This window comes from Clarias gariepinus, chromosome 3 (assembly GCF_024256425.1).
Source record: "Clarias gariepinus isolate MV-2021 ecotype Netherlands chromosome 3, CGAR_prim_01v2, whole genome shotgun sequence".
Lineage (NCBI taxonomy): Eukaryota > Metazoa > Chordata > Actinopteri > Siluriformes > Clariidae > Clarias > Clarias gariepinus.
The window spans coordinates 18,169,634-18,240,477 of NC_071102.1; the positions used below are offsets into that span (position 1 = coordinate 18,169,634).

The window sequence follows — 70,844 nt, forward strand, 5'->3', positions numbered from 1 at the left end:
AGCCGCTTCCTCCCCTGGGTGGAGTATGCCCACAACACACTCCCTACTTCTTCCACAGGCATGTCCCCTTTCCACTGCTGTCTGGGTTATCAACCACCCCTCTTTCCGGCCCAAGAAGAGGAGGTAGCTGTCCCATCAGCACTAACATTCGTCCGTCGCTGCAAAAAGACATGGCAACGTGCCCGCAACCAGCTGCTACGCACTGTAAGCATGTTCCAGCGTCAGGCTAACCGTCACAGGTCGTCAGCGCCCCGGTATCGCATCGGTCAAAGGGTCATGCTGTCCACACGTGATCTTCCCCTCAAGACCACTTCAAGAAAGCTCTCTCCAAGGTTTGTCGGCCCCTTCACAATCAACCGCATCATTAACCCATGCTCTGTCCGACTCTCTCTACCCCTCTCCATGCGTCGAATTAACCCCACCTTCCATGTGTCCCAGATTCGCCGCCTGGTCCCTTGCCCGCTATCCACACCCCCCCAGCCTCCCCCACCCCCCCGACTAATTGATGGGGACGAAGCCTTTACGGTCCGCAGGCTTCTCAAGTCTCGCCGCCGCGGACGTGGCCTCCAGTACTTGGTAGACTGGGAGGGTTACGGCCCCGAGGAAAGAAGCTGGGTACCCGCAAGATTCATTCTAGATCGTTCTCTAATCACCAATTTCCACAGACTACACCCCGAGGCACCCACAAGAACGCCTAGAGGCGTTCATAGGGGGGAGGGTACTGTCACGACACGTCAAGCCACAGCCCCGTCATGATCACCGGAGAACTTCCATTCCATTTCTCCAACCACCTCTTATCTCTTACCGCCTCACTCTCCGCTCTCCACACACCTGTTCACTATCAGTCATCACCCATCATACCTATTTAAACCATGCCATGACACCACCATGTCGCCAGATTATTGTGTGCCTTCCATAGCCCAATTCTCCAGCGTTTATTTCATGCCTTGACTCTTTGCTACCGACCACGCTTTGTTTGTTCCCGACCTCGCCATTGTCTCATGTTTTGGATTCCACGCTCACAGACTTTTGTTATCGACCTTTGGATTTTCTACAACGACTACGAATTTGGATCACGGACTTTCTCTTGTCTCTCTGGCTCTGAACCTCGCTCGCCTTCGACCACGAAAAAGCTTAGCAAGACCAGCCACCAACCTGTGCGGCGTCTCCATTCGCTCGCCGGTTCTCCACGTCTCTGCAACACTGCGCGAATCGCGCTGCACACCAAGTTTCCTCACCGGCTCTTTGCACTTCCGCATTCCTGCACAGGACACACAAGGCGCTCTCGCCGACTCGCGGCGCTTTCGCATTCCTCACAGGTCCACGCTGCACACAGAGCGCTCACGCGCGCTTCCGCATTCCAGCGAGACTCTGCTCACGCCACAGCACAGAACTTAACCGGCACTCGGCCGGCTCAGTCTGCTACACAAGCACTACCACTAATCACAGGTCTAACTCTGCGCTTGGATCCATCACGCCCTCTAGCGCCCCGTGACACTTATCACCTCTGTTCCCTTCCCCAACATGTCCATTAAAATCTGCACCAATCACCACTCTGTCACCTCTGGGGATGCTCTGCATCACTTCATCTAACTCACTCCAGAATTTCTCCTTCTCTTTTAACTCACATCCTACCTATGGGGCATAACCACTAACACTGCACATCACACCATCAATTTCCAGCTTCAGACTCATCAACCTGCCTGATACTTTTTTTTTTTACCTCCAAAACATTCCTTACAAACTCCTCTTTCATGATAACTCTAACTCCATTTTTTTCCTATCCACACGATGGTAAAACAACTTGAACCCTGCACCTAAGCTTCTAGCTTTGTACCTTCCCACCTGGTCTCCTGGAGACACAGTATATCCACCTTCCTTAACCAACTCTCTGGCGTTCCCTGTCATAGTCCCAACATACAAAGTCTACTGTCACTTTTAAACTCTTGCCTTTCCTCTTCTCTTTCTGCCTACAAACACGCCTTCCTCCTCTCTGGCGGTCGTTGTTTACCCGGGCCGTGACTGATCCGGTCGAGTAACACAAGTATAGTGACACAACCCTAATCAGAGGCCAAGGAGGGTAAAGTATTCTACTGTTCAAAGACATTTAAAGACAAATAATTTTTTGCCTAATATTTATAATTTTGTATATTTATAATTAAAAAGGTCATAAAGTCCTCACTACAGTATGTTGTTTTTGTGCAGATTTCTGCAATCGTCTTGTTTTTAGTTAATTTTGCTGCAATATTAAATAAAAATCTAGTATTATTTTTGTTATTTTCTAAAAAAGTGGAGAGATACAACGATCTAGCAATACTAAGAGTAATAATGAAAAGTAATAATAAAACAAAGAAATAAAAAATAATAAGACAAACAACATATAAAACTACCCATAAAGACAATATTTTCAGTGTCCAGTAGCACCAGTCTCACAAAGACCCAGGAGGCTTATAAACAGTTTGACAGCAAAATGAGACATTTTGGCAGTATTGTTATTTATTTATTTATTTATTTTAAAAGATACAAGACAATACTGCCAAAAAAAATGTATAAATTCCATGTTGTTAAAAAATATTCTGTGCATTGTCTTATTGAGTCACAAGAGTGTTAAAAAGCATTCATCATTCAAAGTTATTCAAATTAGTGAAAAGTTAGTATGATTTTGAAAAACTCCACCTGACACAGGCTCATCCCAGTGGCACAATCTGATTACATGTGCAGTGCCAAGTATTTGCCCCTTTCTGATTTTTTTCTTTGCATATTTGTCACACTTGTATGAGTGGAATTTTACTTTATGAGTGTTTTCAAAACACTTTATGAGGAAACGAACAATTTGCCTTTTTGTTTGAAAGATATTATAAACATTTCACAGGTTGTATCAATCATCATGATGCAGTGTAAGATATAACACTCATCAGTGTAAGCTGTAAGTGCAGCAGGTCAGTGAGGATGAACCAGTGCCTGCTGATGATGACCAACACCTCTCCCCTGATCTACCAGAGCCAAGTGAAAAGAATGGCAATCAAACTGAACAGGTAAGCTGGAATAAAATCAGTAGCAGCATTAACTCGTGCTAGTAATTCTTATGGTAGTCAATATTAATTTAAAATAACGTTTCTCAGCCTTATTTCGAATTAATATTAACTACCATAATAATTAAAATAAGTAACTAGTTTATTAGCGTGAGCTAATGCTGCTACTGATTTTATTTCAGCTTACCTGTTCAGTTTTATTGCCATTTTTTTATATTGTCTTTATAGATTTATATGTTGTTTGTCTTGATGTTCTTTCCTTTGTTTTTTTGTTTGTTTGTTTTGTTTTACTGATATGGGCCAATATATGTTCTGTGATACTTTAAATAATATGTTTAAATAACAATGAATTCTGTATTGTATTATAGTAGTAACTGTTAAAAATATCTCTCTACATTAATGAGCCAATGTATTATTATGATGTGGGCTGCTGTGGGCCAGGAAGTCCAGGGCCACTTTTTGGTCCCAGTCCGCCCCTGGTGGGTGTGTGTGTGTGTGTGTCATGGCCGCACTGGAGTGCACACCTGCATGATTTTCTAGAAGAAACACCCGTTGTAACTGGCAGCGTTAATGCAGGGAAGTGTATTTCGCCATGGTTGACTTTTGGCTACTACTTTTGACAATGTGCCTTATAACAAAAGTAAAGAGCGAGTTTAAAGACGCGCTCCAGACCGGCAGGATTTACAAACAAAGTTGGATTAGTCACGATCCTGTGCTCAATCACCCAGCGGATGGAAACTACACAGACGTTTCGACCACTGAGCCAAGATGAGTGGATTTTATTCCAAAAGCAGGAGAGAGCATTTGGAAAGACCTTGGAAACGAAACATCTCGAGGATAAACATAACTTTCTCTTCTCAGGAGAAACGCCGAAACAATGGATCAGACTCATCTGTATTTAAATGGAGTATACTTTAAAAATGGTACTTTTACAATCAATCGGCAAAATGGAAGGCAGTTTGGATTACCTTTGTTGAAGTTCACAATCCGTGTACTGAAGAAAGCGGAGGCCTTCCTGAGGCCCAGACCGTGGACTGCCTTGCCGGCTGGATTGAGGCGGAGTTGCGCTTTTTGCAGGACATCGTTCAGCCAGCACTGGGGGCACCACAGAGTGGAACCCATCAACAAAAGCAGGTGGGCAAAGATAAACTTGCATATTTATTTCAGAATAGACAATCTAGAGCAATCCAAATTATCCTTAACAACAGTACATATCCAAATGTACCAGTCGGCACAAATAATATTCTATGTATAATAACTATTATATTTCTAAATGCACGCCTGAGAGGCCTGAAGGCGTGTTAAATGCTCTGCCATGGACTGGATCATTTTTTCCCATACAATCTAGCCAGCTTAACACTTCACTGTTCACTGTCACTGAAGTGGAGAAAGTGGTTGATGACCTCCCCAATAATAAAGCAAGTGGACTTGATGGCGTGACTTATGAAACGCTGAAAACTACTAAACAAATGGTGTGCCCAATTCTGACCAATATATTTAACATCTGTCTGGAAAACGGTAAAGTTTTAGAATCATGGAAAGGAGCCTTGATACACCGTATCCCCAAAAAAGATAATATTCCTGACGACCTGTCTACTTGGAGAGACATTTCCTTACTACCTACAGTTTATAAGGTGTTTATGAAATGTATGCTGTCACGAATACTCCCTTGGTTAGTAGAGACAGGGATACTCTCACCAAAGCAAAAAGCTTATATGAATAGTCAGGGGATGAATGACCATGTCTTCTGTCGGGAATTGATGATTTCAAACACTCATCTACCAAGTTCTTCACTGTCTTTTTGGATTTTCGTGATGCATTTGGCACATTGCCCCACGATGTCATGTTTCATGCATTAGACGAAATAGGACTATACCACAGCTGTATGCAGATGTAATTAAAGATGTTTATAATAACTCCTACATCCAGCTAATATGTGGAAGTGCCCTAACCTATCCCATACCACTTAAAATTGGCATCAAAACAGGGTGCCCATAAAGCGCCATCAATTTCATTCTGGCGATTAACTCCTGGATGACGTGGTTGTGCCAGTGTGCACCAGCAGGTGTGCGATCCCCAAACCCAGTGCAAGGTTATGCGGATGATGTGAAAATCTCCTCAAGAGATGAAAGTGTAATTTCCAACATGCTCCACCGCACAGATGAGTTCTTAAGGTGGTCAGGTTTAGACATCAAACACACAAAATGTGCTGCATTTTATGAAAGACGTAGTGGAGGAAACAGATGGTATAAAGCAAAGTCTGACAAGCCCCCTACCTTTTTATTAATGCAGAAACGTATCTGGTTGTATGATCGTCACAAAACATATCCTTATTTGGGCCATAAATTTAACGTCAGTGGCGACTGGGAAGAACAGATCTTAGAGCTGTGTCAAGAATATATCCAAAGACTTGGGCTAATTGATGCTGCCCCACTCCCCATAATGATGAAGATTGAAGCCATCAGGCTAATCGCAGTAGCTAAAATTCAACATCTTTTCCCAAATCTACATATTCCACAATGTATATTGTCAGCAATGAACAACGAAATGGTTAAGCTGGTGAGGAAATGGTTTTGTCTTAATAGCCGCACGACTCGGGACAATATATTTCAGTCGCGTGGAGACGGAGGTCTTGGCACCCCAAATATTGAATGGCTTTACACCGCATCCAGAATAGGACATTGTGGGAGAAAATTCTTCCACCTGTTGATGTTGCTGTTAGTTTAAAATATCAATAAGTTAACAAATCATTAACAAAGAGAATTAAAGAAGAATTAAAGAAGATTACGCCACGCAGACCTGGATGAAGTAAGTCAGGCTTTTATTGCAGCAATAAGAACCCAGATGAGCCAGCCTAGCCATGCCTTGGATCAGAACCAAAGCAGTGCCAAGTCCAGACTGAATTCACAGTCAAAATCATGCTCCTTTTATACAGTTTCTAAGAGGGGGGGATCTCCAGTCTCCTCCCCTGTACCTTCACCTCGTTTGACCACAGCAAAATTATAATCCATTATAATTCAGTTTTTTATCAATTAATTTTTCCATAAAAATTACATTTCTCTTATTTTGTACCATTATGTCATACACCTCGCTATCTGACTCCTCTCCATGCTCATAACTCTTTCCCTTTATATTTACACCTCGTTATTTGACTTCTTCCTGCGCTTATCTGACTCTTACTATGCTTGAAAATTCTTTCCATTATAATTCATCTTCTTTAATAATTATTTTCTATTATCTTTACACTTTTCATATCTTTTTTATAAAAATATAGGGGTGCCGCTTGTTTTCAAGGCTTTTTCCTTGTTTTTTCTTTGGTATGTTCTTCATTTTTCAAGAGACCAGCCATGGGTAAGCATCTCCTTTACACTATTTTACTTATTTGCCTTATTTTACCCCATTCAATGTTTTTATACATTTTATTCTATTTTATAGCCAACTGCGACTTCTCCATTGATGACTTCATCCCTTTGGATGATTCGGACAGCCAGGGCAGTTCAGACCGTGTTCCTTCTGAGGAATTTTATTTCTATTGATGCTTTTACCCTGGCTCCTTATGTTTTGTATTTTACGTTGGGCTTTTATTCTTTGTATTTTATATTATTACCATGTAGATATGCCTTTTTACTCTTTGTCTACTCTTATTAAAATATTTTATTCACAAGACTAGCTCTGTGTCTCTGATTTTTCCTATTTCTTATCTGCCCATCCAGTCTGCCCACATGGCCATCTTCACACACACACACACACACACTGTCTCGCAGGGAGATTCCCCTGATTCTTTCAAGTTTAGTTTCAGTGTATAGTTTATTACATAGTTTCCCGTACACCTCGTTAGCCCCTCTTTTTATCTGGTTTCTAGTGCCTGGTGCTTATCTGGTGTCTGTCACCTGATTATTTCTTCTGTCCTTGGGTTTTAGTTGGTTTTTTCCAGGATTTTATCCTCCCTGCTTTGCCCTTGGTTTTTTCTATCTGTTGGTTGTTCCTGGTTTATTCTACAGTTCTCAAGAGACAGACCATGTATGAGCATCTCTTTATTTGGTAGATGCACATACTAGTTTATTTTTGTGTCTACTTTTATTAAACTCAGTATTCCTAAAAGTAATCGTGTGTCTTTTGGATATTTGTTTATATTTTACTTAGACATGTATACGTATATCCAACACTTGTTTCAATCCTTCATTAGGCCAAGTCCGACACCTGGCACCTTATCTTGTCTTATCTGGGTCACTCTAACCCTTCTCTTACTGCTATGTTTTACGTCCTGTCTGCTTTTCTCACTTAACCTTTATATTATTTCACTAAGATTAATATTATGTTGATTAATATTATCATATTGTTACATTGCTGCATACACAAATATATTTAATTAAAATATGCTTACATATTTCCCCCCCTGCGACTTTTAAGTCGCATAAAGAAAAACTCTGCGACTTTTCTTATTAATCAATTTTTCTGTCCTTCTTACATTTTTCTGTCCTTCTTACATTTTTCTGTCCTTCTTACATATTACCCCCTTAATCAACGGACCACCCTGAAATTAGTAAGCATAAACGTATACAGTATAATCAGGTGTAAACATATGGTGAGTAAATTAGAAGTAATAATGAGTAAATGAGAAATAAATGTTGGTTACAAACTTGAGTAAATAGCGGGTACATATAATGAGTAATTAACGGGTATATATGATGGGTATATATGATGAGTTCAGAGGTGGGCGAAAAACCCTCAAGTTTAGCCAATCCAGAGGGAAAATTCCACACCTTGCCAGCATCTTATGCTCGACAGTGTATTCATCACCTGAACTCATCCCTTTGGATATATAGCAAATATCATACGTATACATTGAAAGACGGGTCGAACATAGAATTAGGGTCCCTGTAGAACAAAGATAGAGAGTCCAGGTTTTCACTTCCCTCGTACATCATCAGTTTGCGGTCCTCCTTAGTGTAGTCAAGGATGTGTAAGTCTGTACAGGTCAGGAGGAATGATAGCGGTTCGAAAAACAGTTTGTCTCCTCCTTGACAAAGAAGATCTAACCAGTGCCCTGGCGTGGGCAATGCATCCAACATTCGTTGTGTGGCGATCGGAGTATCTGTTCATAAACGTCTTCTCCCAACCGTACCTTAGTTATGGTCTTTGATGCTGTTAGATAGACATGTTCGAATTCAATCGTCCCAACAGTCCATACCTTTCGCCATGCTCTTTACCGTTTGCAGTAGTGCAGCAGCCAAACTTAAAGTATCTCTCTAGTTGGTATGATGTTGTCTCTAGAAGTCCTCAGTTCTCATCAAGGGAAACCATGTCCCGTGCCTTTGCTGTAACCCACTTGAGGTCCTGAGTCACTACGTCTGCTATGGTGATGGATTTCTTAGGCTGTGTTGGGTAGCGTGGATACCAGTCGACCAGATCATGTCGTAATGCATCCCATCTTTCCTGGGGGTCCGTGCCGTAGTCTGCTTCCAGATCTCGGTGCAGATCGTACAGGAGATTTTCTACTGTGGATACGGCCTTGCTTCCCCCTCTGGTACAGGTTCTATAGGGTCCATTCTTGTATGGTCCTTCTCTTCTAGCTTGATTCCACCTTCTTCTGGACACTCGAATAAATACCCAATCACCAGGCAGCACTGTTCTTTCGTCTGTCTCCTCTGCGTCGTTAGCCGGTCTCTGCCTGTTGTCATCAAGCACTGTCGCTCCCTTAACCTGTTGGAAAATAACTTTGTGTATTTCAGATTAGTGTTTTACATAATGATCAAGTTCACTTTGTAGTTATTCGTGAGATGGACCTTTATAGGGTCCTCGAACAAAGGATGTCAGCATTGGTCTGCCAGTAAGCATTTCATACGGTGTTAAATGTGCGTTTTGGTTAGTTTGCGATCTCATGCACATTAGAGCTAGCGGTAAAGCTTGTGACCAGCTCATACCTGTATCTGCACATATTTTAGCCAATTTAATTTTTAGCATTCCGTTAGCTCTCCCTCTACCATCCCCTGAGATTGGGGCAATACACACATCCGAATCTATGCTTGATGTTTCTGTATTACCTTGTTTGCAAAGTGCTTTCCGTTATCTGAGCTTTGGGTGTCTGGGATTCCAAATCTTGGTATTACTTCTCTACATAGGAATTTTACTACAGCAGTTGCATCCTCCTTAGCTGTTGCTACAGCTTCTACCCATCTGCTGAATCTATCGACAACCACTAAGATGTATTGTTTTTCTTGGAACCTAGGCTCACCCATGTCTACAAAGTCACACATTATGTGTCTAAATGGTCCGTCTGGTTCTGGAATATGTTCTATTGGTGATGTAAAGTGCTTTCTATTGTTTAATCTAGCACAGATGTCGCAGAACTATGATAGCGTTCGATGAACCATGGGGCCTAAATAGGGTGACCACCATTCTTTTGGATTCTTTTTATCACTTCCCCTCTTGCTACATGATCTTTACCATGAGCTTGTTTTATCAAGGTTATGAGAAAACTTTGTGGAGCAAAACAACGCCCATCTGCACTTTGCCATAAATTAGTGTCATTATTTTTATTCTGGCTTCCTGTTTATCTGTTTTACTGCTGGTTTCTTTGCTACTTCATCTGCTGCTTCATTTCCATCACTAACAAAAGTACTATCTTTTCTATGTGCTGTACACATTTGACTATGGCTAGACTTGATGGTAGTTTGATTGCATCTAATAGCCCTGCTATTGCTTCTCCATGTACTACTGATGTTCCGTCCGCTCTTTCGTAACCTCTTTGTGCCCATATGGGGCCATACAAATGGCATATTCCATATGCGTAAGCTAAATCAGTATATATAGTGCATGCTTTTCCTTCTCCTATCTTACAGACAAAGCTAACTGGGTACAAGGTAGTGGCACATGTTCTGCTTGTACTATTTTAAATGCTTTTCCATATAGAGCTGGTGTTACTATTGCATAGCCTGCTTTATTGCTATCCCCATCTCTAAAACACAACCCATCTACAAAAAATATACAATCTGGATGTGACAGAGGTTGATTCTCTACATCTTGGCGTGTCTATATATATATAGTTAACTCAAGTGCAGAAAGTATTACATAATATTCTTTTCTTCTAGCATTTGTAATTACAAACTGTGGCTGGTCAGGAGTGCATGTAATAGGTGGGTGGTATACGACTGGATGTCCCATGGTAATTGATGAGACTTGTCAATAAACAAATGCTGCTGCTCGGTAGCAGAGTGGCATGCCTTTTCCAATTTTATCAAGCGCTGTACTATAATAAGCGATTGGTTGCTTGCTAGGACCTTGTTGTTGAGTCAGAACCCCTGTGGCAAAACAGCTACACTCTGAGACATACAGGTGGAATGGCTTATTATACTCTGGGCTAGCGAGTGCTGGTGCTGTACAGAGTTCTCTCTTTAGCTGTTCAAAAGCCTCCAGTGCTTCAGGTGTCCATTCTAACAATGCACTATTTTTTTTGTCTGTTCAGCTGCTTTAACTATTGCTCTCAATGGATCACAAATCCAGTCTCTACTAAATCCTACCTAGAAAAGACAGCATCTCTTTTACAGTCTGTTGTTTAGGGGCTTTTAATATTGCTTCTATATGTTCAGGAGATATGTGTCTAGATGTTCCTTTCAATTCTCTTCTACTAGCTTTGTCCATTTTCACATGTAGTGGAATACTAACAAATGCTGAACATAAATCTATGACAGTGTGCCACTGAGTATCTTCTGGTATATTAGACAGTGGTGTGTGAGGATCAGGCATTACAGGCAATTCTGCTTCTACAATTTTATCCATGGCTCATAAGTCATGCACAAGTCTCTATTATCTAAGTTTGGCTTTCTGACAGGAAATATGGGAGTATTACAAGGACTTTTGGTGGGCATTAATACTCTAGCTTCTAATAACCCATCTATTGTAAGCTTAATACCTGTTATAGCTTGAGGTGTCAGTGGATATTGTCTTTGATGAGGCAATGTTGCATTTGTCTTATTGTTATTAACACTTGTCCTCCAGCCTTAACTAATCCTACCTCTGTGGAATGTCTTGTCCATAATTTCTCTGGGATTGTTTTCAGCTATTCCTCCTCTATTGCTAATTCTTTTTTATCTATCCGCCCTGCCATCTTAAATGACATTTGTGTGTGCGATGACAACAGAATGTTACACATCCCCCTCTGAGGGTGTGTTGACAACAGCATGTTCCCATCTATCTCTGTGTGTGTTACCCTCATTCTAATCCTGAAAAATGTTTTTTTTTTTTTTTTTTTTTTCAAAAAAAATCTTTGATCTTGTAAAATATGTACAGAAGGATTAGAGGTTTGTTCCCACCTAGTCACTTCAGCTGCTTGCTTGATCATCAGTCATAGTTCTTTAGATTGTGTTTTCTTTTCCCACTAGCAGAGAAATGTGAGGTGCTGTGTTAGATACTTGATGCCAGTGTTCCAGTTGTTCAGTCAAATGTACAGTAATGGCTGCTCCTGCGGCACCTAAGATTATGTCTCCTAGTGCCATATAGGTGATAGAGTCTTCCATAATATCTGTCCACAGCTGTGCATATTGTTCATCTTGACTTCCTGTGTCATAATACATGATTTCTGTGCAATGGCAGGGTCACTCTTCTGCAGTCTGGTCGTCGTTGCGTGCGTTCTCCACCTCTTGGGTATGTTTAAACGCTGCTTCTTGAAGTGCTCATCCGGTCTTTCCTTTTTGTTCTTTTTATTGCATCTTTTTTAGGTTCAATGATCATGAACCCTTTTACTTTCCTTTTCACTCGTTCCTTCTGACCTCTTTCGATTATCTTATCCTCCTCAGTTTCTACCTCGTCTGTGTCAGACTTGTGACATGGTGACGAGCAGGATTCTCTGGGACATACGTCTGTGTCTTCCCTTTCTTCCAGGTCTTCTTCTTCTCTCTTTCTTTCCTTCATGGCACATTCCACTTGTTCCATTATTCCCTTGTCAGATATGGCTTGCCGTTTATCTCCGGGCCCTTTTCTTTTCCTTAGGTATTGTTTACTTTGTTTTCTCATTCTCTCCAGCTCCTCATTCTCTGTTAGTATGTGTAACTCTGTTTCTTCTTCTTCACTCCATTCTTTTTTTGTTGTCACTATCATGCCTGGGAGTTGTTGACTCTTGTCTTGTTTCTTCTGTTTGTCTGGGCATCCACTCAGAGTCAAATAACATCAGTTTTTTTTTTTTTTCTCTTTTTCTTCCAACACATGTCCTTCACCTCCCCATGTTCCTTTATCTTTTTCATGCAGCTCCTGTAGTGGGTACATTTCCCTATTCCTCTGTTGTATGTGTTCCTCAGTGTATGGTGGTGGTCTCTGAGTTTGTCTTCTCTTTTCTTCCCTCATGAGCTATTTCTTTCCTGTCTTCGCTCCCTCCTGACTCCTGATCCTCTTTCTCTAACTTTGTTTCCTGTTTTTCCTCTTCAGTTTGTCTTCATTTATCCTTTTCTTATTCTTCCTTTTTAAACCATTCAACAATGTCCTTTTTTTTTTCCTACCCTTTCCTGTAGTTGTGTGTCTGAGCATTTTTTTTTTTTCCTTACAACATTCTTCATTAAAAGTTCCCTGTTTAAGCCATTGCAATTCTCCTAATGTCCCGTCATGCCAATTTATCATGCACTTTCTAATATTTTTTCATCTTCTTTATGTTGAGTTATAATTTATGTCAGCAGGTGTCGCTGGCTTTGGCCATGCGTTTTTTTTTTTTTTTTGTTTGTTTACTGCAGGATAGCTTCCCCATCACACACCTCTGTCTTGATTTATGGTGTAAATTCCTGTGCCTCTTCCCTATAGCTCTCTTACTGTGTACTTTTTAGCTGCTACCGATTTATAATATACATATATACACACATACATACATATACACACATACATACACATACATATTTAAGCATTAATATTCCACTGGTGTCAATATCAGAGGCATAACTATCTTGTCAAGGGTCTGAAAAATTATTTTTCCTGTCTGGTCCCTCATGTATTAACGCAAATTCACTATTGTTATTAATCACCCACATACGACTTAGCACTACCGGACCTGCCTCTGCTCTTATTAGTCTATATCTTTTTACTTTCCAACCTCCCGCGCTTTCCTCTAAACGCAATATATCAAAATCTGGGTATGCTTGCAGCAGTGAAATGAGCGTTAAACAAGGAAGTGGAGGGGGGTCCACTTATTCCTCCAAATTCTATCATACTATTTATTACTTTTAAACAAATCTCTCTAAGAACTAACCCAATAAAAAAAATAATTTCTCCATCCTAAAATATGATGTAAGTAATAAAGTGTGTGTTGCCGTCAAGATCTAACACAACAGGTCTTAATGAGAGCCTATGTATCCACTCTCCCTTGTCACACTCTTTTTCTAAAAGTAAATCCTTCTCAGGATTATTCAATAAACATCTATATCCTTCACTCTGATCTGACTCCAAAATTCTAAACTCCTGTTCGCGCTTAGTTAAAACTTCTTCTTCTCTTATCTGCTCATCCCAGTTAATTTCTCTAACTCCACTTATCATCTGATCTCCTCCATTTGTTATATTTAATATTTGTTTTATGTGTAACCTAGGTGCATTTATTACTTTATGCACTATGTTTATTGTTCTTAGTATTGTGTCGTTGACTACACAACACGTAAAGGTACCTTTTATATCTTACTTAAGCTTATCTTCAATAACTAATATGTTGCTGCACATATGTACACTAATCCAAAAATATTATTATTTTATAATACTACTATGCTGATACATTCAACACCTGTACCACTTTCGTGTTACAGAGGAAGCTTATGTCACAGTGAGTTCTATGTCTAACGGCGCGCACCATAACCACACGTTTCCTTTAATACTATAAATATTATATGTATCACTTATATGCTTTTATCTTATACGCTTTTATTTAAACTTATTATTATGTATTTATTATATTTATTAAAATCAGGGGCGTTTCTAGGATTTTCGGTTAAGGGGGCTCAGCCCCCATAGATGTTTAACACATATTTGGCTTGTTCATAATCAGTACTCAAATGAGTCTTCCTGATCACACATGCACGCACACACACTGTTTACTGTATAAACCTTTTTCTATGTACAGGTACAATCAGAAAAATGTAACCAGAAAACAGCATATAACTTTATACTTACATCGATTAGCAAAATAAACAACACACCTATGAGGCTAGACAATGGAATAAACTGTGTGGTGCCAATAATGTCAAACATTTATCTGTTAATCATTTTCAATGTTATCATTCTTTTTTGTTGTTGTTTCTATTCATTAAAAAGTAACTTTTTCTAAATCAAAGTGACAAAAACCCTACTCTAAGACTAATAAATGTATTTTACGATTTGGGACATTTTTTAATACAATACATTTATTACAAAAAATGATTTTTCTATCTCTGTAAATCACACTGCTATACAGTTAAACCGAGTGCACTAAATGCTGTCTGTCAGTATTTTTAATCATTTATGTGCAGAACTCTCTGGTAGTTAATGCCATATGCACTGTGCAATGTTTTATATAGACAGTTAGGTTTTCCAATTAAAACAGCAGCGGCATGATTGTTGTATAAACTAGACTATAGGTTTATAGAGTGTGTATTAAGGGCTTCATTTTCACTAGAGGAAACAGCCGGTGTGATGAGGGTGAACACAGCGAAGATTTAACTGATTAATCCCTCATGACATTTTGTAAACTGTAATTATGAAAAAGGACTGAACTGATGCAGATATAACAATTTATGGAAAAACACACACTTGCCTTAATCCTCCCTCTGTGATGGCGAATTGAAGACCCGCTGAAAGACGCGAAGGAGCCGAAGTCTGTCACCGCTTTCATATCAAATTTAAAGGGGACGACGGGCGACCAGCAATGTGTGTGAAGTTTATAGAGAATTTTTAGGGGGGCTGAGTACAAATGTTGGCCTAACGACGCCTATGCTAATAATTATAGCAAGTCAGAAAATCCAAAAAGGTGTTTTTGAATTCTTCTATCTTCTCATTAAGTTATCTCTAATATCATATCACTTACTATATTCTTACACACACACATAAATTCAGGACTGTGCACATAAATTTAATGCACGCACACTTTTAAAGGACACTCACAGATACAAAAGACACACACAGCGTTTTTCTACTTTTCACAACAGTTTTTAACAATTTGAGTACTTAAAACAACATCGACAGTAAAACCTTTTATCACACAACCTGGGCCCAGAAAACTTCAATACCACCTGTAGGAATTTTCAAATAGCAATCTCCTTTCGTTCCCTAGCGATACCTCATATATATGGGTTCTAACCCTAGGGAACGTGATTGCAGCACTGTTCCTAGCGATACCTCACATAAGTGGGTTCTGGCCCTAGGACTCGAGATTACAGCACAACCACCTACAGGACTTTTTCACAATAACCACCTGTTCAGCTCCGCGTCTTAGAAACACCTCGCTTTTTAATGAGTTCTATACCTAGCGGCTTATTACAGGACTTTTTCCACCTGCCACGTCTGAGGATTTGCTTCCGTCCTCTACCTAGTGATCTGCAGGACTTTAAACCATCTGGGTCCAGCCCCACCTGTTGGCGATTCCTCGTGTACGGGCTCTAGCCCCAACACGGTGGCGTTACCTCAGATATCTTATACTATATATCAAAACGGACCATCTGGGTCCAGCCCCACTTGTTGGCGATTCCTCATATACGGGCTCTAGCCCCAACACAGTGGCGTTACCTCAGATGTCACACAACACAAAAAAATAATAAAGAGAATATAAACAACAAAAATGAGAAAACAAAAACTTTTGGAGATCTCCCAGTTCTTTGTTACTTCATCCAGTCTTTTTATATTAAAATAACTGTAGCGCTTATTTTATCAATATTAGCAACATTCAACAAAATGTGTTCAATATACCTTAGGAGTTACTCCCTCCAGCCGGAAACACGCACACTAACAGACCATGAACTTCTAATGCAGAAATTTGATCAAACAGGTTTTCTGCTTACCTTTTCTATGCCGGCACAAGTTAATGGTCTCTCAGCCCGCGGTGGTCCCAGGTCCCCAGAGGGGTCACCCCTCAACGGCAATCGCAGTCGGGGGTCACCAATAAATGTGGGAGAAAATTCTTCCACCTGTTGATGTTGCTGTTAGTTTAAAATATCAATAAGTTAACAAATCATTAACAAAGAGAATTAAAGAAGAATTAAAGAAGATTACGCCACGCAGAGCTGGATGAAGTAAGTCAGGCTTTTATTGCAGCAATAAGAACCCAGATGAGCCAGCCTAGCCATGCCTTGGATCAGAACCAAAGCAGTGCCAAGTCCAGACTGAATTCACAGTCAAAATCATGCTCCTTTTATACAGTTTCTAAGAGGGGGGGATCTCCAGTCTCCTCCCCTGTACCTTCACCTCGTTTGACCACAGCAAAATTATAATCCATTATAATTCAGTTTTTTATCAATTAATTTTTCCATAAAAATTACATTTCTCTTATTTTGTACCATTATGTCATGGACTCCTCTCCATGCTCATAACTCTTTCCCTTTATATTTACACCTCGTTATTTGACTTCTTCCTGGGCTTATCTGACTCTTACTATGCTTGAAACTTCTTTCCATTATAATTCATCTTCTTTAATAATTATTTTCTATTATCTTTACACTTTTCATATCTTTTTTATAAAAATATAGGGGTGCCGCTTGTTTTCAAGGCTTTTTCCTTGTTTTTTCTTTGGTATGTTCTTCATTTTTCAAGAGACCAGCCATGGGTAAGCATCTCCTTTACACTATTTTACTTATTTGCCTTATTTTACCCCATTCAATGTTTTTATACATTTTATTCTATTTTATAGCCAACTGCGACTTCTCCATTGATGACTTCATCCCTTTGGATGATTCGGACAGCCAGGGCAGTTCAGACCGTGTTCCTTCTGAGGAATTTTATTTCTATTGATGCTTTTACCCTGGCCCCTTATGTTTTGTATTTTACGTTGGGCTTTTATTCTTTGTATTTTATATTATTACCATGTAGATATGCCTTTTTACTCTTTGTCTACTCTTATTAAAATATTTTATTCACAAGACTAGCTCTGTGTCTCTGATTTTTTCTATTTCTTATCTGCCCGTCCAGTCTGCCCACATGGCCATCTTCACACACACACACACACACACACACATACTGTCTCGCAGGGAGATTCCCCTGATTCTTTCAAGTTTAGTTTCAGTGTATAGTTTATTACATAGTTTCCCGTATACCTCGTTAGCCCCTCTTTTTATCTGGTTTCTAGTGCCTGGTGCTTATCTGGTGTCTGTCACCTGATTATTTCTTCTGTCCTTGGGTTTTAGTTGGTTTTTTCCAGGATTTTATCCTCCCTGCTTTGCCCTTGGTTTTTTCTATCTGTTGGTTGTTCCTGGTTCATTCTACAGTTCTCAAGAGACAGACCATGTATGAGCATCTCTTTATTTGGTAGATGCACATACTAGTTTATTTTTGTGTCTACTTTTATTAAACTCAGTATTCCTAAAAGTAATCGTGTGTCTTTTGGATATTTGTTTATATTTTACTTAGACATGTATACGTATATCCAACACTTGTTTCAATCCTTCATTAGGCCAAGTCCGACACCTTATCTTGTCTTATCTGGGTCACTCTAACCCTTCTCTTACTGCTATGTTTTACGTCCTGTCTGCTTTTCTCACTTAACCTTTATATTATTTCACTAAGATTAATATTATGTTGATTAATATTATCATATTGTTACATTGCTGCATACACAAATATATTTAATTAAAATATGCTTACAACATCTTCTAAACATGCTTAACAATGACGATACAACTGTTAGAGAATTATCACGTGAATCACTGTTTTAACATCTACAACGTCGCAAAATACCTGCTGCTTTCATAAACGAGTCCCAGTTTCTTGGATTTAAACTATAAAGCAGAACGGAACGTTAGACATCAAAGCAGCCGGATTTGGAGTGCGCTCCGACAGCTGTCCTGGCTGGGACCCGACGGAGAAGTAGTTGCTCTTAATGACAGAATAATCACCGATCCACCCTGGCGATCCTCAATAAAGACTGTACTCCTCACCAGTTACAGATTAAAGACGCAAGAGCCTCAATTCTTCATCTTGGACGGATCCAAAACGGACAGCACTGGACGGGTCTCAGATTACAAGGAAAACTTGCATTACTTCAATTTGCTGACCATTCAGTGCCTCATTCTGCTCTGTTTAATCTCTTAATCTCAGATGACATTTTGATATTCATAATTAAAGCAAGATACAGTGTCTACCAACAAAGTACAATTTGGCAATATGGTATCCATCAAAGCATGAACCTTATTGTATTTTACATCCAACTCAGCAGGAAAATGAAACGGTTGCTCATATACTAAACGGATGCTACACTCTAAAAAACGCTGGGTTGTTTTTTCTACCCAAGCGCTGGGTTTCCTCTGTTGGGTCATTTTTCTGGGTTATTTACAGAGAGTTGGGTAGTTTTTGTGTAACCCAGCTGCTGGGTTGAAGTTTGATTGGCTCCTCCCCCAAAGTTCACCGGTGGATTCAGCGGCTGTCAGTCAGAGCTTCGTGTCTCTCTTGAGCTCCCACACCGCTGATGACGGTTCATTTAAGGGAAAATGACGTTAAATACAAGGTCTGTATTCACATGTTCACTCACCAAAGTCACATATGACTGAAAAATTATTACTATATGTGAGATTTATTAGTTACCGTGTTAAGGTTACACTCAAACTTTCAGGCTGGTCTGAGGTAAGATTATTTAGCTGACAATAGCTGCTATAGTTAGCCAAAGAACCCCACCTGTGTGTGAAAAAAACGGATAAGATGTCTGAGCTTTTTATCTTTCTCTGTAGAATGTTTACAGGGTGACGAAACTGTAACTGTAGTATTAGCATGACGCTAGCATTTGGTTAGGTTGCTAGCGTTAGCAACCACATTAACATTAAAACTTTATTAATCTCACTGTTTGAGACAATAAAATGCTGGGGTGTTACAAAACACTGACCCTCTCACAAATATATACACCTGCTAACCCTCACGTTTTTCACTAGCTAGTAATTTACTCCGCGGTCAAAAGTCGCCCGCGTTTCTCCCGAGTTATAACAATATTTTACACCTTTCCCCCTTTGGCAAGTAGTATGCAAATATGACTGCTGCATGTAAGCTAACCAGGTAGCCCTCTTTAACCAAAGTTGCTTGTGACGCTAAATTAACTATCAGTCAGCTGTACAGATAACTACTAGATGGAAGTATTAATATTTGGGTGATTGTAATGTGCCAGTTTGACCCCAGCTATGACAATGCATCTCCTCGGTAATTAGCTTAAAATAAACGCAGACCACAAGACCAACTAGTCTGATAAAGCTCATATATATATATATATATATATATATATATATATATATATATATATATATATAAGCTTTATCCCAAAAGCCATGCTTATTTTGCTTATTTTATTTTTGGTAGTAGCTGTCTCCATGTTTTTGTTTCAGGTTACCTATACCCTAGCTTTGTCATTTTTTTATTTAGTAGAAATCCTATTACACATTAAATTGATAGTCTTATTTAGTTAAATCTTTGTTATTCAACAAATTTTTAACTTTTTTTCATTTCTTTCTAAGGTTGGCACCAACATGGTGGAATATCTCAAGCAGGCTGAGGTGTCAAGGCCGTACCCCTACTGTACATCCTGACGTTGGGAGATGATGACCAGCGCTGCTCTCAGGCATTCGTCATTCTGGTGGGACAGGCTCTGGAGCAATGCACACTACTTGGGGCGGTTGATGTGTGCTTCAAGGCATTATATATTTTTGACATTAACTATTTAAAGTAGTGTGCACCTGTATAGGACTTTTTGTAATGTTGCTATGAAATAGCAAGGCCTACTTGAAAAGTCATAGACAGTGTTTGTATGTTAAAATGAGACCAGGGCTGCACTGAAAAAAAATTATTTTTTGGTGTGGTAAAATTTATTAAATTAACCATCATAATTTTTACATTGTAAAAATACATTTCAAGGAGAACTAGAATTTTCTAAGTAAAAGTTTAAATACCTACACATTTAATTCGTGTAATAAATTAACTAAGTGGAAAGAGTTAAATATTATTATGTATTTACTTGTAACATTTACATGTTTTATAGTCACTGCACATAAACCTAATAATATTAAGTAAATTTTACTTTTTAAGTTTAGTTTAAATTTCAAATTAAACCGCGCATGCGTGTTTGGAGACGATGTACCCGCGCTGTGGATCAGTCGGTTGGGGATCATCACGGAGGTACAGCACGGCGTGGCTGGAGTTTGGCGTGTTCGAGGTAAGTTTACCTTTCTGTTTTGGATGTGATTCTCACTTTCATGACCCCCAATTAATGTTCATCTTAATCTCAGGACGTACAATTAGCAATATTTCAGTTTTTAATAGTGTGGAGATTCACAAAACACCGTTTTTCGTGTAAAAACCTGAACCTACGGAGCCCCCCAGGGGTCCTGTGGTAAATAAAAATAAATAAAATAATAACGAACCGAGCGCGTGGTTTAATAGAACGAGACGCGTGTTTCTTACCCCCACCCCTCGTGAAAACGGCGTGTTCAGAGAAAGGTCCGCCAGTGAGATGACCTTTCTAAACAAACTGAGTCAGGTGTGTTAAAGCATTAAATGGTAAAAGAGCATTAGCAATAAACGTTTTTTTTTTTTTATCCGCATTTTATTAATAAGTTACAAGTTAAATTTCAACTGTAATGAACCTGTACATATGTTCATACAGTATTGACAGAAGCTCTAATTTGTCCAAATCGCATTGCAGACAAGAAAAAGAAGTAGAGTCATCCTGTGACCTTGCATGCTTTATCTTTCCACACATGATTCTTGCTTCTCACTTTTTCCTTAATCCCTCACTATTCTATCTTGTATTTTTCTAACAATGTCAGAAACGTTGTGTTAGTAGCACTGCTCGACATGCCTGATGCCTTTCTCTTTTGTAATTTTCTTTGGATAAAGGCAAACTTACAAAATATGAAGAAATGGCTAAATGTAGTTGTACTAATAAAAGATTATGTAATGATACAATGTAAATATTTTCACAGAAACAAAGCGTAGAGATGAGACATGAATCTGAAGAGGATCTCTGATGATTGTCTGGTAAAGCATTGTTTTCTTATTAATTATACAATTTAAAATATTAAATTCACTACAAGATAAAGTTAGATGAAGGGGTGGACATTTCCTGCTTAGTGATGACCATCTACAGTTTATCTAGCTCAAACAGTAGAGCATGGTGCTACCAAGGTCATGGGTTTGATTCCCAGGAAAAGCAAGTAATTGTAAATTACAAGTTATAAATAAAAACTTGTACCTTGAATATAGTGTTTGTTGCATTGGACAGAAGCATATACCAAATGCAAATTAATACATAAATCTGAGTAATGATTGAAAGAATTTTCATGTTTGGACTAACCCTTTAAATACAAACTCAGCATTCATCATAGGATTTCCTGACACTGTAAAGGTGCAGAGTAATCTATGGAGTGTGGCCATCTCATGCCATGTTTTAGAATGTTTTACTGATGCAAGATTATTGCTAAAGCAATTTAACCCAAGTTTAACAATCTGAAGTATATGAAGTGATGGTCATTTTTTATAATCAATCATTTTTATTATTATTTTTTCTCTGTGATAATGAAGTCATCACAGGTGATTGAAGCAATTCAGATTTTTTTGTTTCTCAAAATAATTTTTTTTTTTTATTTACTTGTAAATTTTATGCAGGAGGACAGACGAAGTGATGCCAGTTTGCACATTCTTAAAATCCTTGTTGTCCGTGCTGTTGAAGGGGAGGAACCAGTTGGTGTATCCATAATCCTTGAAGGAAAGGAAATTTTGCAAGAATGTGGCAATACTGCAAATGCATGTGCACTGCTTATGGGAATAATTTATGCCATTAACCTTGCAGACCCCCGAGCACTGCGCTACACATTTGAGCTATTTCAGAAAGTTCTTTTAGAACTTGGTGGGATTAAGCTATCACCAAAAGTGCAAGCTTTAAAGATAAAGTTATCATCTTAAAACATTTGATATGGCTTGACTACTTGTCTGAACATGTTCAGTGTTTACATGTTCAGCTTAAAATGTTTTAATGCGTTAAGTTTCAATGGCATACTTTTAAGTGCACTAGTCCAGAGTGCTGATTTGAATGTTGCAACTTCACTGCTACATAGGGCTATTAAGTTTTAAAGTTTATTCTACAGTTTGTTTAATGTATTTTCTGCTGTATTTTATTTCTAAATGAATGCTGTATTTTATTAATTAATTAATTTATTATTATTATTTTACACAATTTTGTTTAAAACAAGTATTTCAGGCCCTGGTGCTGTGCAGATGTCCCTATGGATGCAAAATTTATCTGAATGCACATTTATTAAAAAGACAACCTGTATCTAGACTGTGAATGTCAAAAATATTTGGTAATGTTGGTGAATAAACTGTTTAATTATATTTTAGTTGTGTGATTTATGAAAGATATAGATGAAATAATTAAGTTTCTTTGCAAAACATAAATTAGCAATGTGTACATTATTATAGGGAGTAATATAAATTAATAAAACCAAGTAAGGGAAAATCTCATAAAACAAAATGATAGTAAGATTTACTTAATAATTTCATAAAATTAAGGTTCCTGCTGATACAACAATAAATTAACTTTACTGGATTATTTTAAATAAATCTAATTTGTGCATTAAATATAATTATGTAACTTTTACTTAATTTTTTTGGTTGTTAATTTAATTGTTAATTTAATTAAGTAGATTTTACCTGACAATTACGGGTGAGTTTTACTTAATATTGGAGCAATAAAATTTACTTAAAATCTATGTGTGCAAATTGTTACGAGGATTTTATTAAGTAAATCTTACAAGTTATTTTTTTCAGTGTGGATAGTTTTGTTCTGCAGAAAAGATATCTAATGTCACAAAGAGATCCTGCTCTGTAGAAGCTGCCTCATCCTATTTGTGTTATTACTCCATTCTGCCCTTGTGAGTAATAGTATAGTAATGATGTCGCTGTTGATTCTGTTCTTGTGCTTTTGAAAAATAAACGTTTTTTTCTATGAACATTTAAAAGGATGTTGTTTATTGCATATATGTATGGTTTGCAAAACTTTTAAGTTTTTTTTTTTTTTGTAATAAACCGGTATATCAAAGTAATTTAACTGTTTAATAGACGTGGGTAGTTTTTTTTTTTTTTTTTTTTTTTTACAGATTCACTGTAAAACATGAAAATAATAATAACCTATTTGTGAGGTAGAATTAACTCAACATTCCAGTTAAAATTAACCAACATCTAGGTAGAACATTTAACCAATTTATGTGGTAGAATTAACCCAGCATTATAGTTAAATATGACCCAGCATTTGGGTTGAATATTTAACCCATTTTGCTGGGTTAAAAAAATAACCCATTTTGCTGGGTTAAATTAACCCAGCATTTAGTTAGTCCAATAGTTACCCAGCAGCTGGGTTAAAAACAACCCAGATTTGGTTGTTTTTAACCCAGCATTTTTTAGGGTGTACAATTATAAAGGACTCTATGTGGCCAGACATGACCGTTTGGTTGATCTGGTTGCAAAGGACTTGCAAAATGTAATCGGTGGACATGATAGTAAGATTTACAAGCATAGCACTGTACAAATTAAATGGTTTCATCGTAACATATCTAACAGTGAGTACTTTACTAACATTCCAAATACTTCTGACATTGTAATTGTTAATGAAGTTATGAAATCTATATGTATTGTTAAGGTAGGCTGCTGTTTTGATCTGTATATGAATATTTGCTATTATTCTAAACTATTGAAATATCAACCCCTGGTAGATCTCACACTCCGACTTGGATATAACTGTAGATTAATAATTCTGGTATTTGGAAGTTTGGGTCATGTCCATAAGAGTGTGATTAGCGGGATGCAGTTAGGGGGGTTACAAAAAAAAAAAAAGCAAAAAGGCTTGCAAAATTCTGCTCAGTTTCAGCCATTATATAGTGTGTCTGTGTATGTGTGTGTGCCCTGCGATGAATTGGCACCCTGTCCAGGGTGTATCCTGCCTCGTGCCCTAAGTCTCCTGGGATAGGATATAATAATAATAATAATAATTATAATTATTATTATTATTATTATTATTATTATTATTATTATTATTATTAATAATAATAATAATAATAATAATAATAATAAAAGTTTAAACTTTCATAAAAGTGTTGAATTTAATTAAAACACAGCAGGGACTTAACTCCAAACGAAAGTGTTTTAAGAGCTTAATAAACATTGACAGTCTTTTTTAATGGTTTAATGTTAGTTAGGTTGTTGTATTATATGTGTAATAAGAGCTTTGATAACCCGAATAAATAACAGGGAACAGTTGTTTTTATTTAGCTATGTTTATAATTAAACAATACACATTAGGTGCTAATAATTAATGTACATTAATAAACTTAAGCTGTCACTGTTCTGGCAACTATTTCTGAACGTAGTTTACTTTTAACACGTTTTTTTAAGTGTTAGCAACTGTCCTGAATGCATCGTGTTTTGTTATTTATTGATAGTGCTGCGATGGCAGGTCGCAACCATGTCAAATTATAATGTTATTTTTCTTTACAATTAATATATATATATATAGGTAGAAAAAATCCTACACATCAAGACGGAAAACAATTATAGAATCCGTCCCAAACATTGTGACTGAACTGATAAAGACACGCGCAGACAGACTGATTAACAATGATTTAACAATTGTAAATACCAACCTCTAATTGCTGTTTTGCACAATAAGTAAGACTTGTTATTTGTACAAAACTCTTTTCTTCGCTGCTAGTTACAAGAAATGCTTCATTAGGTTTGTTAGGCAGTGAATGGGTGTGTGAGTGTGTGTATGTGTGTGTGCCCTGCGATGGATTGGCACCCTGTCCTGGATGTACGCTGCCTTGTGCCCTAAGCCTCGTGGCTAGTGGTATAGGTTCCAGCTACCCGCGACCCTGAATACAGGATAAAGCGGTACTGAAGATGAGTGAGTTAGCTCGTTAGTTTTGTTAATTTATGTTGTGCACCTTAGTCCTGGAGGAACGTTGTTTCGTTTCACTGAGTATTAAATTGGATATGGATAAAATAACAATAAAAGCCTACCTGACTTGACTTGACTTAAGTTTTTTAAGTCTGAACAAGAATACGGGTCATTTTTACCCGTCCTGCGCATTAAAATGTAAAAAGACGTGCACATCGGAATGGTAAATAAATAGTAATTAATTATAACAGTGATTTTTGGAGAGATGTACTATTCCATATCGGTCTAAAGTTTACACTGATAACAGTTTACATTTAATAACTATATAAATAAAGAAAGAAAGAAAGAGTACAGCGAGTTACCAGAAAGTGCTCCGAACTAGAATGTTTTATTAAATTAAGAACCCCATGCAGAATTCCTATTTTCTAATGAAGTGTATATTACTGTTTTGGGTTTTTGTGTGTATAAGACTGTTATGTGTTTAATAAGAACTTTGGCAACCCGGATAAACAACATGAAACAGTTGTGTATTGTTTAATTCTGTTTATTGTCACGATCATTTCTGGATGTCAATCAAACGACGTCTCCTGAAACTGGTACTTCATTTAGCGGTACTTATCAGACAGAGCATAGGCCAGGTTGTCCAGAAACTTGTCAAAAGACACCTGAACTTCAGGGGTGAAGTCCCCGGGGAAAAGCATGGACACGGTCACCTTAAGGGTCCTGGCCAGGAGCTATAATGGGAGGAAAATAAAAGCATTGTCACAACACAGTCTGTGTTTAATTAAACGCAGGAAAATCTGTATTAATAGTCTGCTGCTTACCTTGAAATTAGCAGGGTCAATACGGAGCTTAAAAGCATGCAGCTCGCTTAGTGCGGTCAGGGATCCGCAAAGATCGTCGATGTGGGCAACGGCTTCTCCAATTTTCCTGGCAATTACGGCACCGTGCTTTTTCACTTGGGGTGATCCGGGATGAAGATCAGACCAGTGAGAGAAGTAGGTCTTTGTCTGAGGATAGACCTCCAGCAGCCTGCATAAAAAAACATCAAGCAAATAAGAAAAGAATTAGTCAGTATAAATTAGTATGTACCACAACAATTTGTTGTCCAGTTATTAAAAGCGATTAATTCACCTGCCAAATGCCTCGGCGCCGATCTCATCAGCCTTGGAAGAGATCTTTCCCCAAAGATCCTTCACAACGGCCTTGTCCTTAGCTGTGAGACTCATTGTGACACTTGTCTGGGTTTTCAGCTCAAAAAATGTCCCGCAAAAAAATTTGTGGATGTTGAAGCCGTGTGCCTCTTTTTATTGAGTCTGATACCAGGCACACCCTGCCATAGTAAATCTAGACTCCACCTCTTACTTAAACTGTCTAGTCATATTTGGATCTTCTCCAAAATGGGCTGAAACGCTGCATAATAAACTCAGATGACCTTTAGATGCACAAATACAAGTCGAAAAAAGTTATAGGGTGACCTAAACGGATGCTAGTCCTTTTTACAAAAAAAAAAACACGAAAATAATTAGATTGTTAGAATATTACCAAATAATTGTAATAATTGTAATTAAAGAGAAAAAGAAGTACAATATTTTATGTGCTGTTTCACTTCTTAATAGCTTTAAGATTTTCGGCCTTCACATGAGTCCAACTGGTCCTGGTCTGAACCTACAGTAGGATGTTAACACTCTGTTTACTGTTTCAACACTAAGAAACGTAACATGAAAGATTTGTCTTAGAATTAGTCTTGGAAAGTCTTAGTAAAATAATAAAATCTTTTGCCTATGTTGGTATATTAATTACTATTTCAGTTACAAAATAAATTCTAGTTTATTACGGGGTGTGGTTATCTGTACATTTAGATAAGCTTGAAGTCCTCTTATAATAAATAAATAAAAACATTTATTATTCATTATAAGTCCAAAAAATGTTGCGATTAATGAAAAAAAAAAACGTTAAGAAAATTCTTTTACGTGATTAACAATAAGCCATAGGCATGTACTTACTCATGTGGATGTGTGAATAAAGCTTTAACGCATTTGGGGCCGAAATGCAGATTAAGTAATCTTATTTAACATTCAATAAAAAAAAAACTAATCTAACGGTCCAGATGACTAGAATTAGTAGACGCCCTAATCACCCAACTATTAGCCAAAAAAAATAATGCTTGGCTAGCTGCCGATCTTCTTTGAACTTGCCAACGTCCGGAGCTCGTCCAATCAAAATGTTCCTTCAGTGAAGGGAGGGGAGTTTTAGCGTCAATAAAAAGCGCCCCGATGCAAAATAGGTAAAGATTCTTTCAGAACAGGTTTTGCTCAAGAATTCAGAGAATTCATTAAGACATCACTATGGTTCATTGGTCAGACCACGAGCGTCAAGTCATCCACGACGTGTGGGGTAAGGTCACCGGTGACGATATCGGACATGCCCTGGCCAGGTAGGTTTATGATATGTGAAAATTCGAAACTTCACAAAATTAAGTCTGATATGTTTTTCTTTCGGTGGGTTCCTTGGATATTACATATGTGTGTATTACTTTTGCTGCCTAGACTCCTGATTGTCTATCCATGGACCCAGAGATACTTCGCTTCCTTTGGTAATCTAGCCAGTGCCGCAGCAATTGAAGGAAACCCCAAGGTGAATGCCCATGGAAAGGTGGTTAAGGGTGGTCTGGACAACGCTGTGAAGCATATGGACAACATTAAGGGTGCATTTGAACAGCTGAGTAAGCTGCATTCTGAGAAACTGCACGTGGATCCCAGCAACTTCTGGGTAGGTTTAACGTCAGTACCTGCAGAATGCAAAATGTTATAAAGCAATTTACATTAGGACTGATTATCTCTAATGTCAAGCTACAGCCTTATCGTCTGTTTATGACTATATAATTGTCTGTTTTTAGCTCCTTGCTGAGACTGTCACCGAAACTCTCGCTGCAAAGTTCGGACCCTCTGTCTTCACCCCTGACGTGCACGAGGTTTTGCATAAGTTCCTGAGTGCCGTCGTGGATGCTCTGGGCAAACAATACCACTAAGCAAGCATCAGAGTATAAAATATGCATGCCTTTTACTCTGTGATTAAAACATGAAATAAAACGTGAAGCACGTATTCTTTGTATTGTCTTCTGCTAAAAGTCAACTATAAAATGTGAAGTGCACGTCCACCAAGTGCAAATTCTACACGTTTAGACCATTAGAAGGATCTTGATGACAATTTATGTGGACGCTACAAATATTAGCTCACTTGTAAATACAGTAAAGTTTGCCGATGCCGGGATCAGAAAAAAATGATATATCGCGTTTTCATGAAGGGGTCTAATTTTTCAGTAATAATCCACATCAATAAAAAAACACAAACAATTAAAAAGATCTTTATTTAAATTCAATATTTATTTGTCACATACACAGCCATACACAGTCCGATATTCAGAGAAATGCTTATACGACTGCCTGTGGCCTAAAATGTAAAAAGAAAATAGAGTATTCAAATCAAGAAATGAAATATGAAATAAGGGAAAATTATTCAAATATAAAAATAATTTGCTGAAAAATTAACAATATGTACAATGTTGCTAAAAAACTGAATTGAAGTAGGAGATGTTTGTCAGTCATACACTTAAGATATACAGGATAAATTACAACTGAGTGCAGTTGGTCCTCATTTGTTGTGAAAAATAAGCTATGTTCAAACACGAGCAGGGCCCGGTTTCTCGATAACGCACACTCTTAGCGCGCTAAGAAGACTCTTAAGATATATCTTACGTAGAGTGATTACTTTTTTTAAGTGTGTTTCTCGAACTGTCCCTTCAGAGTCTTTATAAGTCGCTGCCTCTTACGTCCTACGTTACAAGGCGCTGTCTACAGTGAAGGTCCTGAATTAGCTAACATCGGTTGCTCAGAAATCGATTTTTCACTCCTTTTGCATGACAGCGTTTAGAAAGACAGCACTTTCTATGCTAATTAAACGTTGCGCAGGTCTGAGCAGGTTAAGAAGCTCCATAATCTGTTTCTTTGGATGGCGAAACTTTTTTTTAATAGCTACCTTATGCAAAATATGAAAAGGGCTGAAGTTTTGCCTAAAGGAAAAAAATACATGAACCTCACGGCTCCGCAGACGGTGCCGTCTTCAGTTTAGCATAACACGCTGTATCGCTGCCAAATTGTTTGCCACCTGTTTAATATTAAACGTGATTGCCAATTTTAATGCATTAGTAACATTATGAAATAGGTTAATTAAAAGTTACTCTATTAGTTCTGATATCAAATAAAATAAAAAATGTAAACAGACCTACAGTATATTACATCATTAATACAACTTTGATAACGCGCCATAATGTGCTTGTACACACCGCTGATTTATAGACTGCTGCTCAGTAGCGGCGACTAGCGTCTTCAGCTGAAACTACCCTATGAGTGAGTTAAGGTTGGTCCAGACCAACCTTACGAACGTGTGACTTACCTAAGAGATACTTAGCGTACGAACGTTTTGGGAAACGCGCCATAACGTTAAGAGAGAGGTTAAGGTATACTTAAGCGATAAGAAGCTTTCGGGAGTGTTACACTCTAAAAAATGATTCTGTGGCCTTGTAAATTTCACAGTTATAAAAAAGTTATGTTACCTTAATAAAATCTCTAAAAGTCACATACATGATTGTTTGAGTTAGACAAATCAAAATAAATGCCTAAAAAAACAATTATTTATTTTGTCTTAAATTTACACTATAATTTAAGTTTACTTCACTAGTAAAAATCAGTATTTGACTAACTGAATTATATTTTTAATATGCACTTATTATTTTTTGATACATTTCAATCAAAATATCTGGTAATGGAGTAATTGTACTGATTAGTTTCAAGAACTACAATTATCACTTATTCCAACTCAATATTCTTTATTTTTAACAACAAAAACTTAAATAATTGAGTAAATTGCCCTGTGCAAGTGCTCATGGGAAGTCTGGTGTAACATCAGAGACAAGAAGGCTGTGAGGATGTGAGAATGGACATGAAGCACCTGGAACACTCCTTACAAATCCTGGTGAGTAAACAGCTAACACAAGTTACTGTAATAATGACTCTGTCTGCCTGCACATACAACTTTATAGGGTGTGAGTTACTGTTCTGAATCCTGTCACAGCCGAGCTCCAGAGCTAACGATAGCTAGCAACAGGCCAGTCCTGGGGTTCAGTGTGATTTAGCTTGTTTGTTCCAACCACCAAACTGCTCAGCTAAAGCGCGTTTAATACAGACACTTAAACTCTGGTGTAAAAGAAGAGATTTAACACCGAGCAGCGGCGCGTGCATGTCCGTGTTTTTTCCGGGTTTCTCGGTGTAACCGGCCGCGGTTGTGCCGCAATATTTGAATTTCTCCCGCCACATGCGGTGATTTTGCGCAGCCAACCGCCACTGTGGCGAGGATATAAAACTAGCATGTTCAAATACAGTAATTACCGCATGTGTACCGGGTCCACCTCACACACTGAACCGCGAGTCTGCTCGGTCATTCCGACACTTTAAGAAAGAAACTCAGAACAAATCCGGTTTAAACAGCAGAAATGAGGTGCAGTGTCCGGACTCTGGTACTGTTTTATCCGTCACTGTATATAAGTATTTTTAACATGATTAAACACTGAGCAAGCAGCAGCAGATGTTATAAAAATAAAAGTACTGTACTAGTAACTAAAGCTATGAAATATAAAGATTTTGTGAAAATACAACATTTCTCTCAGAATTAGAATTGGGAGAAAGTAATATGAAATTTAAATATTGAAGTGAAACATTATGTATGTTCTGATATGTAAGTAAAAGAACCTAAAACTGATTGATTTTGTGTGTGTGTGTGTGTGTGTGTGTGTGTGTGTGTGTTTGTGTGAAACATGTTATATATTTTCTATATCTCTTTCACAGCACCAACACCACTAATGAAGAGAAGTTGAATAGAGATAAAACAGGAGGTAAATGTCAACTTTTTTAAATGTTACAGAAGTATTAAATGTGTAACCATTGAATCAAAGATAGAAGTAGACTATTAGTCCAAAAAGTATGTATTTGAATGGAAGTACTATTTTACCAGTCTGGTAGACTTTACAGTAACAGTCACACTTGTACTTACTTGTATACTATTGTTCCTTTTTCAGGTGCCAGTTTATGGGATGGCGGTGTAAGCTCTACACATTTGTCGTATCATCAAAAGGAATTTCGATCATTATGGAGTGAAGCATGGTACTGTTGGTCATGGATATTTAGTGTCCTGTCTTCATTTAGACTGTCATTGCTTCTTTAAGACCTGAGAAGGTCTGCACACACATTTGTATGGATCCCACAGTTTGCAGGAAACTGAAGTGTGAAGGTGTGCAATCTTTCAGATGTAAAATGTGACTCATTAGATTCTAATACAAAAGTCTACTTTCCATGTGTTAACTGTATAATACTTGTGGCAGAAGTATTGTTTGTGAAACTGTTTACTAATAAGATAAATCCAGCTCTCTGTTTAGGATCTTGTTACATGTCATTTGCAAAGTAAACCAGGTTGAGTTTAGACTTCATGTCTTGTCAAATTTGGCAAATAAATGTTTAATTAAAATTAAAATGAAAATGTGTGTATTGTTTCTTTCATTCAGTTAAAATATTTAGTAAATGTAGCACATTTGTTTATTAAATAATAGTATAATTTTCAGTATCTTTTACCTTCCATTTCAATTATATCTACTCAATTATTTTACTTATTTTCACTTTTCATTAACTTCTAATTTTCATTACATTTACTCAATTTTGTACATCATTGTACTAAATATAGTTATTCAGGTCTACTTAATTTTTTTACTGACTTGTACTCAATTCATGAAGTATATTTTACATGATTTTTATATTTTTTTTATATTTACTCAATATTTTTAAGTGTAAAAATGTTTCACCAAAAAAATTGAGTACAGCAGTTTTATTTTTTAGAGTGTAGCAACTGTAGTGTTTTAGCTAGCTAACAACATTCATTGTTTTAGCTAGCTAACCGATAAACTATTATTTCAATTCCATTTTATTTGTATAGTGCTTTTAACAATTGTCATTGCCGCGTAGCAGCTTTACACAATCAAAAGAATTATTTAAGTCTGTATAGAATGTGATTGTGCATGAATCAAAATGATCAGATTGTCCCTGTTGAGCAAGCCACGGGCGACAGTGGCAAGGAAAAACTCCCTGAGATAGTAATAGGAAGAAACCTTGAGAGGAACCAGAGTCAACAGGGAACCCATCCTCATTTGGGTAAAACAGAAAGCAGGAATTAATCTGCATTCATACTGTGTGTTAGGTGGCAGGCAGTTCAGCATAACAGTTGATGTTAATTGATGTTAATATGGAGTCCAGGTAGTTATTGAAGACTCAGGTAGACTTGTAGGAAATTCCAGTCTTAAATTATGGAGCAACTACAGCCAAGTCAAGTCCTCAGAGAAACAGCTGTCAACAACAGTCGAGGCCAGAGGCTTCATGGTAGAGTAAAACCATCCCCAAATACCAGACGCATCCCAAAGAGGCATGCGGGGCATCCATGTGACGAGATCTCCCACCAGAAGCGGGGCACCAGGATGGGTCAGACAGGTCCAGAGGGCAGAGAGAGTCTGGATTACTGGCAGCTCAGGAACGACATGTGTAGCTCGACAGAGAGAGGGAAGAGGTTTTAATCTCACTTTATTATAATAAATTAAGGAAATTACTGTTTTACAATTTTTTTATAACTTTTTATATAATATTTTTTATTTTTATATACACATAGAGACAAAGAGAGAGAGAGACAGAGAGTGAGAGACAGTGAGAGAAACAGAGAGAGACACAGAGAGAGAGACAAAGAGAGAGAGGGGGGAGGGAGACAAAGAGAGAGCGGGGGGAGAGAGGCAAGAGAGAGTGGGGAGAGAGAGCAGAAGAGGAGAGGTATGGTCACAGTCATATAATGTATAAAGTAAATGTATATTTAGTGTAGAGTGCAAGCAGAGACTCCGCCAGTACTAACTATAACAGAATAACTAAAAGGGAGAGCCAGAAGGAAACACAGACATAAGGGGTCCCTGAGATTTAAAGCAAACAATCACCTTACCGTCAACAAACCCAAGTGATCAATGAAAGTGGGAAAGACAGCATCTAAACATACCAGTTTACCATAATACTCTACGTCAATGAGCCCCCCAGATCTGCCCCTTTACCCAAGACAAATCTATTTATAAAAATGCTTGATGAAATAAGTAGGATTTTAGCCTAGACTTAAACACTGAGACTGTGTCTGAGTCCCGAACATTATTTGGAAGACTATTTCATAAATTTGGGGCTTTGTAAGAAAAAGCTCTGCCCCCAGCTGTAGTTTTCATACACTCAAAAAAATAACTTGTTGAATGAACGTAATTAAATTATGGAAAGAATTTCCACCTGATTTAATGGCTTTCTTTCAACATTAAGCAATTTTGTTGGCCCAACTTAATGTTCTTAGGTTCAGTCAAATTAATTTTATTAGGTTAATTGAACTTATTTACTACAGCTGCGTCCAACATAATTTAATACTGTTAACATAAATGTATAGCGTTGGTACAACACATTTTTCAGTTGTAAATTAAGTTGATCCAACTCAAGTAAATTTAATTTTCAAGCCCTGGTCAACAGAATTCTGTGAAGGAAGGAAGCATAAGACAAACGGGATAAAACAGAGATTTTTATTTTACACCAGCAGCATCTTACAAATGAAGTCTTAATTTGAAAAGATGTACAAAACATAAAACACCACAAATAAGTATTAATCATAGAAAAAAAAATTAACACCAACAGAAAGTTTTGTACTTTATAACTGTCCGTTATGACTTTTAAATATGACCGTTAGAGACGGTTGGTCAGGAAACTCCTGAAGTCAGATGCAGACAGGACACTTTCACTCACAAACTCCTGTAAAAAAATACAGAGATAGATTCAATTAAAATTCATGATACTTAATTTATCAAATGAACAATATTTATACTTTCTTCCTCTCGCTTCACAACTCATGAGAACAGACCGAAACCAGAACCGAACCGCAGATTAAGCACGCGCATATAACTGTCAGTATTTTAAGTGTGATTAAAAATACAAGAAATAGCTTAAACCAAAATAATGTGACTAAACATCGCTAAACAGAAGGTGACATTTATGTTCAGTATTTTGTTTCTATTTAGAAAGATGGGAATTAATTCCTGCTTACCTTTTCCACAGGCCCGCCAAACGTTTGTCTTCTCAACACGCTGTGTTCTCTTCTCGCGATGTCTTCTCGCGATATTTCCGGTTTTGCTATTTCCGGTTTTCATAGTGACAAGATCTCTTTGGTTTATCTCAACATGATTAAATCTAATACATGTTAAGTTGTTGAATTTCATGTAAATACAACATCATTTATTCATGTTTATCTTGGAAACATGAAATTATTATGTACAAAACACATATTACATTTTAGTACATGTAACAGGTAGCCATGTTCATTTTTTTGAGTGTAATACGCGGTACTGACAAGCAGCCTGCATCCTTTAATCGAAGTAGGCGTGGCGGTTCGTAAGACACTAGCAGTTCGCTCGATTCGGGAGACCATTTAATGCTTTATATGTCAAAAGTAGTATTTTAAAATTAATGCGAAATTTTACGGTGAGGACTCTCGCTGCTGCATTCTGGACTAGCTGAAGCTTGTTTATGCATCTAGTTAAACAACAAGACAGTAAGGCATAACAATAGTCTAATCTAGAGGTGATAAAAGCATGAACTAGTTTTTCTGCATCGTTTGGTGACAGTATATTTCTTATCTTGGCAATATTTCTGAGGTTAAAGAATGCTTTTCTGGTACTATTATCTACATGAGCTTCAAATGAAAGGCTGGAATCTATAATCACACTGAGGTCTTTTACTGTAGCACTTGATGGAACAGAAAAGCCATCTAAAGTTACAGTGTGATCTAAAATCTTACTTTTAGCTGAATGTGGTCCTATGACTAGAACTTCTGTCTTATCAGGATTAGGCAGAAGGAAGATAATTAGCATCCAATCTCTTATGTCCTGCACACATTGCTTAACATGTCAATAGGAGGTCATTTACTATTTTAATGAGTGCTGTTTCTGTGCTGTAATGAGGCCTACATCCTGACTGATACAGTTCATGTATGCTATTTCTATGTAGATATGAGCATAGCTGCTCCACTACTATCTTTTCCAGAATCTTAGAGATGAAGGGAAGGTTTGATATTGGCCTGTAATTGGACAGCTGACAGGGGTCGAGGCAGGGGCGGAGGGAATGTGTCTCCAACAACATCCTCCGACCATTGAAATGTCTCCACCAATAATTTAATCCACCTTTTAAAAAAATCGTGCTGTCAACATTAACCTAGACACACAGCAAGGGATACATCACTTTCTCCACGTTCGCTCCTTGAGTCCTCCCGCCCTCAAAACACATATGAACATTTTGATTGGCTATGCCTTTCCCTGCTATCATTTGAGAGGCTATGGCTGCGTTCAGATACACTCATTCACTCATCTTCTGTATCGCTTTATGCTGTATTCAGGGTCACGGGGACCTGGAGCCTATCCCAGGAGGCTTAGGGCACGAGGCAGGGTACACCCTGGACGGGCGATTTGGGAACGTCAATTAACCTCACTGTACCTACATGTCTTAGGAATGTGGGAGGAAACCAGAGTACCCGGAGGAAACCCACCAAGCACGGGGACATGCAAACTCCATTCAAGCAGCACCAAATGCAGTGGATTTTTTTTCCCGTGCAAGAAGGTGTGTTGGGTGACATACATGTGAGGTTGGCGGCAAGTGTGTGTGTGTGTGTGTGTGTGTGTGTTTTTACAGCTTTGACGCACAGGGCAGGCTATAGTCTGTGAATACGGACTTAAAACTAACAGCAGATTAAACAGCTAAATGTAAAAGTATAAATATGATCCCTGTCAGTTCTCCTGATCTAATGACTACTATTCGTCAGAAATCAGTCTTGTGAAAGAAATTGATATGCTATCTAGCTGTGGCTAGAATTTTGTTGACAGTTCACCAATAGACAATCCACTAGTTTTTAAAATGCATTCGCTGACTGTTTTTTTCAGGTGACAGAACCTAAACAATGCGATGGGAGAAGGGGTCACAGGTGATGTTGAACGATGACTTGATATTATTATTGTACTGAGATTTAACATTGTTATCAATAATAGGCTGAGGCAGGGGATGGGGGTGGAGTCATAGGTCCCCACTAATGTCCAGAGCAAATCTAAGCACTTGATAAATACATGCACTTACCACAGTTTAAAAGATGAAGTTGTCCGTTGTGAGGTGGAGAAACGCTCTACTAATCCACATGTTCAAAAAGACTGCGGCACTCAACACACGCGCCAACTTCAGAAATGTAACAGAAATGTTCTTTCCACCTGCTCTGCCCATTCCGAGGCATCTTGAGATAGTGCCAGCTCCAATAGACAAATGCCTACCCTGCTAGGATCTTAAGGCATCCAGAGAAGGACCACCTCTAGCTGGAATCTGCTTCATGATGGTTTGGATCTACACCTGCTGCTCCTGAGCTCCCAGTGATCGTGTGTAAAATGTTCCGTGCTTGGTGGGTTTCCTCCAGTTTCCTCCAGGTACTCCAGTTTTCTTCACAGTCCAAAGATATGTAGGTTAGGCTAATTGGCATTCCCAAATTGCCCGTAGTGTGTGTGTGTGTGTGTGTGTGTGTGTGTGTGTGTGTGTGTGTGTGTGTGTGTGTGTGCATGTATGTGTGTGCACTGCGATGGATTGGCACCCAGGGTGTATCGCGCCAGGCAGGCACGTGCACACATAGAGATCAAAGGGGGCTTGAGCACCTGCCTTTTTTATTCCTGGAGAGAAAGTGCCCTTTTTTCTGGGGTGCTTTTTTTTTTTTTTTTTTGAAAAATAATATATATTCCTGTTTGCACACAGCTTCCCTGTCAAACAAATATATGTATTGAAGAATAGTATATCTAAATATCAGGTCAGGAGTTCTGAACCGAACAAGATAAAATTAACTCTTTTTTTTTTGGCGCCAGGTCCCCGCGACCCTGAATACAGGATAAAGCGGTATAGACGACGAGTGAGTGAGTGAGGGAGTGAGTGTTTGAGAGTGGTGTTATACACATATTGGATAAAAAGTTATAGCCTTCCTTCCTTGAAAGAAAAAGAGGGAGAGACAAGTCAACAAACAGAAATACCCCAGATTTATTTATTTTTTTCATTAATTTTGACTCATTTAGTACATGCAATTTTAGGACCATAATATAGGGTTACAGAAATACTGTAGTGACTTTATTAGAATACAGTAAAGCACTTTGGTATCAAGTCTTTTATTGTCATTTCAACCATATACAGTTTAGTAAAAACAACGTTTTTCTAGGGTCAAGGTGTTACATACAACATAAATTAACAATAAACATTAACGAAAACGAGCTAAGACAAAACTTAACTAGCTAAGACCACAAATTACAAATGAACACTATATTTACAAAAAGACAACATAAAGTGCTGAGAGCACCGACAAGAAAACCAAAAGCATTTAACAGAGGCAGCAAAACAACTCACTCTTGCTGTTATTGTGTGAAAAATTATACATTGTCAATTCATTCAATTGTCATCATTGTTGAAGCGAATTTATTAAAGGTATGTTTGGCAGCAAAAAATCAAAGAATCTGTATGAAATTGCGGCAGTGATTTTAAAAGTATTGTGCTTATATATATATATATATATATATATATATATATATATATATATATATATATATATAAGCACAATACTTTTTTACTTGCTATAGTTAAAAAAATACAGCAGTGGGTTATTATTACAAGAGATTCTACAAGAGAACTACAAAAACTGCATGCTCATAAGAACCTGCAATATTGCACAGTATTACTAAGAACCTCAATCCATTAATTTTTTTTATAACATCTACTGTAAAGCATAATAAATAATAAGCAGCGGTGATGGTTGCAGTACGCAAAGACTCATAATAGTAATGAAAACATAATAATAATAATAATAATAATAATAATAATAATAATGATGATGATGATAAAAGTTTTAACCTTTATAAAAGTGTGGGTTTTAATTAAAACACATTACAGTGACGTACACGAAACAATTGTGTATTATTTAGTTATGTTTATAATTAAACAATACACATTATGGTGCTAATAAATAATTTACATTAATAAACCTTAGTTGTCAATTACGGTAGGTTCACTGTAAAAAATAGAAAAAAAGAATTCTGGCAACTGCCAGTAGTTTACAGTAATTCAACACGTTTAAGTGTTAGCAAATAGTGTTTTTAGCTAGCTAATGACATTCATTATTTTAGCTAGCTAAATGACAAAATATTGGGCTTTAGCTGGTAAGGTAAGTTTTTTGTGCATGTAATTTCGCATTTCCATTTCAGAATGCATGGTGTTTTGTTATTTATTGATAGTACTGCGATGGCAGGTCGCAACCATGCCAAATTATAATGTAATTTTTATAACAATAAAAAAATAATTACAGGTAGAAAAAAAGCTTACACATTAAGACAGAAAACAATAATAGAATTTGTCCCAAACAGTGGGACTGAACTGATAAAAACACACGCGCAAACACACGGATCAACAATTATCTAACAATTGTACATACCAACCTCTAATTGCTCTTTTGCACTATAGATAATACTTGTTATTTGCACAAAGCTCTTTTCTATCATTGCTGCAAGTTACAAGAAATGCTTAATTACGTTTCTTGGTTAGTTTTGTTAATTGATGTTTTAAGTAGCACCTTCTGTTGTATTGAATTGGATATGGATGAAATGACAATGAAATGACCCGTATTCTTTTTTTAGTGCTTTTTCATCTTAAGTCAAGACAAGCCTACCTGACTTGACTTGACTTAAGATGAAAAAGCACTGAAAATTTTTTTTTTTCATTTCATTTTTACCCGTCCTGCGCATTAAAATGTAAAATAAATATTAATAAATTGTAACAGTGAATTGGAGTGATGTACTGTTACCCAACGGTCTTCAGTTTGCATTGAATTTAAGAAAGAAAGAAAGAAAGAATACAGTGAGATAAAGTGCTCCGAACTAGAATGTTTTATTAAATTAAGAACCCCATGCAGAATTCCTATTTTCTAATGAAGTGTATATTACTGTTTTGGGTTTTTGTGTGTATAAGACTGTTATGTGTTTAATAAGAACTTTGGCAACCCGGATAAATAACATGAAACAGTTGTGTATTGTTTAATTCTGTTTATTGTCACGATCATTTCTGGATGTCAATCAAACGACGTCTCCTGAAACTGGTACTTCATTTAGCGGTACTTATCAGACAGAGCATAGGCCAGGTTGTCCAGAAACTTGTCAAAAGACACCTGAACTTCAGGGGTGAAGTCCCCGGGGAAAAGCATGGACACGGTCACCTTAAGGGTCCTGGCCAGGAGCTATAATAGAGGAAATTGAAACCATCGTTACAAGACAGTCTGTGTTTAATTAAACGCAGGAAAATCTGTATTAATAGTCTGCTGCTTACCTTGAAATTAGCAGGGTCAATACGGAGCTTAAAAGCATGCAGCTCGCTTAGTGCGGTCAGGGATCCGCAAAGATCGTCGATGTGGGCAACGGCTTCTCCAATTTTCCTGGCAATTACGGCACCGTGCTTTTTCACTTGGGGTGATCCGGGATGAAGATCAGACCAGTGAGAGAAGTAGGTCTTTGTCTGAGGATAGACCTCCAGCAGCCTGCATAAAAAAACATCAAGCAAATAAGAAAAGAATTAGTCAGTATAAACTAGTATGTACCACAACAATTTGTTGTCCAGTTATTAAAAGCAATTAATTCACCTGCCAAATGCCTCGGCGCCAATCTCATCAGCCTTGGAAGAGATCTTTCCCCAAAGATCCTTCACAACGGCCTTGTCCTTAGCTGTGAGACTCATTGTGGCACTTGTCTGGGTTTTCAGCTCAAAAAATGTCTCGCAAATTTTTTTTGTGGATGTTGAAGCCGTGTGCCTCTTTTTATTGAGTTTGATATCAGGCACACCCTGCCATAGTAAATCTAGACTCCACCTCTTACTTTAACTGTCTAGTCATATTTGGATCTTCTCCAAAATGGGCTGAAACGCTGCATAATAAACTCAGATGACCTTTAGATGCAAAAAAAAAAAAGTTACAGGGCGACTTAAACGGATGCTAGTCCTTTTTACAAAAAAAACACACGAAAATAATTAGATTGTTAGAATATTACCAAATAATTGTAATAATTGTAATAATTGTAATTAAAGAGAAAAAGAAGTACAATATTTTATGTGCTGTTTCACACGATTTTCGGCCTTCACATGAGTCCAACTGGTCCTGGTCTGAACCTACAGTAGGATGTTATATTAACACTCTGTTTACTGTTTCAACACTAAGAAACGTAACATGAAAGATTTGTCTTAGAATTAGTCTTAGAAAGTCTTAGTAAAAACAAAAATAATTAGATTATTAGATTATTACCAAATAATTGTATTATTTATTTCTTAAAGAGAAAAAGAAGTACAATATTTTATGTGCTGTTTCACTGCTTAATAGCTTTAAGATTTTCACCCATGAGCCTAACTGGTCCTGGTCTGAACCTACAGTAGGATGTTATATTAACACTCTGTTTATTGATTCAACACTAAAAAAAATAATGTGAAAGATTAGTCTTAGAACCACCAAATGCGTAAAATAATAAAATCTTCTGCCTATGTTGGTGTATTGATTAATATTTCAGTTATAAAATAAATTCTAGTTCATTACGGGGTGTGGTCATCTGTAGGTTTAGATAAGCTTTAAGTTCTCTTATAATAAATAAATGATATAAGATTAAATATTGTTGCGATTAATAAAAAAAACTTTATTTTACGTGAAGCCATACGCATGTACTTACTCATGTGGATGTTTGAATAAAGCTTTAACGCATTTGGGGCCGTAATGCAGTTTAAGTGATCTTATTTACCTTTCACCGTAAAAACTAATCTGATGGTGCAGATGACTAGAATTAGTAGACGCCCTAATCACCCAACCATTACCCCAAAAAATGTAATGCTTGGCTAGCTGCCGATCTTCTTTGAACTTGCCAACGTCCGGAGCTCGTCCAATAAAAATGTTCCTTCAGTGAAGGGAGGGGAGTTTTAGCGTCAATAAAAAGAGCCCCGATGCAAAATAGGTAAAGAATCGTTCAGAACAGGTTTTTCTCAGGAATTCAGAGAATTCATTAAGACATCACTATGGTTCATTGGTCAGACCACGAGCGTCAAGTCATCCACGACGTGTGGGGTAAGGTCACTGGTGACGATATCGGACATGCCCTGGCCAGGTAGGTTTATGCTATGTGAAAATTCAAAACTTCACAATTAAGTCTAATATGTTTTTCTTTCGGTGGGTTCCTTGGATATTACATATGTGTGTATTACTTTTGCTGCCTAGGCTCCTGATTGTCTATCCATGGACCCAGAGATACTTCGCTTCCTTTGGTAATCTAGCCAATGCCGCAGCAATTGAAGGAAACCCCAAGGTGAATGCCCACGGAAAGGTGGTTAAGGGTGGTCTGGACAACGCTGTGAAGCATATGGACAACGTTAAGGGTGCATTTGAACAGCTGAGTAAACTGCACTGTTCGAAACTGCACGTGGATCCCAGCAACTTCTGGGTAGGTCTAACGTCAGTACCTGCAGAATGCAAAATGTTATAAAGCAATTTACATTAGGACTGATTATCTTTAATGTCAAGCTACAGCCTTATCGTCTGTTTATCACTATATAATTGTCTGCTTTCAGCTCCTTGCTGAGACTGTCACCGAAACTCTCGCTGCAAAGTTCGGACCCTCTGTCTTCACCCCTGACGTGCACGATGTTTTGCACAAGTTCCTGAGTGTCGTCGTGGATGCTCTGAGCCTGCATTACATCTAAGCAAGCATCAAAGAATAAAACATGCATGCCTTTGTCTGTGATTAAAACATGAAATAAAACGTGAAGCACGTACTCTTTGTATTGTCTTCTGCATTCAGAAAACTGCTTATACGACCGCCTACGAAGTATTCAAATAAAAAAATTAAATGAAAGGAAAAATTATTCAAATATAAAAATAATTTGCTAAAACAATAACAAAGCTGCTAAAAAATAGAATTTAGGTGTAGGAGATGTTAAGTGTCAGTCATACACTTAGGATAGATTACAACTGAGTGCAGCTGGTCCTCATTTGTGTGAAAAATAAGGAATGTCCAAATACGAACAGAACAAGTCCCAGAAGTGTGCAACGTGTAAACCATGTGCAAAAGTAAATATGCAAATGTGTGATAAGTAGTGTGGAGAGACAATGACTGTCTGAAGCGCAAAAAAAAAAAAAAAAAAAAACAGATCAGAGATTGTATAGCCTATAAGGGAAGAAGCTTGTCCACAGCGTCTCTCTGTCGGCAACAGAGAGAACAGTCCATTATTGAGGTGACATTATCTTTAAATTAATAAGTCAACTGTTATTTTAAGTATTATTTCAATACTAATATTTTTTTAATATTTTATTTTATTTTATTTTTAAATTACACCATCTTAAATTACGTACCGTTATGTAAAATTACCATAATTAACTGTAAATGAAACCTAAACCTTGCATTTTTAAATGACACTTAAATTTATAATCATGTACATATTCTCACATGTATACACTCTAAAAAATAAAACTGTGCTGTACTGAAGGTAGAAGATACTGAAAATTATACTATTATTTAACAAACAAATGTGCTACATTTACTAAATATATTAACTGAATGAAAAAAAAACAATACACACATTATCATTTTAATTAAACATTTATTTGCCAAATTTGACAAGACATGAAGTCTAAACTCAACCTGGTTTACATGCAAATGACAAGTAACAAGATCATAGACAAAGAGCTGGATTTATCTTATTAGTAAACAGTCTCAGAAACAATACTTCTGCCACAAGTATTATACAGTTAACATGTGGAAAGTAGCCTTTTGTATTAGAATCTAATGAGTCACATTTTACATCTGAAAGATTGCACACCTTCACACTTCAGTTTCCTGCAAACTGTGGGATCCATCCAAATGTGTGTGCAGACCTGCAGGTCTTAAAGAAGCAATGACAGTCTAAATGAACACAGGACACTAAATATCCATGACCAACAGTACCATGCTTCACTCGATAATGATCCTTTTCCTTTTGATGATGCGACAAATGCACACAGTTTACACCGCCATCCCATAATGCTGGCACCTAAAAAAGGAACAATAGTATACAAGTAAGTACAAGTGTGACTGTTACTATAAAGTCTACCAGACTGGTAAAATAGTACTTCCGTTCAAATACATACTTTTTGGATTAATATACATCATCACACTGATCTACGAGTGGTGTTTAAGTCAAAGCGGGACGGGAAATGAAAATTCTCTAAAACGAAGACGTAAAACTGATTTGATTTTACATAGCCCATTGCTGGTAAAATTCCGGTGAACATTCCAGTGGCTCTTACAGAACAATGCACAACCTCATACATAGAGAAAAAAATTTATATAGAGAAATAAAGAGGGTGTTCTGTTATTCTGCACAATCAACGATCCCGCTTTGACTTAAACGTCCCTTGTACATGTTTTTGTCCCTTGTATAAAAATTATACCCTTATGCATGACTATCAACTATATAAATTTTTTACTTTAGTTAATGAAAATCTAGTATACTCGAGTGGAAAACTTATAAACGTATAGTCTAGACTTATTATAGGTAAAGTGAAATATTTTAAGCCTTTTAATTTCTATCTTTGATTCAATGGCATTTGTGGGCCACAGCTTATAATGAAAGACTTAACATAACAATATGATAAACCTGTGGCTTACCTGAATGATACCCATGAAGCAGAACTGAATTAGACTTCTGTCCAAATATGCACCATCAAACAAACCACGGTCCTTCAGATCAACAAACAGAGAGATGTAAATCTCCATTGATTCCCTCCTGAGAAACCCCCACCAATATTCTAGTCGTTGATTTGCTGTGCTTGACCCTTCAATGTAGCACTCAATAACAGAGCTGTCGTGAATGTTGCGACGGAGAAAACGTTGAAAGTCTCTGACTTTAATATTCTCTGTGCCCCGGTCGCCTCTGACAATTCTTGGACAACCACCTTATCTTTCGACTGCCTCCATGTAGTAGCCTCCAATGATTTTTGGATCACTGCTGGTAGTAAATGCATTCATCCAGATGATTTTTCTGGAAAACCCGTCAATACAGCCATGGATACAGATACCAAATGGTTTCAGTTTGTCATATAAGAGTCCAAGTGCCAAATATAATTAGGCCCTTTTGCAAAATAGCTTTGGCGATGGAGCTGTCTCCTTCTTCTGAGTTCAACGCTGCGTGGGCTTAGTTCTTGTAGAATTATGCGCATGTCTTCTTTTTTGATGTGTAATCCATTCTCTTTGCATTCAGTGTACATCCACCTATACCCGTGGAGTTGGCCAGATGTTTGTAATTGTTCATAAATGAAATCAATTACCAGATCTAAACTTGTGTATCCCTTGCGCCAAAACAGGTTACAAGCCTCAAAATTCGTTTTAAATACTTTCGGAGACAATATAACTTTGACGACTTGCAAGTAAAGTAGCAATATCCTTATAATGACGTCCTAGGTTAAAATGTATCCGAACGAACTCATTTGATGTCATTTCAGCACAGAAACACACACCGAAATGCTCCGAATGGTCTTGCCAGGTATAATGCTCCACGGGAAGTACCAATTAGTATCTGGCGCTCATCAGTTAGTATCTGGCGCGCACCAATTAGTATCTGGCGCGCACCAATTAGTATCTGGCGGCACCAATTAGTATCTGGCGCGCACCAATTAGTATCTGTTGCTCACCAGTTAGTATCTGGTGCGCACCAGTTAGTATCTGGTGCGCACCAGATACAGGAAAAAATATATAAATCACCTATGTCCCTTTAGGGGCTCCATACACATTTAATACTTCTGTAACATTTAAAAAGTTGACATTTACCTTCTGTTTTATCTCCATTCAACTTCTTTTCATTAGTGGTGTTGGTGCTGTGAAAGAGATATAGAAAATATATAACATGTTTCACACAAACACACAAAATCAATCAGTGTTAGTTTCTTTTACTTACATATCAGAACATACATAACATTGTAAATATAAATATTTTAATTTCATATTACTTTCTCTCAATTTTAATTCTGAGAGAAATGTTGTATTTACATTTGGCAGACGCTCTTATCCAGAGCGACTTACAATTTTATCTCATTGTACAGCTGAGCAGTTGAGGGTTAAGGGCCTTGCTCAAGGGCCCAACAGTGGCAACTTGGTGGTTGTGGGGTTTGAACCTGGGATCTTCCGAACTGTAATTCAATGCCTTAACCCAATGCCATAATCCAATGCCTTAACCACTAAGCACCTCCGGCCTCCATTTTTTTTACTAAATCTTTATATTTCATAGCTTTATTTACTAGTACAGTACTTAGCACATTTATTTTATAACATCTCCCGCATTTGGCGGGAGAAATTAAAATAATGCGGCACAAACGCAGCCGGTTACACAGAGAAACCCGAAGGAAACCCGGACATGCACGCGCTGCTGCTTGGTGTTAAATCTCTTCTTTTACACCAGATTTTAAGTGTCTGTATTAACCGCGCTTTAGCTGAGCAGTTTGGTAGTTGGAACAAACAAGCAAAATCACTATGAACACCAGGACTGGCCTGTTGCTAGCTACCGTTAGCTATGGAGCACGGCTGTGACAGGATTCAGAAAAGTAACTTACACCTATAAAGATGTGTATGCAGGCAGACAGAGTCATTATTACAGTAACTTGTGTTAGCTGTTTACTCACCAGGATTTGTAAAGAGTGTTTCAGAATGTTCCAGGTTCATGTCCATTCTCACAGCCTTCTTGTCTCTGATGTTACACCAGACTTCCCATGAGCACTTGCACAGGGCAATTTACTCAATTATTTAAGTTTTTGTTGTTAAACCTGCAAGGGGTTCCTGAGCCTTTGGTCTCTCAGTCTGGTTCGGGAAGCACAATCATGGGAAAGACTGCTGACCTGACAGTTGTGCAGAAAATCGTCATTGACATCCTCCATAAGAAGGGAATGCCTCAAAAGGAAATTGCAAAAGAAGTTGGCTGTTCCCAAAGTGCTGTATCAAAGCACATTAATAGAAAGAAGTGTGGAAGAAAAAGGTGCACAAGCAGTAGGGTTGACCGCAGCCTAGAGAGGATTGTCAGAAAAAGGCCATTCAAAAGTGTAGGGCCTTTCACAAGGACTGAGGCTGGAGTCAGTGCATTAAGAGCCACCACAAACAGACGGATCCTGGACATGGGTTTCAAATGTTGTATTCCTTTTGTCACGCCGCTCCTGAACAACACACCACGTCAGAAGCGTCTTACCTGGGCTCAGTGGCCCAAAGTCCTTTTTTCTGATGAGAGTAACTTTTGCATCTCATTTGGAAACAAAGGACCCAGAGTCTGATAATTATCTTAATTATGACAAATCACGGCTTGAAAAATCTTGCTTCGCATGTAATGAGTCTATCCCATATATTAGTTTCAACTTTTACGTTGCATTACAAAAAAAAACATTTTCAGAACTTTTGCACGATATTCACATTTTTTCAAGTTTCACCTGTATATACACATTTGCTTATGTAACAGGGTGTAAAAAAAAGTTAAATTAATGCATGAATGGGGACAGCGCCATGATGGTACCGTGATGGTATTTGATCCGTGTTATAAGAACCGCCCACAGCAGAGCTGATGAGACACGCTGTGGGTGAGTTGCAAGTTTAAAACAATTTGAGAAATATCAGGTAAAAGGTTATTAAAAACACATAAATAACCATTTTTCCACTGTCTATTCTCATTGGTATGTTACAGAAAATGTTTTAAAGTGTTTAATGGATTAATTGGTTAATTTGTCTAGAGTTGCGCATGTTCACCACTAAGGGATAATATCCCTTAAAATCTGAATGTAATTTAATTGCTCTGTAAGTAATTTATTGACAGTGTTTATTGTAACTGTTAAATTAAAAAAGAAATTCCACTATACGATAACAAAGCTAAAAGATTTCATTTGATAAACAATTTAAAATAAGAATACTGATTTGAATAAAAAGCAGAGCTGATGAGACACGCTGTAAAGCTGATTCATTTCACATGCAGCAAAATCCGTATTTCCACGTTATACCCTTATTGTGCATTAAAGAGGCTGCACAGACAAGACTGTCACACTGACACATCTTATTCTAATTCCTGAAATATGTTAAATTCAATTTAATTTTATTTGTATAGCGCTTTAAAAAATTGTCATTGTCACAAAGCAGCTTTACACAATCCAAAAAACTGTTTTTACAAAAAGTTTGTATGGAATGTGCGTGTGCTTGAATCAAAATGGTCAGATAGTCCCCAGTGAGCAAGCCGAGGGCGACAGTGGCAAGGAAAAACTCCCTGAGATGGTAATAGGAAGAAACCTTGAGAGGAACCAGACTCAACAGAAAACCTATCCTCATCTGGGTGAAACAGAAAGCAGGAATTAATCTGCATTTATACTGTGTATTAGGTATGTTTGCCAGTTCAGCTATAACAGTTGATGTTAATTGATGTTAATATGGAGTCCAGGTAGTTATTGGAGACTTGGGTAGTAAGCAATTCTATTCTAAGAAATTCCATTCCTGAACTAACGAGCAACTACAGCCAAGTCAAGTCCTCAGAGAAACAGATGTCAACACCAGTCGAGGCCAGAACCATCTTCATGGTAGAGTGAAACCAGAGGCGTAGCAAGCTTTTCAAAAGTGTGGGGGATGAATGTGGTTTGTTTGTTAACAATAAAAATGATGAATACAATGACAGAAGGGTACAAAAGGTATTAACATAAAAGATATAAAAAGCTTTCAATTTAAATGAGTGATAGTGATACTAGAGTGATACTAAAAACACACTCAGAAAACACTTGCTAGACTTGCTAAAGATTTAGAATCAGAAATGCTTTAATAATCTTAGGGAGAAATTATTTTGTTACTCCAAATATACAGACAACATTTCATACAAACAACATACTGTATATTCAGAACAAAAATATAAACAACTATGTACATATATAATTGCAACCAACAACAACAACAACTGACCAAATAATATATGACCAACTATATCTCTCATTTAAAAAAAACCAAAAGTGCACTTTCTGCTCTCCTTACAAGAGACAAACTGCTCAGCAACCTTTTTTCTGTTTCCCCTGTCCAGCTTGTCTTTATGTACACGGCACACAGCAACACTACTGAGGCGAGTTTGGGTCAGTGAATATTGAAAAGTAATACAATGAAATAAATGCAAACAGCATCTAATGGTAATATGCTACTGTTGTTTAATGTCAACATTTTTCAACTTCACTTACAGGATTTCTCTTGAAAAAATGTGTAAATCTTCTCCTGCCTCTTTTTTTTCTGCATCTTAATGATATTGTGTGACAAAAGGACAGTGGGAAGCTTGACAGTGGCATGGGGGTGACAGGACTGGGACTGCTACATGGGTCTGACAGGACTGGGACAGATAAGCAAGTAAGCAATGAAGATATAAAACAAAAAAATCCTCACAAAAAGCTTTTTCTAAAAAATAATAATATAAACAAAAATATAATAATATAAATAATAGTATAAATAATTTAACAATTTACTGTTTTTAAACAAAAAAATTATATTCTTCCATAGTCAACAGCTATGCAAACTAACATTATTTCTCACTTTTTTCTCCTCAACAGATCCAATCAAACACAACAGGCAGGTCAGCTAATGAACAAACAATGCTCAAAATATCAAAATCAATTGCACTGGCAATAAACCCATAAATACATTGCTTAACATTGTCAATTTGTCCCTCCTCATCAATTCCCTGCCTTCTTCATCACAGTTACTTTATGCATTGATGCCACACACATAACCGAATTTAGCTCAGTTAGCTACTGAACACTATCCCAATTAGCAATTACCATTAGTCTAAAAAACGTAATATAATACAGAAAACATTTGACATGTCAACAAAACATAAACAGAACATCTTCCCAAACATATATCAAGCTTATTTAAAAACCTGAAAAGCATAAACATTCAAGGTAGCTGGAAAACGGAGATGTAAATAATCCTAACAACCATAAGTTCCCGCCTCCTCTGCACGAGCTGACCGATAAATCTAAGAGAGGCGGGACTTAAGGCAGAACAGCCAATCATCAGCCGGTGTCATGTTTGAGGGGGAGAGGAGAGGAGAGCTGAAGCGAGCGGAGACACAGAGCGGCCGGAGAAACGGAGGAGCGAATGCCAAGGTGTTTGTTCAAAACTGTGGGAAAACTGTAGAAAAAGTCTGGGTGTTGAACCCTCTAACCGGGAAAAGTCTGGGTGTTAAAACACCCACATCCCCCACGGGTGCGACGCCCCTGAGTGAAACCGTCTCCAGACACCAGACTCATCCCAAAGAGACACACTGGGCATCCATGTGATGAGATTTCCAACCAGAAGCGGGGCACCAGGATGGGTCAGACAGGTCCGAAGGGCAGCAGGAATCTGGATCACTGGCAGCTCAGAATGTGTAGCTCGACAGAGAGAGGGAAAGAGGGAGGGAAGAGAAGGAGGGGGAGAGAGAACAGGAGAGGGGAGAGCAAAAGAGAAGAGATAAGGCTATTGTTAACAGTCAGGTATAGTCGCAGTCACATAATGTATAATGTTTAAGTGTAGAGTGCAAGCAGAGACTCCGGCAGGACTAACTATAACAGAATAACTAAAAGGGAGAGCCAGAAGGAAACACAGACATGAGGGCTTTCTGAGATGTAAAGCAAACAATCACCTCACCGTCAGCAAACCTGAGTGATCAATGAGAGTGAGGAAGACAGCATCTAAACATACCAGTTCACCATAATACCAAATCATTCATGAGTCCCCCAGATCTGCTCCTTTATCCAAGACAAATCTATTCATAAAAATGCTTGATTAAATAAATAGTTTTTTAGCCTGGACTTAAACACTGAGACTGTGTCTGAGTCCCGAACACCATTTGGAAGACTATTACTTAATTTTGGGGCTTTGTAAGAAAAAGCTCTGTCCCCAGCTGTAGTTTTCATAATACGCGGTACTGACAAGCAGCCTGCATCTTTTGATCGGAGTAGGCGTGGCAGATCGTGAGACACTAGCAGTTACAGCACTCAGATACTGCGGCATGAGACCATTTAATGCTTTACATGTCAAGAGTAGTATTTTAAAGAAATTCGAAATTTAAGTGAAGTGAAGATAAGATAGGTGAAGATAAGATAGGTGAGATGTGAAGATGTGCATCTTCTGGTTCTAGTGAGGACTCTTGCTGCTGCATTCTGGACTAGCTGAAGCTTGTTTATGCCCTAGTTGAACATCCAGACAGTAAGGCATTACAATAGTCCAACCTAGAGGTGATAAAAGCATGAACTAGTTTTTCTGCATCGTTTAGCGACAGTATATTTATTATCTTGGCAATATTTCTAAGGTGAAAGAATGCTATCCTGGTAATATTATTTACATGAGCTTTAAATAAAAGGCTGGAATCTTTAATCACACCAAGGTCTTTTACTGTTGCACTTGATGGAACAGAAAGGCCATTTAAAGTTACAGTGTGATCTAAAATCTTACTTCTAGCTGTATGCCGTCCTATGACTAGAACTTCTGTCTTATCAGGATTAAGCAGAAGGGAGTTAATTAGCATACAATCTTTTATGTCCTGTACACATTGCTCAACATGCCAATAGGAGGTCATTTACTACTTTAACGAGTGCTGTTTCTGTGCTGTGATGAGGCCTAAATCCTGACTGATACAGTTCATGTATGCTATTTCTATGTAGATATGAGCATAGCTGCTCCGGGAATCTTAGAGATGAAGGGGAGGTTTGATATTGGCCTGTAATTGGACAGCTGACAGTGGTCGAGGTCAGGTTTCTTAATAATCGGTTTAATAACTGCTAATTTAAAAGATTTTGGAACATACCGAATGCTGAGTGAAGAATTAATTATTCTCAACAGGGGTTCTGTTATTGCTGGTACTATCTGTTTAAGAAAATGTGTCTGTGTAGGATCTAATATACAGGTTGATGAATTTGCAGAAAAGATGAGTGAAATTAGTTCATTCTCTTCAAGGGGAGTAAAGTATTCCAGGTTCTGATCAGACATGGCTAGTTTAACATCTGTATCAATTACATTGTTCGGTTTCAAAGCCTCAATTTTATGCCTAATATTTACAATTTTATTATTAATTATTATTTATTATTATTAATTAGTCCTCACCATCACTTGCACAATGTTGTTGTAAAGATTTCTGCAGTGGTCTTATTTCTAGTTTTTTTGCTACTGTGTTAAATAAAAATTAAGGATTATTTTTGTTATTTTCTTTAAGAGTGGAGAGATACGTTGATCTAGCTACACTAAGAGCTTTTTTATAATTTAGGATGCTCACCTTCATTTATTTGAAATACTAACAATTTAGTTTGACACCATTTACGGTTTAATTTCCGAGCGGTCTGTTTTAAAGTGTGTGTGTGATCCTTACAGTATACCAGGGAGCGAGTTTTTTATCTCTAATAATTTTGCTTTTTAACTGAAGCTACATCATCTAAGGTATAACGGAACGTCGACTCTAAATATTCAGTCGCCTGATCGAGTTCTGTGGGGTCAGACGGTGATCCACTCAATGTTCATAACTCTGGGAGATTACTGATTACTTAAGCTCTGTGGTAGTTGATCTGAATGTACATTTAATACGGTAGCATGGTGCTGTGCGTACATTATGACAAACTTTAATTGAGACAAAATAGTGATCTGATATAACTTTAGACAGTGGAATTGTGAATAAATTTCTTATACTTAATCCGAATAATATTATTAATCTAAAGTGTGACCTGCTTTATGAGTGGGTCCTACTACACACTGATTTACTCCTACCGAGTCCAGTATGGACATAAATGCTGTTCTCAGAGGGTCTTCTGGATTCTCAAAATGAATATTAAAATCTCCAGCAATTAATACTTTGTCTACAGAAACGACTAGGTTTGAAAGGAAGTCTGCAAATTCACAAAGAAATTCATTATATGGCTCTTGAGGTCTGTAAATGGTGATTAGCAGGATCAACTGAGCTGACTTAATATTTGTAGCTACACTTGTTAAGTTACTATAGAGAACTTTAAATGCATTAAATTTTTGTCTTTGTTCATGTACAATAGAAAGATTATCATTGTAAATAACTGCAACGCCTCCTCCTTTACCAGTTAGCCGAGGCTGATGTATGTAGCTGTATCCAGGAGAACTAGCTTTATTTAGAGTTACATATTCGTCCTGTTTAATCCAGGTTTCAGTTAAACAGAGTATATCAATTTCCTAATCCGTGATAATTTCATTAACAATAATTGCTTTTGATGCGAGAGATCTAATATTTAACAGTTCTAGGTTCAGGTCAGAGGTGCTGGCTGCGCATTCAGTCTGATCCGAGTTTGTGGTATCTATATTAATTAAATTACTAAAACAGACTTTTTGAGTCTTTCAAAATTTTTGCTTAGCCCGGGGAACAGACACGGTCTTAATATGATGAACCCTGAGTGACGACTCTATGCAGCTAGCAGACGGTTGGTTTAGCCTTTCAGTCTGCTCCCTGGCCTGGGTTCTGGATTGTCACCGATTACCTATGCCTCTTCTGAGACTATGAGCTGTACTACAAGAAATGAGAGCAGCACCTTTCCGAGTGGGATGGACCGCCCTAACAGGCCAGTTTTGCCCCTTAAAGGTCTTCCAATTTTCTATAAAGCCCACATTCTTTTCTGAGCACCACCTGGATATCCACCAGTTCAGTGACCATAACCTGCTGTAAGTTATGTCGCCACATCTCATGGGGATGGGACCAGAAAATACGTTCCTTGAGCCGCTACAATTACAAGAGGTGCTCAAAGTGTTTGTCATTAGCTTTTAGCCATTTATTAGTACGGCGAACTGCTGCGTATGTAACCTTGGTCATAGTGTCCATTGAAATTGCTGCACATGCATTTTAAATTTTTTCTCTAAGGTCAGGCAGTGTAAAGTGAGTTTTTTGCGATAATTGATATCCTTTATGGTCCCCATAGATAAAAGGCTGCAGGTGTTAAATATTCCTGCAGGTGAAATATACAGAGCTCGTTCTAACTTTTTGTCCTCTTACAAAAAGTGAACACGTAACAGATAAGCATTTTTATAATATACTCGCTAGAAATGATCTGCAACCTACAGGTAACCCTGGGCCGCTAGACAGCAGAAGGCCGTGCTGGAAACCCACAAACCAATGCTCGCCTGTCCCAGGTAAATTCTCGGCATGACAAATTCTCACAAACTCAATATCTCTGTCCAGGTCCAATGCGCCAAGGACACAGCCCTTCCAGGTTTTGTTCACTCTGGCGCCGGGATACCACGGAGCCAGGATGCAACAGCAACGGAAGATACAAGCTAGGCCCCAGGTGAGGACTTCTCCCCCTCCGCCGCCTTCCGTCTTCGAGATCTTAACCTGGAACTGCTTTGCTTTGTCGTACCACGGCTAAAGGTAAGGGGCGCACTGGCTGTTTAACTGATGCTCGTATTTTTGATGTTGCTGCACAGGTGCCCGCGGCCCTAAAAGAGAACATTGAAGCTGTGGTCCTCTATGCTGGCACGAACGATGCCAGCAGCAGTCCTCTCAGACAACATTTCCAGAACACTACTCACCATCTGACTGGCAGTAAGTCATACCTTAGATTTTAATTATTGTAGCCATGTTACAACCACACTTACAGTATACAAGTGCACAGCTTGTCCTATTGAACCGTGTCTGTTTACTGAATAGTTGAAACCATACAATAAATTAGCTAAAAGCCCCCAAAATAACCTAATAACCATAGAACCAGAAAAAGGCCAAATATGTAACCAAAATCTACCTTTAAAATTTGTGCTTCTCAATATTAGATCCGTTGCCCTAAAGCACTTCATGTCACGCTCTCAAGAGAGCAACCCGTAACCTCGAGCAAATTTCAAGAAAAAATAAGTTAAAGCTTTTTAGAATAGCATATAAAGACATATAAAGGCTCAAAAAAGTGATAACAGTAAAACAAAACAATCCCAGGTTCTTATTTAGTACAGAGCCTAGACTGACTAAACCTTAAGATATATGCTGAGAGTATTTCATCATGTCCCTAAATTTCTCAAGTTGGGAGTTTTTTTTGGGAGAAAAAACCTAAACTAGACTGTAATGAAATAACCAAGTACGGACCAATTTCAAACCTTCTGTTTATAACAAAATATTAGAAAAGTTGGTGTAAGTTTAAATATGCACATTTTTACAGGAAAAGAATATCTTTAAAGAATTTTAGTCTGGTTTCAGGCACGATCAACAGAAACTGCGCTAGTTAAGCTTTAGACCAATTTTGCATCTCATAACTCGTCTTACTTGATCTTATTGCATACCAACATCTAATTGCTTTTTTGCACGATCTTTTTTACTTATTCACTTATTTATTACTTTTCACAAAAAAAAAATCTATCTTTGCTGCTAGTTACAAGAAATGCTTACTGTTTCTAGGTTAAGTGTTGCAAGTGTTCTGCAAGACAAAGAAAGATTTGTAATAAATTTTGACTTGTAAAACAAACAATTCTTGGTTTCTGAGTACCGAGTATCATCTATCACGCATGCACTTCTTGTTTTGACGTCTAGTGTCACATGATCAGAACTGAGCCAACAGTTTATTTCTCTCTTGCGCTGCGGAATTGTGGGTAATCGTCTCCCCTGCTGGGTCTTAGTGCGGTCTTTTACTGGTATAATCAACATCCGTGCACGCGTGTACTGTTTACTATAACACTGTGTTATCACAAGTCTCATTAGAGAGGTTAAAAATCCATTTCTCTCTCTGTATCAGCCTGCTCTTTGCCTGCTGTGTGTGTCTGTGTGCGCATGCGTCATTGAACACCGTGTCACACATACACACACACACTCTCTCTGCTCTACACAAAAACACTGCTCCGTCGCGATTCTTTTCAAAGGTAAAGTGCAGATTAGTTTGTTTTATTTTTACTTTACAGCAGTGATTCTGTTAGCGTGTCGCTCAATCGAGTGTCATTAGAGAGATCTCTTGTTTATTTTTCCCGATAAAACAGCGTTTTCGTTGTGTGCATGCATGTTAAAAGAGTGGAGAAAGGGTAAAATGAGAACTTTTACTTTAGACTCACACACACAAACACATGCGGTCATTTTTACCCGTCCTGCACATAAAAATTTTAAATAACTTGCTCATCAGAGTGTTTAATAAATAGTAATAAATTGTAACAGTGATTGTTGGAGTGATGTACTGTTACCCAACCGCCTACAATCTGCATTAAATTTAATAACTAAATAAATAAATTAAAAAAAAGAATGTTTTATGAGATTTTTAAAAATCCCTCTTTTTCTAATGTGTATAAAGTGTATATTATTGTTTTGGGTTTTTGTGTGTATAAGACTGTAATGTGTTTAATGAGAACTTTGGCAACCCGGATAAATAACAAGAAACCTTTGTGTATTGTTTAATTCTGTTTATTGTCACCATCATTTCTGGATGTCATTTAAACGACGTCTCCTGAAACTGGTACTTTATTTAGCGGTACTTATCAGACAGAGCATAGGCCAGGTTGTCCAGAAACTTGTCAAAAGACACCTGAACTTCAGGGGTAAAGTCCCCGGGGAAAAGCATGGACACGGTCACCTTAAGGGTCCTGGCCAGAAGCTATAATGGGGGAAAATAAAAGCATTGTCACAACACAGTCTGTGTTTAATGAAACACAGAAAAATTCATATTAATAGTCTGCTGCTTACCTTGAAATTAGCAGGGTCAATACGGAGCTTAAAAGCATGCAGCTCGCTTAGTGCGGTCAGGGATCCGCAAAGATCGTCGATGTGGGCAACGGCTTCTCCAATTTTCCTGGCAATTACGGCACCGTGCTTTTTCACTTGGGGTGATCCGGGATGAAGATCAGACCAGTGAGAGAAGTAGGTCTTTGTCTGAGGATAGACCTCCAGCAGCCTGCATAAAAAAACATCAAGCAAATAAGAAAAGAATTAGTCAGTATAAATTAGTATGTACTACAACAATTTGTTGTCCAGTTATTAAAAGCGATTAATTCACCTGCCAAATGCCTCGGCGCCGATCTCATCAGCCTTGGAAGAGATCTTTCCCCAAAGATCCTTCACAACGGCCTTGTCCTTAGCTGTGAGACTCATTGTGACACTTGTCTGGGTTTTCAGCTTAAAAAATGTTTTGCAAAATTCTTTTGTGGATGTTGAAGCTGTGTGCCTCTTTTTATTGAGTCTGATATCAGGCACACCCTGCCATAGTAAATCTAGACTCCACCTCTTACTTTAACTGTCTAGTCATATTTGGATCTTTTCCAAAATGGGCTGAAACGCTGCGTAATAAACTCAGATGACCTTTAGATGCACAAATACAAGTAAAAAAAAAAGTTACAGGGTGACTTAAACAAATGCTAGTTATTTTTAAGAAAAATACAAAAATAATTAGATTGTTAGATTATTACCAAATAATTGTATTATTCATTTCTTAAAGAGAAAAAGAATTACAGTATTTTATGTGCTGTTTCACAGTAATATCTTAGCAGTAATAGCTTTAAGATTTTCAGACTTCACATGAGCCTAACTGGTCCTGGTCTGAACCTACAGTAGGATGTTATATTAACACTCTGTTTATTGATACAACACTAAAAAATGTAATGTGAAAAATTAGTCTTAGAATTAGTCTTAGAACCACCAAAGGCGTAAAATAATAAAATCTTTTGCCTAGGTTGGTGTATTGATTAATATTTCAGTTATAAAATAAATTCTAGTTCATTACGGGTTGGTCATCTGTAAGTTTAATTAAGCTTTAAATCCTCTTATAATAAATAAATGATATAAGATCAAAGAATGTTGCGATTAATAATTTTTTTTTACGAAAAAAATTATTTTACGTGATTAGTAATAAGCCATACACATGTACTTACACATGTGGATGTTTGAATAAAGCTTTAATGGATTTGGGGCCGTAATGCAGTTTAAGTGATCTTATTTAACATTCACTGTAAAAACTAATCTGATGGTGCAGATGAGTATAATTGGGAGACGCCCTAATCACCCAAGCATAAGCCAAAAAAATTTAATGTCTGGCTCGCTGCCGATCTGTTTTGAGCTTGCCAAAGTTCGGAGCTCGTCCAATAAAAATGTTCCTTCAGTGAAGGGAGGGGAGTTTAAGCGTCAATAAAAGAGCCCCGATGCAAAATAGGTAAAGAATCGTTCAGAACAGGTTTTGCTCAAGAACTCAGAGAATTCATTAAGACATCACTATGGTTCATTGGTCAGACCATGAGCGTCAAGTCATCCACGACGTGTGGGGTAAGGTCACTGGTGACGATATCGGACATGCCCTGGCCAGGTAGGTTTATGCTATGTGAAAATTCGAAACTTCACAAAATTAAGTCTGATATGTTTTTCTTTCGGTGGGTTCCTTGGATATTACATATGTGTGTATCACTTTTGCTGCCCAGGCTTCTGATTGTCTATCCATGGACCCAGAGATACTTCGCTTCCTTTGGTAATCTAGCCAATGCCGCAGCAATCGAAGGAAACCCCAAGGTGCATGCTCATGGAAAGGTGGTTAAGGGTGGTCTGGACAATGCTGTGAAGCATATGGACAACGTTAAGGGTGCATTTGAACAGCTGAGTAAACTGCACTGTTCGAAACTGCATGTGGATCCCAGCAACTTCTGGGTAGGTCTAACATCAGTATATCTGCAAAATGCAAAATGTTATAAGCAATTTACATTAGGACTGATTATCTCTAATGTCAAGCTACAACCTATCGTCTGTTTATGACTATATAATTGTCTGCTTTCAGCTCCTTGCTGAGACTGTCACCGAAACTCTCGCTGCAAAGTTTGGACCCTCTGTCTTCACCCCAGATGTGCACGAGGTTGTGCATAAGTTCTTGAGTGTCGTTGTGGATGCTCTGAGCCTGCATTACATCTAAGCAAGCATCAAAGAATAAAACATGCATGCCTTTGTCTGTGATTAAAACATGAAATAAAACATGAAGCACATATTCTTTGTATTGTCTTCTGCTGAAAGTCAACTAGTAAAAGAAGGATCTTGATGACATTTTATGTGGACGCTACAAACATTAGCTCACATCCAGTAAAGTTTGCTGATGGCGGGTTCAGAAGAAATAATATTTCTAATGATAAGATTGCTAAAAAATATATAGAATTGTAAGTTTACGTAGGATATGTTAAGATAACTGGAGTGGAGTATTTGTGTCTGACACTTAGCCACAGGGTCATAGTGACATCATTCACATTAACAGCTGCTTTTACTCTCAAAAATGTGAACTTCCACAAATGTCATTTATACCTTTAAATAACTAATACATTTCAGTCAAAATAAAATTCTATTCATGTAAATATTCTCACATGTATAATATATATACATTGGCTGACACATCCTATTCCAGAAATATGTTCCTTAAGATTCTACAATTACAAGAGGTGCTCAAAGTGTTAGTCATTAGCTTTAAGCCATTTATTACTACGGTAGTGTATAGTGGGTTTTCTGTCAAATTCGATATCGTTTAGAGGCCCCATAGATAAACGTATGGTAAAACATACAGAGGTCGTATAGGCTGCTTTTTCCGAGTTCAAGCTGATTTAAACCTCTCAATTTTCTAGCATAATCCAGCCTTATATTCTAACCTTTTGTCCTCTTATGAAGAGTGAACACGTATGTATTTTTAAACCTACTCGAAACATTTTTATATTGCTAGTTTTCTATCGCACACCTGCTTCTAGCTGGCTATCCCCAGTGGCATGGTTTTAGGCATGGGCGAACGGGGCAGCCGTCTGCGACGAACTTGAAGCAAAAAATAATAATCTGTGCCGCTAAGCGTTTTTTTTATTATCTATGATACCTGTGCCGCCCGTGCTGCTGAAGGAGCCGCACAGAAGCTGAGCGAGCGGAGAGGAGAGGGGAGGGGGGGAGGGGGAAGGGGGGCGCAGAGTAAAGTTCAACTCTCCCAAATGAAGCGGTCAAGGAGGGACCGGGGAAAAATTACTTTCTTACAAATAACGCACATTTCATTCAAAATATTATAAACAAAGACCAATATTTTTTTCATTTATTTAATTCTGTAAAAAAAAATTGGTAAAAACGGTTATAATGTTAAGGTGAATTGGTTTAGTCTTGACTTCTGGTCGTGAGTGACAGCATTGGGGGAAATGTGTAGAATCGTCAATTACAAAGTAAACAGCGATGGAGAGAAAAAGGCCAAAGCTGTCAGGAGCCTAGGGAAAAAAAAGAAAAGAAGATGAGGAGAAACAGGCAAAAGATAAAGGTATGCAACAATGTTCTCTCTGTATGATTAAGGTATTCATGTCATTATGTTAATTATAGCATAACGTTAACTCTATAGGTTTGTTAGCCTTCTTGCTTATGATGCTTGCTATGCTTACCTTGCTAAAAAAAAACACACACACAATAAAAACCTAATATACAAACCATCACAGAAATTATAATGGTTTCTATTAAATACCATTATGGACCATTAACTTTTTCCAGTAAACTATTACTATATACCAGCAAACATTGTTATACTTACCATTAAAACCAGTACAATACAAAAACAATACCCATTATAACCATTAAATCCATTACATTTTCTATTATTTTTGGGCAGGGTTCTATTGTTTTTTCAGCAGTATAAACAACATGCGATCTAATTAAATTTAACCACAAAATTATGCTTTGCAACAAAACTGTTGCAAGTAGTTATTTATTTCCATTGTTTATGTTAATGTTGGCTATAGCCAATATATTTACAATATGTTTGCAGTATACTGTAAATAGCCAGTGTAATTTACATATGTTTAGATAGTTTAAAAGACATTTTCCATTTGGTATAACTCTGTTACATGACAAAGCATATAATTTGAGGCAGTAAATCAACCACTGTTCCTCCCGTAGATTAGATTAGATTAGATTCGATTAATAAAGTGTCTAATGACAGACATTTAGCATGTTAGGGCATGTTTATTTAAATTTGAAATTTTTATGAGTAATATTGCAGCCAACAGTCTTTTGATGTCAATTTCAATTGTGTCCTGTTTCACTACAGTGTAATAAAACTACATTATTACTACAATAAAACGTGTGGTGTGTACAAAATGTAAAGTTTTGTCATGTTGGCGTTTGGGGGGTTAGGGCGCCGGGAGGGAGTCTCACCCGGGGAGCAATTCAGTCTAGAACCGCCACTGGCTATCCGATTAGCATTGCTAACCCTTTAGCCCGTATGTTTTTTACACCGATTATCTCTGTTAGATTTAGGGCAGACGGAGGGGATGTGTCCCCACCAATTTTCTCGATTAAAATGTCCCCATCAATCATTTAATCCACTTTTTAAAAAATAGTGCTGTCAACATTAACCTAGACACAGAAAAAGGGATACATCACGTTCTCTCCCTGAGTCATCCCGCCCCCAAAACACATATGAACATTTTAATTGGCTGTGCCTTTCCCTGCTATCATGTGAGAGACTATGGCGCCAAATGCAGTGGATTTTTTTTCCCCATGCAAGAAGGTGTGTTGGGTGACATATTCAATTCAATTCAATTCAATTTTATTTGTATAGCGCTTTTAGCAATTGTCATTGCCGCAAAGCAGCTTTCCACAATTAAAAGAACTATTTAAGTTTGTATGAAATGTTAATGTGTATGAATCAGAATAGTCAGTTTGTCCCTCGTGAGCAAGCCGAGGATAAGACAGGGGTGATGTGCTCATATCTTCAGGTTCTAGTGAGGACTCTCGCTGCTGCATTCTGGACTAGCTAAAGCTTATTTATGCACCTAGCTGAACAACCAGACAGTAAGGCATTATAATAGTCCAACCTAGAGGTGATAAAAGCATGAACTAGTTTTTCTGCATCGTTTAGCGACAATATATTTCTTATCTTGGCAATATTTCTGAGGTGAAAGAATGCTATCCTGGTAATATTATCTACATGAGCTTCAAATGAAAGGCTGGAATCTATAATCACACCAAGGTCTTTTACTGTCACACTTGATGGAACAGAAAGACCATCTAACGTTACAGTGTGATCTAAAATTTTACTCCTAGCTGTATGCGGTCCTATGACTAGAACTTCTGTCTTATCCGGATTAAGCAGAAGGAAGTTAATTAGCATCCAATTTCTTATGTCCTGCACACATTGCTCAACTTTAGTAAGCAGTTTTTTCTCATCAGGTTTTGCTGACACATATAACTGTGTGTCGTCAGCATAACAATGAAAACTAATACCATGCTTACGGATTATGTTGCCCAGAGGAAGCATGTCAAGGGAAAAAAGCAGTGGACCTAAAACTGAACCCTGCGGAACGCCAAACTCCACTAGAGAATATGCAGAATAATCACCATTTAAGTCTACATACTTTACTATCGGTCAGATAGGATCTGAGCCAGGAGAGGGCTGTACCTTTAATTCCTACTACGTTTTCTAATCTGTGAAGAAGAATAGCGTGATCAATGGTGTCAAAAGCTGCACTGAGGTCAAGTAATACAAGCATAGTTACACAACCCTGATCAGAGGCCAATAGGAGGTCATTTACTACTTTAAAGAGTGCTGTCTCTGTGCTGTGATGAGGCCTAAATCATGACTGATACAGTTCATGTATGCCATTTCTAAGTAGATATGAGCATAGCTGCTCCGCTACTATCTTTTCCAAAATCTTAGAGATAAACGGGAGGTTTGATATTGGCCTGTAATTGGACAGCTGACAGGGGTCGAGGTCAGGTTTCTTAATTATTGGTTTGATAACTGCTAATTTAAAAGATTTTGGAACATAATTCAATTCAATTCAATTTTATGTGTATAGCGCTTTTAACGATTTACATCATCACAAAGCAGCTTTACACAATCAAAACATAACCAATGCTGAGTGAAGAATTAATTATTCTCAACAGGGCTTCTGTTATTGCTGGTAATATCTGTTTAAGAAAATGCGTCGGTACAGGATCTAATATACAGGTTGATGAATTTGCAGAAGAGATGAGTGAAATTAGTTCATTCTCTTCAAGGGGAGTAAAGTATTCTAGGTTCTAATCTGACATGGCTAGATTAACATCTGCATCAATTACATTGTTCGGTTTCAAAGCCTCAATTTTATGCCTAATATTTAAAATTTTATTATTAAAAAAGTTCATGAAGTCCTCACTATTGCATGATGTTTTTGTGGAGATTTCTGCAGTGGTCTTATTTCTGGTTAATTTGGCTACAGCATTAAATAAAAATCTAGGATTATTTTTGTTATTTTCTATAAAAGTGGAGAGATCTAGCTATGGCGTCACTGGCTATTTATCGTCTGGACTGATCACCAGAACCTCATCACCATCAGAAACTTAAAACAGCTCAACCCACGAAAGGCAGGGTGGGCATTATTTTTCGAACAATACAATTTCCACCTGTCATACTGCCCGGGGTCGAAGAATACCAACGCCCTATCACACCAACATGAGGAAGACCTCCTCCGGGCGGACAATGCCTGTCATTCCCTCCTCACGGATCATTGCACCCCTCCACTGGGATTTGGAAACGAGGGTCCGCCAGACACAGGCTGCGGAAGCCGGACCGGCAAGCGTGCCGCCTGGACGACTATGTGCCCCAATGCCTAAGAATGGAGGTTCTCCAGTGGGCCACTCGTCACCAATCGCTGAACCCTACTGTTTATCAGACGGGCGTTCTGTTGGCCCTCCATTAGGAAAGACATCAGGCATCAGGCATGCCCGGTGTGCGCCAGGGCCAAAGATGTCAATCAACCAACACCTGGAGAACTACAACCACTCTTAGTTCCTCGACTGCCCTGGACGCACATCGCCCTGGATTTCATCACGGGTCTGCCGGTTTCCGAAGTAAAAAACACCATCTTAACCATCGTTGACCAGTTCTCCAAGACCTGGTGGCCCTCACCGGACTCCCATCAGCGAAAAACACAGCTGAGCTGATACTGGAACACGTAGTCCGACTGCATTGGTTCCCAAGGGACATCGTCTCGAACAGGGGGCCCTAGTTCACCGCCCGGTTCTGGAAGACCTTCTGCCATCTGATCAATTCCACCAGTAGTCTGGAGCACTACCTGAGGTGTTTTGTGGCTGATCGCCAGCGCTCCTGGGCCCGCTACATCACATGGGCTGAACTATCGTACAATTTTTACGTTTCATCGGCCACCAGCCTAAGCCTATTTGAGGTGTGCTATGGTTTTCAACCTCCGATGTTCGCCCATCAAGAACCGGAAGTTGACGTACCATCGGCTCAACAGTTGGTCCGTAGGTGTCAATAGCTGTGGAATCAAGCCAACCTTGCCATCCAACACGCCAACACCAGTTACATCACCCAGCATTGCCGTCGACACCCTCCGGCACGTTTGTACAAAGTAGGTGACAAGGTATGGCTATCAACAAAGAACCTCCACACACCGAATCCCGAAAACTTTCACCCCGATTCATTGGCTCATATCGCATTACTCTAAGGATAAACCCTGTCACCTACCGGCTCCAGCTGCCTGCGGTGCTCCGGATTAACCCCATATTTCATACATCCCATCTAAAACCCTTCATCACTTCACCTATGATTTCACCCACCCCCCAGCTCCTCCTCCCCAAATCATTGAGGGCGATCCCGCCTAGACCGACTTGCGCCCTCGGGGCAGGGCCACTCAGTACCTGGTTGACTGGGAAGGCTACGGTCCCGAGGAACGGTCTTGGATCCCAGCACGCTTCATCCTCGACCCTGAGCTTGTCTGGGACTACCGTCGCCAGGTATCCTCCCCCCCAGGACCGCCTGGAGCCGGTCCTGGACAGGGTCATGCACACTCGGTCCGCGACCGGCACTAGGACCCGGAAGTAATACGGTCGCGAACCAGGAAGCATAAAAGAAGACAAGATGGCACAGCACATCGCTCAGTCATTGAGTTCGCCCATGCCACTTCGGATTCGTTTGCCAATTCGTGAGTACTCACTTTCTTGGGTTGGCTTTCAGATTGAGTGTGTGTTTATAGGACGCGGGTTAGATTGTGTCTTTTCCTTGCTCCCCATTTGTAAGAGTCCTTAGACTAAATTGCGTGATTATCCTGCCTATTTATGTCCTTCCGCGTTTGGGTTTACCATTCACGCTACAAAGGGCTAACCGCTAAGGCCACGTCTTCTGGTCACCTAAAGTTAGTTCCTGACACCCGCAATAAGGCTGGTCATCCACGGAGGACAAATGCAAGAGAGGACAGCATACTGCGGAGGATCTCAATGGGCAATCGTTTCCACACTGCCGCTGGAATTGCTCACCAGTTCAGCGCTGAACAGGGTAAGGATCTGTATCGTCATACAGTGTCTAGATGTTTAAGAACATTTGGACTGAAAGCCCACTTTGCAGTGACCAAACCTTTAATTAGCAGAAAGAATCAAAAGGCTAAACTAAGCTTTGCTGATTAGCATGTTGTGTGGACAGAGGAGAACTGGTCCAAAGTTCACTTCAGAGATGAAAGCAAGTTTAATTTATCTGGGTCCGATGGAAAACATTATGTTTGGTGAAAAAATGGAGAAAGTCTGAACCCAAAGTGTGTAAACAGGAAAAAGTCAGTGAAAAGTGGAGGAGGAAGTGTCATGGATTGAGCCATGTTTTCTGCAGCCTCTTATACAGAGTTGGGCCTCTTATACAGCTACATGGCAGAGTGAATGCAAATGTTTATCAGAACATATGGTTCCTTCCCTACGTTCATCACCCAATCAGCCCGCAGTGTTCATGCAGGACAACGCTCCATGTCACACAGCAAAACGGGTAAATCAGTTCCTTGAAACTGAAAACATTGAAATAATGACATGGCCTGCTTAGAGTCCTGATCTTAACCTAATAGAGAACCTCTGGAAATACCTTGGCGACAAAGTTTTGGCCAAGAAACCCAGTCACTGAACTGTGGAGGAGACTGGAAGAACAGTGGGCCAAAAAACCAGAGCAGTGTGAGAGACTAGTGCTGTCCTGTGGCAGCAGATGTGCTGAAGTCATTCAGAGCAGAGGCCTGTACACTTCCTACTAATTGCTGACTTTTGTAACCTTCAGAAAATTTTGTCGTAATTTTGATCAGTGTGTTTTCTGCAAAATAATGTTTTTTGTCGAAATGCCTTAGTTATTTTGTGGAAAAGGTGTTCTGGTAGCATGGTATAGACAGGTCAAAAACTCTTTTAACTGTTGAGCAGTGAAGATTACATTATTTCAGAATTGTTTAATTATTTATAAATTGTTCACAAATTTTGATCTCCAGTGTATATTTAATGTATAATAAGTACATTACAACAATTCTTACTGTGTTACATCTTACGAACACATGATTAATATACTGAGTATATGCTTATTGCAGCAGTAGCATGCTGTTCTACTTCTGGTCAATTACAAATACTAAAAAAGCACACTTTGTGGTTAATACAAATATACTTTATTATATAATATAGTACACACAGTCTTGTATAATACTGTAATGCAAATGTGTTCCCCAGTGAAAAAAAAAATACACTTTAGTGTATTACAAATATATTGAAATCCTCGATAGTACATTGCAAATATACTTACAAAAAATTGTACCGTCAGTTAATATATAAAAAGTATACTAACATCATGCTTTTACCAAATTTTGGAATTAAATTTTTAATATACTTAAAAATAATTGTATTATAGTGCACTTTTCAAAAATATATTATTGGAAAATATACTTTAGGTGAAAGGTTGGTCTAATTTCCAAAGTATACTTATTTAAACTTGTTTTTCAATGTATTTTTGGTATATTTTAAAAAAATATGCTTGAAATAATCATTGTACAAATGTACAGAAAGTATACATTAAAAAACAAATTTTAATATTCGGAAGTCTCAGTATATTATCAGTTAAATTTAAATGTACTTATATTTAGTGCACTACTCTCTCGTGCTTTTAGACTCGTTTCTGCACGCTAAATCTCTCTCGCGCGCGCGCGATGTTAAACTTGTTTTTGTGCGCTGAAAATAATTTTTTCCTGTTCAAGATAATTTATGTTTGCACTCTCTCACTCTTCTGTGCGCTCACAGAATAAAGTGACACAATATGGAGTTAATTATGTGCCAAAATTTAACAAACAAACACAATCTGCTTTGCAAAGAAAAAAACGACTTTCTCACAAATGCAGCGTTTTGCAAACAAACACAATCCTATTTGCAAGGAAAAAATTCAACTTTCTCACAAATGCACCCTCCATATTTTCTCACAAATGCATCCATCCGTATTTTCTCACAAATGCACCCTCCGTATTTTCTCACAAATGCATCCATTCGTATTTTCTCACACATGCGCCCAACCTATTTTCTCACAAATGCAATGGGGCAACTCCCTCTTCCAAAACAGCAGATGGCGCTATCGGTCAATTTACTCTATTCTCCCAAGACCTCAAACAACGTGTTTATATGGTTTACCCTTATGTCCCAGAGAAATATGAGTGGGGAACAGTTTTGAGGTGTCCATTATACATCCAGACAGCCAGACATATTAACAATCCACTATCTTTAGGATAGAGCCATGTAGGGGAATACAGTTATATCAAACCACAGCTGCATTTTAATTAACTATTGAATTATTAACTATAATTAGTGATCATATCTACATTTAAATAATCTGTGTCTGTGGTACAATCATACATTGTAGACAGCTGTTGCAGCGCGAGGTGTAGATACACTAAGATGCAAGAATCATTGTATTAGACCGCATGAAATTTGTCGCAGCCCTTGGCTTCTGAATACAAGGCAGAGAGTCTCTAACGGGTGCAATTGATTTTATTCTGCAACCAGCGTAAGCACCGTGAAAACTAAAATAAACACATAAATAGCTGGTTAAATAAGCCTTTGGCTAAATACAAATTTACAAATAAAACCCTCACATCTTTACAGTACATCATCATGCATTTATACATATGCTACATATGAACCTTAAAACTACAGTATTTAAAACAATATAAACACATGAACTTTTTGTAAGAGAGACACAACAAAACAAAATTCCAGAAACATCATTAAAGATTTTCCCTGTCTTAAACATGGAATCAAAAACACACACCTCGCTCCGCTCACCAAGGGTGCAAACTTTTAACTTGCTGCTTCCTGAGGTAGAAGTTAGCTTTAAAGGCTCTGGGCTAAACAGCACACAAATGTGAACATGAGGCAGAGCAACCCAAACAATTCAAAAATGCACAGCACTAGAATTACACAAACTAAGTTCACTTACATTTGTGCTGAGCTTCTTGGACAAAGGAAATCTTAACCGTTAAACTGTTGAGAGGTTATACAGGTTCCTGGGTTTATAATCACAACCCCATCACATGAATAAGCTGACTGAACTATAACTTATAGTGACCTCTAGAGGCCACTTACAAAATTTATGAAACTTTTTACAAGCAGGTTTGTAATAGAATTCTGTCTGTAATTCAGTATGTTTACTGTTCATTTATAGCTTTTCCCCCTTATAACTTTGTTAAAGATTATTTAAATGTAGATATGATCACTAATTATAAAAGATTTTGATGCATCATGTCGCATACGTCCGTTATGGATATAAAAAGCCAAACATGATGGCAGTTCTTTCAACCTTCAATAGTTAATTAAAATGCAGCTGTGGTTTGATATAACTGTATTCCCTTACAGGGCTCTATCCTAAAGATAGTGGATTGTTAATATGTCTGGCTGTCTGGATGTATAATGGACACCTCAAAACTGTTCCCCACTCATATTCCTCTGGGACATAAGGGTAAACCATATTGTGGCGTGGGCGGGGTTTTGATGGGCTACCATCATGCTTTGCGGGAGGGATTGTTTTGTGTTCACCGTGTTGGGAAAAGGTGTTTAAGTTAGTGGCTTCGGCCAGAGGTGTGTGTGTGGTTGAGGTGTGTTTTATGGAGGTTGAACGTGATTGTTTTGGTGTTTACATTCTGCAGTACAGAGAAATAAATTACTCCCAGCCATTTGCATTGGGCAGCAAAGGAGCTCACTCGTCTCTCCAAGTTCCTGCGTGGTGGTGAAAAACGCTACATTGGTGTCAGAAGTGGGATGGAGAGAAGCGGGTTGAAGCGCACCCCGGAAGAAAACCGGAGGATTCAGGAGGGTCGCCGAGTAGCAGAGCGGCTGAGAAGGAAGAAAACCCTCCCTGACGGGGCCAGCGCGAGCAAGGAGCGGCGACCGGAGCGGACCAGCGCGCTTCGGGTTCCGGCGCTGGATTTCGGAGGGGATTCCTCCAGCGACGCAGCGCAGGAGCGAGCTACAGCTTCAAGCGCCGCCAGCCGGCGAGGCGACATGCAGCTGCGCCTGCCTGCCTACAACGGCGCCGTCGAGCCGCACGCGTTCCTCGCCCAAGTGGAGCTAGCCGCCGACTACGCGGGTTGGTTCCCGGCGGAAACCGCCGTCCAGGTGGCCCTCTCGCTGGAAGGCGACGCGCTCCGGGCGTTGGAGGACCTCCGGGCTGATGAGCGGAAGGACTGGGCGAATCTGCGGGAGTCGCTCCACTTCCGGTTCGGCACGGGTGACTGTAAGGAGGCTGCGTGCGAAGAGCTAGCGACTCGTGAGCGGCGCGCCTCCGAGCCACTGGGGGCGTTTGCTATGGACTTAAGATCTCTCGTGCGCCGGGGCTACCCAGAATTTGAGCACGCCCAGCAGGAGGAGCTAGCTCGTCGCGCGTTCCTTCGGGGAATCCGGCCGTTAAGGCTGCGCGAGCACATCCGGTTAGCGGCACCGGCTTCCCTCTCTGAGGCGCTGCGCGAGGCCGAGCGCACCGAGCCCATCATGGCTGAACACCGCGGCGGAAGAGCGGAGCGATCTCCCGTGGCTCGGGGCCGCGCGGTAGGTGATCCTAGCCGGGGACAGGGCTACCCGTCGCGGCTAGGCCTCGACTCAGCCTCCGAGTTTCCGCGACGACGCCGAGGCCAGGGACCGTCGGACTACAGCTGCAACGTTCTTCGGCCCGAGGACAGCGTACCCCAGCAGCCGTTAAACTAGCTCCGGGGGGCGCTGAGGGGAAGCCGCCTCCCACAGCTGTTTTTGTTTCCCCAACTGCTGGATGTAACTTCCGGTCGGGACGTTTAGGGAATCGCGCGGGTGTGTACGTGGACTGTGGCCTGGACGACGTTTTGCTGCGGGCGCTCGTGGACACCGGCTCTACAGTTTCGCTGCTGCGCTGGGGCCTATTGGGGCCGAGTTACTGCGGTGCCTAAACCATCGCCTATAGCCGTTGCGCCGGTGCTGCAGCTGGACTGTGAACAGTTAATCGCCGAGCAGGAGAAGGACCCGGCGCTGCAGCAGGTATTAGGTTGGGTTAAAGCGGGCCGGAGACCGGAGTATAACGCGGTCGCCCACCTGGGCCTAGAGGTAAAAGCGCTCCATTCGCAGTTTGACAGACTATCGTTGCGGGGGGGCCTACTCTATCGCCACTGGGAGCGGCCGTGCGGCGCTGTATTTTCAGCTGCTGGTGCCGCGGACTTTGCGGACACGGGTGTTAGGGATGGTTCATGGGCACGCGGGCGCGGGACACTTCGGCGTAACAAAAACTTTGCGGCGGCTGCGCGCTCGTTTTTATTGGCCCGGCTGCCACACTGATAACGAACTCTTTGTGCACAGATGCGACGTCTGCACGGCAAAGAAGGGCCCTACCCAGCGTTCGCGAGCACCCCTGCAAGACTTTCGGGTGGGGGCACCTATGGAGCGTATGGGCGTGGACATTCTCGGGCCGTTTCCCATTTCCGATCGCGGGAACCGGTATGTGCTGGTGGCCATGGACTACTTCACCAAGTGGCCGGAGGCGTTTGCCGTTCCTGACCAGAGCGCTTCCACCACGGCTCGAGTGCTGGTGGATGAGGTGTTCAGCCGGTTCGGCGCCCCGGAGCAGTTGCACAGCGATCAGGGGCGTAACTTCGAGGCGGAGGTGTTTGCGGCGGTGTGCGAGCGCCTCGGGGTGAAAAAGACCCGCACCACGCCCCTTCATCCGCAGAGTGACGGCCTCGTGGAGCGTTTCAACCGGACACTCACTACCCAGCTCGCCGTGCTTACCAGCGCCCGGCAGAAGGATTGGGACGAACATCTGCCCCTCGTGCTGTGGGCCTATCGCACCGCAGTGCAGGAGTCTTCACAGCTGACGCCAGCGGCGTTAATGTTCGGTCGCGAATTGCGCACGCCCGTGGACCTGGTGTTCGGCCCCCCTCCACAAGTGGATTTACCTACGAAGCCGGGGTTGGATTATTTTTGTTCGCTAAGAGACAAACTGTTCCGTGTCCACGAGTTAGCGCGTAGACACTTGGCGGACGCTGGTGTTAAACAGCGCCACGTGTATGACACCCACAGCCGGGGACGAGACTTTGCTTATGTCTCACTGGGTGGGGCCATGCACGGTACTGGCCCAGCTCTCTGACGTAGTCTACCGGGTGCGGTTGACGGGGCGGTCGCGAGTGGTCGTGCTCCACCGGGACCGTCTCGCTCCTTATCAGCCCAACGCCAGCGAGATATCGAACTCTGTGGAGGCCGAGCCGCCTCAGGAGGACGGTTGCAACCCTCCTTCCTCTGCAAAGAGACTCTGGCGTTCACAAC

The 70,844-nt window shown here is 39.0% G+C and overlaps 6 protein-coding genes and 1 long non-coding RNA gene across 7 annotated transcripts; 3 read left to right on the forward strand and 4 right to left on the reverse strand.

The window, feature by feature from the left end:
* Positions 1 to 25,624: 25,624 nt before the first annotated feature.
* Positions 25,625 to 26,431, reverse strand: LOC128518625 (hemoglobin subunit alpha-like). The gene is made up of 3 exons (XM_053491814.1): positions 26,236 to 26,431; positions 25,926 to 26,133; positions 25,625 to 25,835 (listed from the first exon to the last, which is right to left on the reverse strand). The coding sequence occupies exons 1-3, from the start codon at positions 26,328 to 26,330 to the stop codon at positions 25,707 to 25,709; spliced, it is 432 nt and encodes a 143-aa protein (XP_053347789.1). The 5' UTR covers positions 26,331 to 26,431; the 3' UTR covers positions 25,625 to 25,706.
* Positions 26,432 to 27,370: 939 nt separating this feature from the next.
* On the forward strand, positions 27,371 to 28,206 carry LOC128518624 (hemoglobin subunit beta-like). Its single transcript, XM_053491813.1, has 3 exons — positions 27,371 to 27,538; positions 27,651 to 27,873; positions 28,001 to 28,206. Exons 1-3 carry the CDS (start codon positions 27,450 to 27,452, stop codon positions 28,130 to 28,132), a joined length of 444 nt encoding a protein of 147 aa, XP_053347788.1. The 5' UTR covers positions 27,371 to 27,449; the 3' UTR covers positions 28,133 to 28,206.
* Positions 28,207 to 39,341: 11,135 nt separating this feature from the next.
* On the reverse strand, positions 39,342 to 40,115 carry LOC128518383 (hemoglobin subunit alpha-like). The gene is made up of 3 exons (XM_053491465.1): positions 39,952 to 40,115; positions 39,642 to 39,849; positions 39,342 to 39,552 (listed from the first exon to the last, which is right to left on the reverse strand). Exons 1-3 carry the CDS (start codon positions 40,044 to 40,046, stop codon positions 39,424 to 39,426), a joined length of 432 nt encoding a protein of 143 aa, XP_053347440.1. The 5' UTR covers positions 40,047 to 40,115; the 3' UTR covers positions 39,342 to 39,423.
* Positions 40,116 to 41,281: 1,166 nt separating this feature from the next.
* Positions 41,282 to 42,113, forward strand: LOC128518375 (hemoglobin subunit beta-like). The gene is made up of 3 exons (XM_053491458.1): positions 41,282 to 41,449; positions 41,560 to 41,782; positions 41,910 to 42,113. The coding sequence occupies exons 1-3, from the start codon at positions 41,361 to 41,363 to the stop codon at positions 42,039 to 42,041; spliced, it is 444 nt and encodes a 147-aa protein (XP_053347433.1). The 5' UTR covers positions 41,282 to 41,360; the 3' UTR covers positions 42,042 to 42,113.
* Positions 42,114 to 55,696: 13,583 nt separating this feature from the next.
* LOC128518382 (hemoglobin subunit alpha-like) lies at positions 55,697 to 56,466 on the reverse strand. The gene is made up of 3 exons (XM_053491464.1): positions 56,308 to 56,466; positions 55,998 to 56,205; positions 55,697 to 55,908 (listed from the first exon to the last, which is right to left on the reverse strand). The coding sequence occupies exons 1-3, from the start codon at positions 56,400 to 56,402 to the stop codon at positions 55,780 to 55,782; spliced, it is 432 nt and encodes a 143-aa protein (XP_053347439.1). The 5' UTR covers positions 56,403 to 56,466; the 3' UTR covers positions 55,697 to 55,779.
* Positions 56,467 to 57,435: 969 nt separating this feature from the next.
* Positions 57,436 to 58,270, forward strand: LOC128518376 (hemoglobin subunit beta-like). Its single transcript, XM_053491459.1, has 3 exons — positions 57,436 to 57,606; positions 57,719 to 57,941; positions 58,069 to 58,270. The coding sequence occupies exons 1-3, from the start codon at positions 57,518 to 57,520 to the stop codon at positions 58,198 to 58,200; spliced, it is 444 nt and encodes a 147-aa protein (XP_053347434.1). The 5' UTR covers positions 57,436 to 57,517; the 3' UTR covers positions 58,201 to 58,270.
* Positions 58,271 to 66,997: 8,727 nt separating this feature from the next.
* On the reverse strand, positions 66,998 to 67,612 carry LOC128518386 (uncharacterized). The gene is made up of 3 exons (XR_008357716.1): positions 67,504 to 67,612; positions 67,336 to 67,411; positions 66,998 to 67,087 (listed from the first exon to the last, which is right to left on the reverse strand). It is a non-coding gene; the product is annotated as an uncharacterized LOC128518386 (long non-coding RNA).
* Positions 67,613 to 70,844: the final 3,232 nt, after the last annotated feature.

Excerpts from the sequence above, each read along its gene's own strand:
- LOC128518625 (XM_053491814.1), bottom strand. The coding sequence starts at position 26,330 with ATGAGTCTCACAGCTAAGGACAAGGCCGTTGTGAAGGATCTTTGGGGA. Across the intron at positions 26,134-26,235 it reads GGCGCCGAGGCATTTGGCAG|GCTGCTGGAGGTCTATCCTC; the intron begins GTGAATTAATCG and ends TTTTTTATGCAG. Across the intron at positions 25,836-25,925 it reads TTGACCCTGCTAATTTCAAG|CTCCTGGCCAGGACCCTTAA; the intron begins GTAAGCAGCAGA and ends CTCCCATTATAG.
- LOC128518624 (XM_053491813.1), top strand. The coding sequence starts at position 27,450 with ATGGTTCATTGGTCAGACCACGAGCGTCAAGTCATCCACGACGTGTGG. Across the intron at positions 27,539-27,650 it reads ATCGGACATGCCCTGGCCAG|ACTCCTGATTGTCTATCCAT; the intron begins GTAGGTTTATGA and ends TTTGCTGCCTAG. Across the intron at positions 27,874-28,000 it reads TGGATCCCAGCAACTTCTGG|CTCCTTGCTGAGACTGTCAC; the intron begins GTAGGTTTAACG and ends GTCTGTTTTTAG.
- LOC128518383 (XM_053491465.1), bottom strand. The coding sequence starts at position 40,046 with ATGAGTCTCACAGCTAAGGACAAGGCCGTTGTGAAGGATCTTTGGGGA. Across the intron at positions 39,850-39,951 it reads GGCGCCGAGGCATTTGGCAG|GCTGCTGGAGGTCTATCCTC; the intron begins GTGAATTAATTG and ends TTTTTTATGCAG. Across the intron at positions 39,553-39,641 it reads TTGACCCTGCTAATTTCAAG|CTCCTGGCCAGGACCCTTAA; the intron begins GTAAGCAGCAGA and ends CCTCTATTATAG.
- LOC128518375 (XM_053491458.1), top strand. The coding sequence starts at position 41,361 with ATGGTTCATTGGTCAGACCACGAGCGTCAAGTCATCCACGACGTGTGG. Across the intron at positions 41,450-41,559 it reads ATCGGACATGCCCTGGCCAG|GCTCCTGATTGTCTATCCAT; the intron begins GTAGGTTTATGC and ends TTTGCTGCCTAG. Across the intron at positions 41,783-41,909 it reads TGGATCCCAGCAACTTCTGG|CTCCTTGCTGAGACTGTCAC; the intron begins GTAGGTCTAACG and ends GTCTGCTTTCAG.
- LOC128518382 (XM_053491464.1), bottom strand. The coding sequence starts at position 56,402 with ATGAGTCTCACAGCTAAGGACAAGGCCGTTGTGAAGGATCTTTGGGGA. Across the intron at positions 56,206-56,307 it reads GGCGCCGAGGCATTTGGCAG|GCTGCTGGAGGTCTATCCTC; the intron begins GTGAATTAATCG and ends TTTTTTATGCAG. Across the intron at positions 55,909-55,997 it reads TTGACCCTGCTAATTTCAAG|CTTCTGGCCAGGACCCTTAA; the intron begins GTAAGCAGCAGA and ends CCCCCATTATAG.
- LOC128518376 (XM_053491459.1), top strand. The coding sequence starts at position 57,518 with ATGGTTCATTGGTCAGACCATGAGCGTCAAGTCATCCACGACGTGTGG. Across the intron at positions 57,607-57,718 it reads ATCGGACATGCCCTGGCCAG|GCTTCTGATTGTCTATCCAT; the intron begins GTAGGTTTATGC and ends TTTGCTGCCCAG. Across the intron at positions 57,942-58,068 it reads TGGATCCCAGCAACTTCTGG|CTCCTTGCTGAGACTGTCAC; the intron begins GTAGGTCTAACA and ends GTCTGCTTTCAG.